Source organism: Nuphar pumila, chromosome 13 (genome assembly GCF_984573655.1).
Source record: "Nuphar pumila chromosome 13, dmNupPumi1.hap1.1, whole genome shotgun sequence".
NCBI classification, from domain to species: Eukaryota; Viridiplantae; Streptophyta; class Magnoliopsida; order Nymphaeales; family Nymphaeaceae; genus Nuphar; species Nuphar pumila.
Genome location: NC_143261.1, coordinates 15,837,925 through 15,910,013, shown reverse-complemented (window position 1 = coordinate 15,910,013; position 72,089 = coordinate 15,837,925). Strand labels below are relative to the sequence as shown.

At 37.9% G+C, this 72,089-nt stretch overlaps 1 protein-coding gene and 1 long non-coding RNA gene across 3 annotated transcripts; one reads left to right on the top strand and one right to left on the bottom strand.

The window, feature by feature from the left end:
- Positions 1 to 5,344: 5,344 nt before the first annotated feature.
- Positions 5,345 to 12,859, bottom strand: LOC149817906 (uncharacterized). Its single transcript, XR_016427037.1, has 2 exons — positions 12,819 to 12,859; positions 5,345 to 5,550 (listed from the first exon to the last, which is right to left on the bottom strand). It is a non-coding gene; the product is annotated as an uncharacterized LOC149817906 (long non-coding RNA).
- A 26,303-nt stretch (positions 12,860 to 39,162) lies between these two features.
- Positions 39,163 to 68,715, top strand: LOC149817905 (ras-related protein RHN1). Of its 2 annotated transcripts, none has more exons than XM_089984237.1 (8): positions 39,163 to 39,298; positions 39,432 to 39,509; positions 39,644 to 39,811; positions 53,444 to 53,492; positions 53,786 to 53,859; positions 66,349 to 66,442; positions 68,242 to 68,342; positions 68,434 to 68,715. In XM_089984237.1, exons 1-7 carry the CDS (start codon positions 39,260 to 39,262, stop codon positions 68,340 to 68,342), a joined length of 603 nt encoding a protein of 200 aa, XP_089840363.1. In that variant the 5' UTR covers positions 39,163 to 39,259; the 3' UTR covers positions 68,434 to 68,715. The 2 variants fall into 2 exon arrangements, with proteins under 2 accessions (XP_089840363.1, XP_089840364.1); XM_089984238.1 differs by having other exon boundaries at positions 39,171 to 39,298; positions 68,242 to 68,379; positions 68,469 to 68,664.
- The last annotated feature ends 3,374 nt before the right edge of the window (positions 68,716 to 72,089 follow it).

The following is a 72,089-nucleotide window of genomic DNA, read 5'->3' as shown; positions in this document are numbered from 1 at the left end:
CTACCAAATGAGCGGAGCCCTTGTGGGCTCATCCTGGTCACCTTTTGTATAGCAGATTTTAGATTCTTGCAAGTGTTATGTGCAATAAAAAATATGTTGATTGTGTTGATCTTGACTCTTTGATGTCCTGTATGCACTTTGTGCTTGTGTAGGTATATTTTTTATGTTGATTTTGTATTTTCGAGAGCAGTCGTTATTATAATGCCTCAGAATCTTGTTACTGTACTATCATGACATTTTGATGTTGGCGCAAACAAAAGAAATCTATTTACAGTATTTGACACAAAAGCTTTCAGTACTTTCCAACATAATTGATGCAGGATATGCACCGAGCCTTGAACCCCCACCAAGCTGTCTCAGAGTGTCCACCACTATCAGCACGCAACAGAGTATTTCCACTGTCCCAGGCTTCACTGGTTTTCATCAATGCATCAGACAACTAGATGACCTGAAATATCAAGAAGTAATACGTTTTCCCAGTAAATTCACAATCATAATTTACCAATGTCAAGAAAGGTATTCCAAATTCGAGGGACTACTTAGGAACAGCAAGTTGCAGTTCTGGGCTGCTCGGCTGGCCTGTCAACAAGAACCATTCCTGCTGGATTCTGAGCTGGTTGGGCCCGGGTAAGCTTTTCTTTTTCCCTCTTAAAAGTAAATTTTAGTCGTAATAAAATTATGTGAAATTCTTTTACAGGCCAGGCTTAGGCTATCTCCACGTAATATGTAACTAATAAAACATAACATGAAAATCTTTCTGCAACAGAGGCTTAGGTTATCTCCACCCACATAATTAACAAAATGTACATGAAAGTGTTTATACAAACCAGTGTCAGGCAATCCTAGGTAACAAGCAGATATGAACCAAGCTCATAACTTGAATACCAATCATGAACCTACTAAACTCTCTCCAGAGTTGAAAATGTCCATCCAATAAAATGCACGGCTTTTGAATAATATTTACAAAATACCAGTCATTTCTTTTCAACAATGCATATAAGAATTCATCATGCATTGCCCACTAATGGAAGATATGAACAGGGCATCAAAAGAGAGTCCAAGTCCGGATCTCCATTTCCATTACAGGCACATCCACTCTAGCAAGGTATATTCCAGATCAAATGTTCTCTCTGGCATATATTTCAGACTGCTCAGAAACATCCCATCTGAAACAGTTCGGCCTGAGAACCTTCTGATAATAGAGAAGGAATTACATGTGCCTGATTATCGTCTCACCAATGAAAACTTTCACAAAAGCACATGTTTCTGCATGTGGGGATCTTACAATGCCAAGAATGCAGATTTTGTACATCAAACCACATCTATAAAATGCACCAAATAGATAATGGCTTTTCACAAGCACCAGGATGTGCCTTTACATTGTTCATTTTCATATCATGATCTGAAAAAATATTCAAATAACATCCAACCTTTCACTTTAAAATTTACTGCAGAACCACAGTCAAGTCCAATCCAATTCTTTTATGAAGAAATAACACCATATGAAAAATAACAAAAAAGTATACCTGAAAAAGGGAAAGAAAATGGATATGTAATATTATCGTCCATAAAAGAAATACACCTACTAGGACTTATGAAACCTAATCTCTGCAGAATACCCTGTATAAATCTAGTAAAAGATTGGCTGGGCTAGTTGGCATAACAACAATGCAAGTTTGTGAGGAATAGCCTTCAAGGTGATACAGGTGTGGTGCTGATTTAGTTTACAAAATAATTAAATAAAACCAGAGAGATGTCACTGGGTTTTTAATTCAATGTAATCAATCTAGCACTTTATTATAATATGCATCATAACACAAAAGAATTAATCAATTATTTTGACACACTTGTTTAATTAATAAAAGTAATATCAACAAATATCTCCAGCTAATTCTCATTCAAAGAACCATAGTCTGCAACATAATTTTGGGTAACATTACATAACATAGCATGGAACAACCAGGGTTTGACGCCTTGAAAAAAGACTATTTTTGTTGGAGGCTATCAAGACCTTAAGAACCAGGATCCAAACATGATTTACTGTCATGTGCCTAAGGAAACAAACATCAAATAGAAACGACACAATAAGGACTAACCTTCATTTATCTCGGGCAGCAAAACCATGTTTCTGACCAACAGAAATTTTCCAAGTTTAAGAATTTAAAAGCCAGTATTACCTATTTCATAAAAAATTTCATTCACATTAATAACAGTCTTTGCAGATGTTTCAATGAAGAAAAGCCCATTCTCCTCAGCATATGCCCGACCTTCCTGTATAACCAAAGTTAGAAAAAACATCAAATGGAGAAAGACGTACAAACAACAACATATTCTAGGACCATACACCTCAAACGTAGAAGGCGATATGACAAAAAAACAGAAAGATATAGGAAGGGGCAATCTTTTTTTCCATCATATATCATGGAATATACACATTAAATTACTGAGATAGCAATTGGTAGCACAAAGATCTATGTTCAAATTCTCAAGGCATCATAGAATAAATTTGAAAAGTCGTAATATGCAAGCTGGTATTTGCTATGGTGGTAAATATAATATAATATTGTCACCTATATCTTCAATGAAAATAAATGTTTGCTGAGAATGATTCAGTGAAGTCAAAAAATTTATCATTAAAGTTTTCAGCTGCATCTTATGTTAAGGGTAATCAAAAGAAGAAAAGATGACCAAAATGAGAGAGATAGAGTTAGCTTTATTCACACTTTTCTTGAGGACAGATGGACCATTGGGATATTAACTGGTTGGCTCCCTTGGAATGGGTCCTTTCTTGTTGCGTCTTTTTCATAGCAAAATTACTCATGGTAGTGTTTTGCTTTTGACAGCAACAGCAAGAGCATTTTCATATTACATCACACAGCCAATATTCTGGGAAATGTTTATCAAATAACTTTCACCCAAACTAGAAAAAAATTTAATTTGATGCCAAAATAAAAACTCAGCTAAGTTTTTGCAAAGTCCTGCCACATTCAATCTTATTCTGTTAAGTCAAAACTAGCTACCACTAGTCAAAGCTTAACCCATGTTGAAATAGCCAAGTAGAGTGATAAAAAAAATGAAAAACCAAATACTACTAAATTGGTTACTGAAAGCTTCTACATATCTTGAGAAGCTCACTTCAAAAGCCAGAAGCTACATGTGTTTGAAACTCGGTTTCCTTGACTTGGAAAGCATGTCTCCAAGCACATCATATTTTCAACATGAGAAATGAACTTTCATAAAATAACACATTTATAGAACTAATGAATTTTGATTCCTACAATAACAGTACTATACTTGACCAGTTTTAATTAGATTAAAATAAATGTAAAATGGCAATGCATTTTGTATAAAATTTTAAAGTGCAAGCATATTCATTTTCATTAAACTCAAAGGTACTTTAGGTTATTGATTAAAGGAAAAAAAAAGTCAAGGAACAAATTTCAAGACTTTCAAATTATAAGAAGTTAAGGATATATGCACACTATCATGTACCCTCTTGTATATAATTCATAAGTGTCTCATGCTGATCTTCTTCTATTATTTGTTGCTTACTAGTTATTATGACATTAATAAACAATGATTTTCCCAAGGTTGTCTATATCGTGCTATATCGTATAACACAACACGATACATATCGTTACTTTTGGGGTTTATGATACGATACACACCCATATCATGATACGAGTGTGTATCGTACATGTATCGGGTATATTGTATGATACACCCATGTATCGACTCGTATCGTATGATATCTAGAGCACTTAAAAAGACCCAAAAGTCATTTTTTTCATTTTGGGTTTAAAAGGCCTCTTGAGGGCCGAATTCTCCATATGTCTAGAGGGTATTAGAAGGAAACCCACGCACCTTAGGTTCCATGAGATCGATTTGGGGGCCAATTCGCGCGCAAGGGAGAGGGCTATTGCGGTTTTCTCAAGAGTGCATTTTCACCCATTTTTTCACTCAAGGGTGTTAAGGTAAAAAAGATCTTTATTTTTTGCTTGTTATTGTGTGTTTTCGGGGAAAGCTGGCATCAGAAAATTCGACATGGCAATGGTGCACTCATGTAACGAGTGAAAACCGATTAAAAATCAAATGCAATCACGAGACAAGAAGGTTGAAAAAAAGGTTGTGACAACAGGCACAAAAAGAAGAGGATTAGGAGGGAGTTCTTTGAGAGGAGGACCAAGAGGTAGAGCTAGAGGCTCTATTAGGAGTTTTTTTCCTCCTAGGACTGTCTTTAGGGCACAGCTCAACATTCGTATTGCTATGACTTCTCAGCATTTAGTCGAGCAGGCGGATGTCACAGTTGAGAGATGGTTTTATGATGTCTGCATTCCTTTCAATGAGTTAAATTCATTTCATTTTCAGGCCATGAAAGATGCCATAACCAACATCGGGCCTGAATAAAAAATGTCTCTATATTATGCTTTGATAAGAAAAGTTTTAGATGCTAATGTGAAAGAAATGAATGCATATTGTGATGAGATGAGGCAGTCATGGAGAGAAACTGAGTGTAGCATCATGGCAGATGGGTGGACAAACAAAAAGTCAAGTACCTTCATAAAAAAATTTATATATTGCCTCAAAGGAACCATGTTTTTGAAATCAATTGATTTGTCTGATACACCCAAGACAACAGATGTACTATTGAGGGTTTTTAACCAGGTTGTGGAAGAGGTTCTGTCTCAAAACATTGTATAGTTCATTACTAATAATGCAGTAAATTATAGGGCAGTCGGTAAAGAATTGGCAAAAAAAATTGGGTCATTCTTTTGGACCCCGTGTGTTGCCCATTACATAGTCCTCATGCATGAGGACATCGACAACATGGATAAGGTACATCAGACAATTAAATGCTGCCACTACAACAAAGCAGTAGATTAGCGACGACCACATTCCGTCGCGAATCTGTCGCTAATCCGTCGCTAACCATGTTAGCGACGGATTAGCGACAACGCGGCGACAGTATGCTTACGTCGCGAATATTTCGACGCTAACTGGCGACGGAATAATTCCGTCGCCAGGTCCGTCGCTAATTGCGACGGAATAACGAGTGCTATATTCTGTCGCCAATCCGCCGGTACTAAACGGCGACCACGGCTTGGCGACGGATTTAATTCCATCGCTATGCCGTCACTAGATTAATATGAATAGCGACGGATGGTTCTGTCGCTAAGTCGTCGCTAGATTAATATGAATAGCGACGGAATCATCCGTCGCAAACACGAAAAAAAATCAAAAAAAAATTATTTAAAAATTAATTACCGAGAACTGTACAATTTCTATTTCCTGTACAATTTATATTTCCTGTAAATAAAAAACAAACCACACAAAAAAATTCATATAACAAGTATCTATAATAATTAATCGTTCCACCTTAAAATTAAGAAGTTTAATTATTTACAATTCAACAATTACAATTAGGAAAAATAAAAAAAAATAGAACTTCTTCAACACAGTCCTCTAATCATCGCCAAGATTTTGTGCGTCTTCTTGTTCATTGTCTTTATCTGTCCCTTCAGCTCCACTACCCTGATTATCGCTAGCAGCCTACACAAGAAAAGAACAGTCAGTATTGATAAACAAAATATAATGAAATAAATTACACACTATATGTGATTCTATCGTGTGCTCATGTGTGATCTAAGGCAATAAAAAAACTCTATATGTGATTCTATCATGCTCATATGTGTGCTAAGGCAGTCAAAAAAATGAATATGTGATTATAGCATGTTCATATGTGTTCTAAGGCATCTAAAAAAACTCTATATGTGATTCTACCATGCTCAGATGTGCTTTAAGGCAGGCAAAAAACTATATATGTGATTCGATCATGCTCGTATGTGTGCTAAGGCAGTAAAAAAATTGAATATGTGAACATAGCATGCTCATATGTGCTCTAAGGCAGGCAAAGCCAAAAATTTTATATGTGATTCTATCATAAATGATATATAACATGTTCATATGTGTTCTAAGGCAGTTAAAAAACTCTATATGTTATTATAGCATGCTCATATGTGTGCTAAGGCAGTCAAAAAACAGAATATGTGATTATAATATGCTCATATGTGTTCTTAGGCAGTCAAAAAACTGAATATGTGATTATAGCATGCTCATATGTGTTCTAATGCAATCAAAAAAACTTTATATGTGATTCTATCATGCTCATATGTGCTCTAAGGCAGAAAAAAAGTTAAATATATATATATGTGATTCTATCATGCTCATATATGTGCTAAGGCAGTCAAAAAATTGAATATGTGATTATAGCATGTTCATATGTGTTCTAAGGCATATAAAAAAACTCTATATGTGATTCTACCATGCTCAGATGTGCTTTAAGGCAGGCAAAAAACTATATATGTGATTCGATCATGCTCGTATGTGTGCTAAGGCAGTAAAAAAATTGAATATGTGAATATAGCATGCTCATATGTGCTCTAAGGCAGGCAAAGCAACTTTATATGTGATTCTATCATGCTCATATGTGTGCTAAGGCAGTAAAAAAATTGAATATGTGATTATAGCATGTTCATATGTGTTCTAAGGCATCTAGAAAAACTCTATATGTGATTCTACCATGCTCAGATGTGCTTTAAGACAGTCAAAAAAACTATATATGTGATTATACCTGAGAGGGACCTGGAATCGAAGATCCCCTATCCTGAACAGCGGCCTTGATCTCATTTCGGAGAAAGGGGGCGACGGTGTATTGGAAGTAGTTATTCAGTGATTCATTAATGATCTCGCATACATCATCACCGGAAAGAATAGTCGGCTGCTTGGAGCTTATGTCGGCGCAAGAAGTCGGTGAGCCGTAACTGGAAGAACCAATAACTGGTGAAGTGTTCATATTACTCCCAAACCCGAACACGCGACCTTTTTTGGGTTCACCTGCTGCAGTCACCTATGCTATAGGATCAAATGATGGATGTTGAGTAGCGTCTTCGCCATATCGCTCTACCATCTGTTGCTCATATGCCTCCTACAAAATAATGTTTAAAGTATTCATTAATAATTAATGATAACATTATGATAACTTGCATATATATTGTAATGATTATTAATAGAATTAATACATACCGTTGTCGTTCTCGCCTTCTCTGATACGAAGACTCCCGTGGTCTTCCGTTTATGTGTTTCTACAAACACATCCTTATATGGTACACTGCCTCCTTTTTCTGCTTCCTGCGAAGTTAAATGACAAAAGATTTAGTACACAAGTTTGCAACAATACTTATAAAATTAATATTATATATTGATGAGTTACCATTTTCTTTAGGTGGATCCCAAATGTCTTAGATCCACCTGTGTGTAGATGGGCTTCGGGCATCTTCGATCGATTTTGTGAAGCCTTCGCAGAGCGATTTTTAAATGCATCTCTCGCCCACTTATCGCACATTTCATCCCAGTAATCTCTCCTGATAGTAATAGGACCATGGCCCTTCCACAGTAATGGATCATCTACTATGTCAGATGTTTTTTTTGCTGCAGTCTTCATAGTGTGCAGCATGTCTGCAAATCGATTGGCAGCCACCTTCTGCCACACCTTCCTTGCATCATTTTCTTCCACCGTAGTTGCAAAGCGAATCGAAGCCTACAAATATTTTCAGAAAGTTAGTAGACATTGATTAAATAAATTAAATATGAAACACATTAACTATGATGAACAACTGTATACCATGAATGAGGACCACAATCTGTCTAACACCTCCTTTGGGTACTCTTTTCATTGAGCAACTGGTCCTGGTAGATGTTGAAGAAGTGAATTCCTAATCTCCCGTACTACTTCTTGTGGCTCAAACCCCGTGCTGCACATGAATTGTTACATAGTAAATATCAATATAAAATATTTAAAAGATATGCAATAATTGAAAACAAAATACTTACGGTCGATTATCGATATACACTATTCGAATGAGTCTTCTTATGCCAGTCTGAGAAGACCATGTTTCCTGTGTTGGCTGTTGACTTGTGCGATCAACTGGTGTAGGTGGGTCGTGTACAGGCGCAACATCATCTGTAAAAAAATACATTAGAAATTCTTAGAATGTGCATTTGAACTAATCAAGCATCTAATTAGTTATATGATATACCTATCACAGGAGCCCGTGAAGATGAAGGTTGAGCCTGGCTACTACTGGATGAGCGACCACTATAACCTCCACGAACCATATTCTAACAAATAACATATGTCATACAATACATTCAAATAATTCACATCAAGTATTACAATGCATTCAAGTCATTCACATCAAGCATTGCAATGCATTCAAATAATTCAAATCATTGACATCAAGTATTGCACTAATTCAAATCATTCGTTAATTGCATAAATTATAATACATTCAGATAATTGAAATCATTCACATCAAGTATTACAATGCATTCGAATCATTCGTATCAAGTATTACAATACATTCAAATAAAATTTTTAATCATTCACACCAAGTATTGCAATACAACTCACATCAAGTATTACAATGCATTTAAATAGAGGTTTGTAGTATAAGATTTTGCTCACTAGCTTGAGAATTCTTCCTCGTCACTAGTTTGACTTTCTTCTTCTTCTTCTTCTTCTTCTTCTTCTTCTTCTTCTTCTTCTTCTTCTTCTTCTTCTTCTTCATTGTTTGCCCATCCACTTGGTACATCATTTGGATCACATTCCTCTATGAATGTTTCATCAGCCAATGGAGATATGACATGTATATCATGCGCAACATCGTGACCATAAGCGAAGTCACAGACATCATCTGATTGATAGTAATCACTGTCTTCAGCTAACTCATCTTCCTGTAACTGATCATACTCGGGGTATAGTTTGGATTTCACCTTGCAAACTGCCCACCATTCATTTCTATCTGACTTTTTTATACTCGGATATGAAGTATAATAAACTTGTTGAGCTTGCGAGGCTAATATGAATGGTTCATATGTTCCAAACCTGGATTTATGATTCACCTCCACAATGCCTGAAGCTTTGTCGAGTCTTGTTGCAGTTGGATCAAACCAATGACACTTGAATACCGTAACCTTGTTATTCATGCCTGAGTAAGTCAACTCCATTATTTCCTCTATAACACCGTAGTAATCATATTCATTTTCACCGTAGCTGCTACCCTTGACACACACGCCACTATTTATCGTTGATTTGTTTATACCGTAGTCTTTTGTATGGAATCGATAACCATTTACGATATACCCGTTGTAGCATTGCACAACTTTGGTCGGACCATTTTCTAAATCACATATTCCTTGATCTTTAACATCACCATTGCGAACCTACGTACAAACATAAACAATGATTGTGATCACGATCAATTAAGTAACTTAGTGTTGTTTATAAGTACAAAAATTATGTTAGCTTCTTTACCAACTGTTTCAACCACTCCACAAACTTAGTTTCACGTTCTTTTTGTACTTCTGCATCAGTGAGATGTGAAACTTCGTTTCGCAACTCCAGATCAAATCGTCTGCAAACCACAAATACTTATATTACCGAGTCATGTATCCACATATAGAACATAAAAGGATTTATAATTGAGTTGCATATACATATACTTACTCGATGTATGGGTCGATCGCTGAACAATTAAAAAGAATATAGATGTGTGTTGCATCTTGCTCTCGATCTGTCAATAGCCTTGATCGGCAACTACCAAATGCATGCCCAAGTGGTTGAAATATCGACAGCTTGTCAGCTACAGTTACTTGTTCTCCATCATCGTTACGGGGCGGGCATGTGTAACGTGTTGGAATATGAGGTTCAAAGTACATAGATGAGAAATTTGAAATCTCTTCTAAAGTATACGCCTCACAAATAGAGCCTTCTACTCTTGCTTTATTACGAACCTTTTTTTTTAGGTCGAACATGCATCTGACAAGAATATACATTTCAAATTTTAAATATCTGTCATTAAAGAGACAAATATAAAAAAACATATACCTTTCAAATGGGTACATCCATCGATATTGCACAGGGCCACCAACCCTTAGTTCATATGGCAGATGTATGATCAAATGTTCCATAACATCGAAAAATGCTGGCGGAAATATCTTTTCTAACAGACAAACAGTGGTGATGACAGAGTCCTCGAGATTCTTTACATCTGATACAATGACCTCCGATGTGCACAATGTTCTGAAAAATCCGCTCAAATCAGACAATACCCCCCATATAGGTTTGTCTAACATATCATGGAATGCTAGGAGTATCAATCGTTGCATAAAGATATGACAATCATGGCTCTTCAACCCATATAACTGTCCATCGTCAATCTTCACAGCCCGAGCAATGTTAGAGACATATCCATCTGGAAATCTCAGTTGTCTCAACCATTGACATATATGTTTTATTTGATCAGGTCCGAGCACGTACTTCGCCTTTGATTTCAGTACTTTGCCATTATACTCTTTGAGTTCCAATTCTAGTCTTTTACATATTAATTTTAAATCCATACGGGCCTTCGGATTATCCTTCATTTTTCCTTTAATATTCATTACTGTATTAAACACATTATCAAACACATTTTTCTCTACATGCATCACATCCAAATTATGTCGTATCAATAGGGTCGGCCAATACGGTAGTTCCCAAAAAATAGATTTTTTCGTCCAATTGTGTTCCTTCCCAAATCCACGGAAGGGTGTAGGACTGCGGGCATCTGTTAATACATCTGGAAAGTATCGCAATCTTCTTAAAATCTCTATGCCAGACAATCTTGAGGATGGACCTTTCGTTTCAGTTGTGCCTGCTGTAAATGCATTCTTTTGACGTCGGAACGGATGATCGCTGGGTAGAAATCGACGATGGCAATCAAACCAGCAAGGCTTTCTTCCATGCCTCAATCTAAAAGCTTTGGAATCCTTCATGCAGTACGGACAAGCCAACCTCCCATGTGTGCTCCAACCAGATAACATACCATATGCAGGGAAGTCACTGATTGTCCATAGAACAACGACCTTCATGTTGAAATTTTGTTTTTTGTGGGCATCATACGTGGTAACACTGTCATCCCACAGTACTTTTAATTCATCAATCAATGGCCTTAGATATACATCAAGATTTTGGCCAGGTGAGGTCGGACCAGGGATCAATAGAGACAAGAAAAGATTTGGACGTTTCATACACAAGCTTGGTGGAAGGTTGTATGGAGTTACAAATACTGGCCAGCATGAGTATGGAGTTGATCTACCCCCAAATGGATTAAATCCATCTGTACATAGACCGAGTCTAACATTTCGCACTTCCATTGCGAAGTTCTAATGAGTACGATCAAAGTGCTTCCAAGCTTCAGCGTCAACAGGATGCGTGATCTTGTTTTCATCGTGTCGAACTTTATTTGCATGCCATCTCATGTGTTTAGCTGTCTTTAAAGACATATACAATCGCTGCAATCTAGGAGTGATAGGAAAGTAGCGGAGCGACTTGTATGAAACTTCCTTTGATCTCGTGCTATCATTGCCTCTTGTCTTTGGCTTGAACCGAGGATGCCCACATGACGGGCATGATATGTCGTTTTCCTGCTCCTTGAAATACAACATGCAGTGATTTGGACAAGCATCAATCTTTTTGTAACCCATACCTAGAGCGTTGACCATAACTTTCGCACGATAGAAATTTTGTGGCAATTTCTCATCTTTAGGCAACATACTCTTCACAATCATGCACAAATGGTCAAAACATGATTGACTCAAATTATACTCGGACTTCAAATTCATTAGTTGAAGAACTGCAGACAAGATAGTGTGACTCTCACAACCGTTCCAAAGTGGCTCATCAGCATCTTTAAGTAAATCATAAAATCTACTAGCTGCATCGTTTGGTGATTCTTCATCTATGGCAGTTCTTACATCACTAAAACTCATAGCAGAACCCAGTTCTGTTCCTGCAGCATCAAATATCAAATTCGTATATGGATTATCGTGCACCACATTCACCCGTGCATCAAAATCGTTTCTAAATTCTTCTCCATGAAACGTCCAATTCTGATAATCACTCACAAAACCCTTCCTGTATAGGTGATGTCTAACGCCATGAGGTTCTACAAATCGATTATTCTTATAAATCTTGCAGGGACACCTAATCCGACCTGTGGGATCTACCGTACTGACACTCGCCGTTGCAAATTCAATAAAACTATCGACGCCATCCATATATTCATGCGATAACTCATTGTCCACTATCCTACGATACATCCATTCACGGTTTGCAGTCATTCTGTCGTATGATGTTACGAATAGTATCCTAACGAATTAAGAAAAAAACAATCAGAATGCTACGATGAAGAAAATATCAAATTTATCATGCAATATACTATGTCAAACAATAACAAGAATTTTGATGCATGCATTGATAACTTAATATTTTCATGTTCAAACTATTAATGACACGATACAATCATTTGAAGCATGCTTTTATTATAAAATTTCACATGAAAGTCAAAATCAAATTGAAAGTAACTACATGCAAGCATGGATATAATTACATCAAACATTGCAATACATCATAATCATTCATATCAAATAAATGGCAAACATGTACCTGCAGCAAACACACTTCAATATCTCACTAACTACTACCATGCTTAGCATGGACTCCGTACTCCAAAAATAAGAACACTTCCATATTTCTACATTAAAATCATGCTCAGCATGATCTCCGAACTCCAACAAAGCAGTCCTAGATATCAACAACTAAGTGAGTGTGTGAACAATAAAGTGTTGCATTCAATAAATTAAATAACATGTGATACGTTTGCATCACTTACTCACCACGGGTATTTACCCGATTTGCATTGTTTTTGTCATTTACTTACCACAGGTGGCCGAGCACGAGTTGGTTCCGTTGAAAAATCTGCACAAAAACAAAACAAATTAAGTAACAAACTAACTAATCATGAAACAAGATGAAACACTAACTAAAAAAATAAAAACAAATTAAAACAACTCTAACTAATTGAAAGAAGAGAAAAGAAAAATAGTATATATGTTAAGCCAAATCTAACTAGAAGATGATAATTTAACAAACCAGCTATAACATGTTGAACCAGTCGACTAACATAAAGTCATAGACAATTTCTAATCTGAACTACTTAGCAAAGGAATAGTAAATCAATCAATTAGTTTACTAGAAAAGATGTGAACTCCGTTTAACCACCACTATCATAAAGAATTCAAATAGCCCAAATCTAACTAACTGATTGTGAGAACATTAAATACCAATCTATCTAAGAAAAATATAATTATAAAAGACTAATAGATTGAAATACTCTAACTAACCAGATTTCAAGAAAACAAATTAAAGTAAAACTAACTACCAGTAGACATTAACAAACTAACAAATTGATAAAAATTTATGAACTACTCTAACTAGAACAAACTAACAAATTGATAAAAATTTATGAAATACTCTAACTAACCACAGTTGATTAAATCTCAACCTAGCCAGTTGATTTCGATTTGAATTTTTTTTTTATAATTTAGTCATTATAGTTGTTGATTAAACTCAAAACAATAAATCTTTTGCTACGATTTTATTAATTTTACAACTGTTGGGTTCAATCACAATAGTCTATTATATTTTAGCAGTGTGGTTCTTCATAACTACAGTCGTTTCAAATTTCAGCAGCTTGAATTGTAGTACCGTTGTTATTCTTTTTATTTCAACAGCAGTAATTGTTTCTAATAATTACGATCTGATTTTAGCACAACATAAAAGTATTAATTTTTTTTATTCAAATCATCAGCAACTTATATTTTTATTTTGAGCCGATGTTTGTAATCCAAATAGTCAATTTTTTATATATATATCAGCAGTTAGACATTCTTTTTAGCAGTTGATTTTATGACAGCATATTTATTATAACTTCCAGTAGTTTGATTCAATCTTTTCACAACAGTTTGACAAATTGCAAATCAGTAGCTTGATTTATCATAGTTCAATAGTGGATTTTGATTTCCACAAACATTTAAGAATAGTTCTACTTTTATCGACATGATTTTCAAATACAACAATTTGTTTTCAATTTGTTAGTTTGTTTTCAATTTGTTAGTTTGAAAGCACGGCAGGGGGTTAAACCCCCTGCCTTTCCGGCAGGGAAGGGGGTTAAACCCCCTGCCGGAAAGGCAGTTCCGGCACGGGGGGTTGACCCCGTGCCTTTACGGCAGGGGGTCGACCCCCCCTGCCGGAAAGCACGGGGAGCGGCGGCTGGCGAGGTCGCCGGTGGCCGGCGCAGTCGACAGCAGAGAGGGGGAGACCTGGAGCGAAGCTCGGGGGCCACTGGGTCGCCGGAACTCAGAGCGGAGGCGAAGAGGTGGCTGCAGGGAGGATCGTCGGTCGTCGGCGGCTGAGGACGCCGGTTGCGAGTCGCCGGCGACCGAAGGGGAGACAACACCTTCCGGCAGCAGCCACAGGGAGGAACAGCAGGGAGGAGGAAAAGGCGGCGGCGGGTCGCCGGTGCTCGGGGTCCCTGGCGCAGCCGCTAGCCAAGCAGGGAGGTCGGCAGCGAGGATCGTCGGCGAGGCGGCGACGGCCGGACGGTGGCGAGAGCCGACGGGCGGCGAGAGGGAGAGGGCGGCGGGCGGGAGCAATACAGCGAAACAGGAAAAAGAGAAAGAGGGATGAGATTAGGGATTTACGCGACATTTAGCGACGGCTTAGCGACGGAAACATTCCGTCGCTAAGCCGTCGCTAAATCAAAATACAAAAAACACGACGGAATATATTCTGTCGCTACGCCGTCGCTAATTAGCGACGGATTAGCGACGACAGAGTTCCCTCTCTAAATCCATCGCTAAAATGGTGTTCTTGTAATAAAAAGTAGCGACAAAAAATTTATTCGCTAATCCATCGCTAAGTAGCGACAGATTAGCGATAAAATTTGTTTCCTCGCTAATCCGTCGCGAATTAGCGACAAATTCTATCTCTAGCTAATCTGTCGCTAATTAGCGACGGATTTTTTCCGTCGCTAATTAACAATTTTCTTGTAGTGTGCCAAGAAATTACTAAATTTATTTACAGACATGCATGAGTTTTGAACCTAATGAGAAAATACAATGGTGGTGCTGAGTTGATTCGTAGTGCAGTTACAAGATTTGTTATGAATTTTTTAACAGTACAAAGTCTAGTAAAGAATAGAGTTGCACTCAGTGTTGTGAAAAGTGTTGAGGCGTAGCGAGGTGCTTCACCAAAATCTAAAGCGAGGCATAAGCCTCGAGGCGTAAAGCATAAGCCTCAAAAAAAATATTTTTTTAACTTAAAAAAACTGTAAAAAATATCAAAAATTATAAATAAACAAAAAATGCTTTATTGATGAAGCAACAACCAACAAGAAATAAAAAATCTCAAATAAATATTGAAAAAATATGAGATTAACATGTAAAAGTAACATTAATGCAACAACTTGATCTATGTAAGTATCTAAGAAATAAAATATGAGCATTCATTCAATAAAAAATTAGCATTAACAACAAAATGCATATTAGCATTAACAACATCATGTCATAATTAAAAAATGAATGTTAGCATTAACAACCAAATGTTAATATATTTGTCCAAAACTCTTTAAAATGAGAGTGTTAACATTCACAATTACAAATAAAAGACCCAAAAAAGCTTATAAATGGCAATATTCCTATGATATGAATTAGGGCTTAGGCTCTTCTTGTGTCTCGTCATCATCAATATTTAAATCTTCAATGTCATCATCTGAGGAATCCATATAAATAGATTCTCCATCTTCATTCTTTGACTCTTCATCGTCTGCACTTGCTTCCTCCATATCCTCTATCACTTCTTTTGCTTTTCTTTTTCCTTCAGTAAAGAATCATGTATTAAATACTTATTTTATGTAATTAAAAAAATACATTTATATTCATAGCAAGGTAAAAAGAATATAGTTTTACCTCGATCTCTTGAAGACCTGTCTTGCCTAGAACCACTTTGTGAATCATGAGGTGAAGTGACTTTTTCAATAGGCACATGCTCAATGGCATTTATATCAAAGTTCGGATCCAACCATGAATCCTCCAACCAAATGGGATCACTAGGCAACACTAGATCTTCCTTCTCCATAATTCACTCATCGTCTGAGTCTATATAATCTAGACATATAGGGTCTTTGGTAGACCTTCTCCTCATATTTCTCTCTCTTGATTTCATATTGTACATTACAAAAACCAATGCATTCATCTTTTCTTTTTCAAGTCTATTCATCTATTTTGTATGCACCTATAATTTCAAATCATTGATAATCAATTATAAGATAATTATGCTTATAAAAATATAATTCAAAAATAAAATATAAAATCATAAACCAATGAGAAAGTACTCTAATTCCTCTCACAGCCTGATGCACTGCACGTCAAACTTAGAATTCGAATTGCAAAATTCATCAACTCATAATTTTCGTGCCCAAATGAACTCCACCAGTCAGCTGCATTCAAATAAAACAATAAAAATTTGATAAAAACATTAAGAATATCATAATTAACAAAAACATAAAAAAAATATTAACAAATAACAATATAATTGCAAACTTACCAGGACTTTTTAATTTTCTTATTGTAACAATTGCCTCTCTACCAAACAACCCCTTTGCCTTTTTAAATGCATCGATTTGTGTTGTAATTTTCAACCGAATATTTACATCAGAAACCAATTTTTCAATACAATCATAAAAGCCACTCATAACTTCTTTATCCAGGTGAAGTTGTCAGCAAAATGAAAATGAGGATTTAAATAATAGACAGTTGCATGCAAAGTCTTATAAATTGCAAATCCCATCGTCTATCAATGATATCCCAAATAGGTTTATATTTTTTTTTAACCTTGTCAAGGTTTGAAGCAATTTTCTCATTTGCTCTATCTATTGCCTCGTACAAAAATCCCATAGCAGGCTTATCTGCATCCACTAATTGCAACACTTTCATGAGCGATAGTGTAGCTTTAATTGCATATGATATGGTAGCCCAAAACTTATGATCATTAAGAACAATATAAGAAATGTTCTTAGCATCATATTTGTTATAGTAATTAGATGATCTAAAATTTGAGGACAAGAACATCGACTTCAACTCTTTCTTATAACATCCAATACTATGAAGTGTGAGATGTATTATAGCAAAATGAGTGATAGTTGAACGTAGAAGTTCTTTCTTCTTTATGAACTTTCTCATCAAATTTAATACTCATGCATGACTATAGATATATCTTGTATTTTTTTTTTTGCCATTTCCACTGTATCTTTAAAAATTGATATATTTCCAATATCTTCTAACATAAGGTCCAAGCAATGCATCGCATATGGTGTCCAAAAACATATTTTTCCTGTTGTTAACATATTTTCAACTACCATATAATTTGGTGCATTGTCTGTAATGAATTGCACCACATTACTTTCACCAACTTCTTTAATACCCACTCAGCCTTGACCTTGAGAAATAGGAGGGTCATCCCCCATGTGAGTCTCACTTGGTTCTTCAATGTTGGCTTGCTCTGGCATGTGTCCCATAAGCTACAGTAAATGGAGCTTGGAGCTTAAAAATGAATCCACATCAAGTTCTTGGACCTTTGAACTCGGATCTGGGTCTTTCTAAGGATCCACATCAACTCATCTATAGACTTACTACCCTTTTTGAGTTCATGGAACTGGGTCTTGAGCTGCATGACTCTGGATCTTGAGCGTGCAGCATAAGATTGTTGCAATGTTGTCCGAACAGCATGGGAGGAACTCAGACCAACAATTTGGCTATGCAAGGTCTCAGGCAACGAGTAAAGAATCCAACTGAGCAACAATTGATCCTATCGCAACCACTCCATGTATGCAGGATTCAATTAGTGGTGTTGTCCTTAAACTTGGGAGGAGATGGACGACTTCCATCAAAAAATCTCGTAAGATCATAATTGTGCATAATAGGAGTAAACTAAGACTCCTAGAACAAATTTGCACCGGTTTTTCCATGTCGCTGATGTCAATGGACTTCAAAAATACTGTCTCAGATGAGCTGTTTACAAGAAAATTAATTAAGTTTCTTCATTTTCCATATGTCCAACCATCTGCCATAATGTTGTAACCAACATTTGGCCATTCTTTTTTGAATTCTTTTAAAATTTCATGAGTACAATCTACCTCATCCTTCAAAATCCATGTTCTGATCTTATGATAAAAAGGTGGTTTGAACCCTCACTTATAATTTGTAATAGCTTCTACCGTTGCACCAAAATATGGATTGTTATAAAGATTAAATGATAGGGCATTTGAATAAAAAAATCTATCAATGGCACGATATACATTTTTTCTTTCATCCCTTTTAAAAGCAGTGTTTATTGTGGTTTGTCATGCTTCTTTGTTCACAAAGAGGTCCATGTGACCACCTGTGCTTTTATTTGCATCACTATATGATTTGTTGGTTTCTTTGTTCACATTATCGCTTGTTGATGATCCAAAATAAACACTCCTCCCGATTTTCAACTTGTTTTGTTCTTCCTCTTGCTTCTTTTGCTTCTGATCCTATAGATGATTCTGAAAAAATCTTTTCACATCAAGTGGAACCGCTTCGCATATGCTAACACCATGTTTTGTGCCAGCTAAGTGATACTTTAACCTATATATGTCTTATGTAGTTTGTTTATGATAGTAATTGCAAATTACATGTTCTACGAGTTTAGGATCTTTAGTGAGATTTGAAACTTTAACTCCATGGTCCCATCCTACATCTTTTTCCATTGTTCAACTACAAAAATGCATATAAGAAAACATATATCAACATAAAAATTTAGATTCATATTCAAACAAAAATGGATAAATTGAGTGATGAGTTGTGGAGCATGATTCAGTGTTTTTTCTCTTACGGAAAGGGGGTCCGAGCTTATGTTTGAGACCCAGTTTATTATGGATCAGCGCCCCCCAAAACATATTCCCTTTTGCATGAAGTTTCATATAAAAATCCAAGTGAATCTATAAGTTGTCTTAATTTTAGATCATCAGTTTTGTGTGCTTAACACTTTTATGCAAAATAAAGCTCACAAACATAGAGTCAACTAAGCAAATGGTATTCAATAAACTAGACAATTTTCTTTAGATGCTAGATATGGAGCAACATGCCAAAGTTCATTTTAGAGTGTAAATTAGAAAAGAAGACCTACACACTGGAAAATATCAGAACTCAAAAGCTATAAAAGAAAAACTTATCCAATATATAAGTACTTTCATGATACACACATGCATGCATGCACGCAAACACATGTTACACCATCTGCCAAATGGGTGATAAAGGTTCATAGGGGCAACAAAGTGCAATGCTTGCACTCCAGCTCATGGAATCAACCAAGATTACTCATGAAGACATATGGTGTTGAAAACATTAAAGCCATTTGCTATACCATAGCAAAAATTCTGGAACTAAATCCAGCAAAAATGCTAGAGGTAGTGTGGGAGAAAAAGCCATAGATCATGCACAAGTTACATCCTTTTCGACCAATGTTCATGCACAGAAAAATGTGAAAAGATATCATCTTAACCTTCATTCTATTTTCATCATTTGTGGTGACTTTCTCATTACTTGAAACATAGCTCGATAGCCTATAAAGTTTTTGTTGTGGCCGTGAACAATTTTCTGGAAGCAGAAGAGAAACCATAGTTCATGTAGTCAAGCATGCTTCATGTTACCAAATACACCAAGCACACCTACCAGTTATGAAGAGAAGGAGAAGAGATAAGAAGAAGAGAAGAACGAGAGAGAGAGAGAGAGAGAGAGAGAGAAAGAGAAACCTATTTTGGCTCCAGCACGAGAGAGACAGAAAGAATGCTGCAATTGTGAAAGCCGAGAGGGAGACATACCTGATTTGGCTCCACCATAACAAACTTAGTGTAAATTTGATGGCCGAATTTCCCTTAAGATATGTGTGGTCTTGTCTTGAATCAAAGACTCGAAGACACATCTTGATCTTATCGTGCATGATCGTTTATCTTAGAGATGGACGGCAGTCAAATCCGGTTCGTATGCGTTTATGAAACCTTAGTAGCATGGTCCTCTTATTGATATGCATGACAGACTCTCTCCGTACTCAAAACTGCTGGCAGTGCATACGAGAAACGCATACGAGTATGGTCCTCTTATTGATATGCATATCAATAAGAGGGCTCTAAGTTTATAAGATGTGCTCCATATTGGCATAATTATCAATCATGTTAGAAACTACAAAATAAAATGGCTCTAGGAATGGAACGGTTGGTTGGTCCTAACAAGATTTTTTTTTTTATAGTTCAAGCGAAAAAACAACCAATCACATATTGGCTGGCTCTCGTTAGTAAAACCCTTGAGGTCCGCCCTGCTACATCCTGTTTTGACCCTGTGACAAGGGATGCTACCCATGGGTTTCGAATTTGTAACATCCCATCAACTTGGTGACATTCACTTGTCGGCCGTACCAAATGAGCATTTGGTCGGTCCTTACAACATTGCTAGACTAATTACGGTTGTACCTGCTTTTGGATTCAGATTGTATCTTTTTAATTGTTACTAGCTAGAATAAGAAGTGTGTGAGAATTAAGACGACGTATGAATCAGGAAGTTAAAAAAAAAAAAAAGAGAAAAGCAAGTGTGACCAGGTTATCCACCAGCTCTTACCGGGGGGGGGGAGGCGCGGGCGGGCGGGTTCCGCACTGTTAGTAGGAGCTATCAGTGCACGCCTCCGTGTGGTGGGGCGTTGCAGGTTCAAAACCCGAGTGGTACCTTGAATAATAACTGGTGGGGGTCTGCCTAACTCCAGCATGCCTTTAAAAAAAAAAGTTATCCAGCTCTTGTTGGAAGCCAAGAGTAACAAAGTTTTTTTTAATTTTAATATAAACTTTAAAAAAATTCTATGCTGAAAAAGTTTTTCACAAAGTTTTGTAAGTGTGAAAGAAGGGCAAGCTTTCCAAACAAATAAGATGTTTTTGACAATATGCATTACAATCAAGGCTATTAACTTTATTATGAATGAGCTTGGGGAAGAAAGAGGATGAGATCTGGGAAGTACAAGTATAGCAGTTTATAAGACAAATTAGGACTTTGGTCATTTTACATTCTGGCCTAGATCGACATCCTTTTACACAAATTCCGATCTCAATCAAGTCAGCTCAACACTTGAGAAACAAAATCTATACACTCAAGAACACGACATATTAGGGGGTGTTTGATTCGCGGACAGGTGAAGGACAAGGACAAAATGTCCTCTCTTATCCTGTCCGCAGACAGCCCTGGAAAAATATGTATTTTTTAAAGATGTTCACACTGTCCTGTTGTCCGCCGTTCCATGGAAGAGGGCAGAACAGCGTGGGACAACAAAACAGTGTCGATGGGATGCAATGTTCCACCCATCCGCATGTCCGCATTTGCATGGGTGCGCGGCAGAATAAAATGCTCTATTAAAGATTACCCATCTATGGTTGAGATTCCCCTGACAAGGATTGGATCCACCAGACCTTCAAGCACCCATATACTGGCATACATTTGGGACTAGGTACACCACAAGGCCCAATAATTGAGCAAATCCTCATCACAATTTACGTCCGGTCACGCTTGGGGATCCTACTGGACCAGATCTTATGAGCTTATGTCACGTGGAAACTAGATCCATACCCCAAATCGAGTCTTAATCAAGTCAAAATTTCCAGTTTACTTCCCATGAGATAAATGGATCAGAAGAATTTGGATCCATATCCTCCCTATACCACACTTCTTCTGTCTTCAAGCCACCGACGTAGGTCAAGACTCAAGACAGGCAAACCAAATGGACCCGAACTGACCCAGATCGGACCACCACCCTGCTCCCTACTTTGGGTCTGGTTTCACGTGACCAGAAAAATACTTAGTATGTGATCAAGGAGGGCAGTTTGGTCCTGGTGAAGGTCCAGCCAATACAAGAAAAGCATCTTTTACTGGCACATCCTCGTGGTCCACCAGTAAAAGAGAAATTTCATTGGCGCTATTTTATGTAGCGCTAGTGAAAATGTTGGTTATAAACTTTTTCGGGCCCACACAATAAGTGCGTCAGTAAAAATAAAAACATTTAAAAAAAAATATGGCCCGACCAGGCCTCTCTCTCTCTCTCTCTCTCTCTCTCTCTCTCTCTCTCTCTCTCTCTCTCTCAGCCACCACCACTATCGGCGTCCCCTCTCTCTTTATATATCTTTGTGTTCTCTTTTTCTCTCTCTTTTCAGCCACCACATCTGACCGCTTGCCTCCACCATCAGCTTCCTCTATTACGTTTTTCTTTCTCGATGACATCCGCTTTGGCGCTCTCACCCAATGTATGCTAAATCTAATTTCTTTTATGTGTGCTTTAGATTTTAGAGGTTTTAGATTATAATATTTTTTTAATTTATTGAGTTAATATATGCTAAATCTGATTTTTTTCAAATATGAATTAGATTTTAGGGGTTTTATATTTTAATTGCTAATTTTATAATTTATTGAATGAATGCAGGCTAAATTCATTTTTTTATCATGTATGTTTTAAATTTTAAGGGTTTTGTATTTTAATTGCTAATTTTATAATTTATTGAGTGAATGCATGCTAAACATAATTTTTTTCAAGTATGATTTAGATTTTAGGAGTTTTATATTTTAATTGATAACTTTGCAATTTATTGAGTGAATGCATGCTAAATCCAATTTTTTTCTCATGTATGTTTAGATTTTAGGGATTTTGTATTCTAATTGTTAATTTAAATTTTTATTTAGTAAATAAATATTTTTCAAGTATGAGTTAGATTTTAAGGGTTTTGTATTTTAGTTGCAAAGTTTATAATTTATTGAGTGAATGCATGCTAAATCCAATTTTTTTTCATGTATGTTTTATATTTTAAGGGTTTTATAATTTATTTAGTGAATGCATGCTTAACCTAATTTTATTTTCAAATATGATTTAGATTGTAAAGGTTTTATATTTTAATTGCTATTTTTTTTATTTATTTAGTGAATTCATGTTAAATCTATTCTTTTCTCATGTATGCTTTAGATTTTAGAAGTTTTTTATACTTTAATTGCTAATTTTGTAATTTATTTAATGAATGAATGCTTAACTCGATTTTATTTTCAAGTATATTTTAGATTATGAGGGTTTTATATTTTAATTATTATTTTTTAATTTATTTAGTGAATATATGCTAAATTCATTTTTTTCTCATGTATGCTTTAGAGTTTAGGGGTTTTGTACTTTAATTATTAATTTTTTTATTTATTTAGTGAATGCATGTTTAACCCAATTTTATTTTCAAGTATGATTTAGATTGTAGGGGTTTCGTATTTTAATTATTAATTTTATAATTTCTTTAGTGAATACATGCTTAATTCAATTTTTTTTAGCATGATTTAAATTTTAAGGGTTTTGTATCTTATATATGACTTACAATTTAGGGGGCTTTATATTTTAATTTATATATTTGTAATTAATTTAATATATATATATATATATTAAATTAATTAAAAAATCCTGAGAATCTAGTTATATATATGTATAGTATTTTAATATTTTTATGTGATATCCAGCTAGACAATACTCTTCTAAATTGCACATATATGAAGAAATGTGTAGGCATTATAGACGTTGTAAAGTTATTTTTTTTAAAAAGTGTTTAAGTTTTCAATTCCTTTCAAAATCAAAAGACTTATAATGCTTAAAAAAATAAGAAATTTTAAAAAATATCATTCTTTCAAAAATATTTGAATCCATCTAATATTAAACAAAACTACTTAATGTTTGATAAGCTATTTAATGATAGTCATGCTCAAGATCTTGGAGACTTCTCCATTCCTTTTCATGAGATAATTCGTGACTTCATGCGCAAGATTCAAAAGAAAGAAATTGCAGAGGCTTTGAAGAAAATGAAATCAAGAAGGGCAGTTGGCCCAGATGGTATACCTATCGAAGCTTGGAAATATTTGGGAGAGAAAGGTTTAGAATGGTTGACAAATCTTTTTAACATGATTTGGCAAACAAATAAGATGCCTAATGAGTGGAAGAAGAGTACTTTGGTGCCTTTATATAAAAATAACGGTGATATACAAGATTGCACAAACTATCGTGGTATAAAACTCATGAGTCATACTATGAAACTTTGGGAGAGGGTGATTGAGTCTAGGTTGAGGAAGGTTGTTATGATATCGGAGAAATAATTTGGTTTTATGCCTGGAAGATCAACTATGGAAGCTATACATCTTCTTAGACAACTTATTGAAAGATATAGAGAGAAGGACAAAGATTTGCATATGATTTTTATTGATTTAGAGAAGGCATACGATAGAGTACCTAGGGACGTTCTCTGGTGGGCAATGATGAAGAAAGGTGTTTCTCTTAAGTACATTAGTATAATTAAAGATATGTATGAAGGAGTAGTAACCAATGTTCGCACTTGTGGAGGGGTGACAACCAATTTTCCGATAACGGTTGGGTTATATCAAGGATCTGCTTTAAGCCCTTTCCTATTTGCGATAGTGATGGATGAGCTTACGAGATCAATTCAAGAAAATATACCGTGGTGTATGTTGTTTGCTGATGATATTGTTTTGATTGATGAGTCTAGAGCTGGGGTTAATGCTAAGTTAGAATTATGGAGACAGACATTGGAAGCTAGAGGTTTTAAGTTGAGTAAGAGTAAGACTGAATATATGGAATGTCGGTTTAGTAAGCAACAAAGTAGTGATGGGAGTGTAGTGAAGCTTGGTGAACAAGAAATACCAGTGAATGATTATTTCAAATATTTGAGATCCATCATTCAAAAGTATGGAGAAATTGATGGAGATGTAAATCATAGGATAAAGGTTGGGTGGATGAAATGAAAAAGTGCAACTGGAGTGCTGTGCGATCGTAGAATGCCATTGCGGTTGAAGGGAAAGTTTTATAGGACGACTATTAGACCCGCTTTACTATATGGTACGGAATGTTGGGCTGCCAATAGACATCATATTCAAAAAATGAGTGTAGCTGAGATGCGGATGCTTAGATGGATGTGTGAAAATACAATAAAAGATAAAATTCGGAATGAGGAGATACGTAAGAAGGTAGGCGTTGCACCCATTGAAAATAAGATGAGAGAGAATCATTTACGGTGGTTTGGACATATTCGGCGAAGGCCTAATGATGCTCCAATTAGAAGGTTGGAGAAATGGGAAAATATATTAGTTAAAAGAGGTCGGGGTAGGCCTAGGAAGACTTGGATGTAGATGATAGGAAAGGATATGAATGCTTTGAACCTCACCGGGGACATGGCATTGGATAGAAATGATTGGAGGAAAAGGATTCATGTGGAAGACCCAAAATGAATTTCTTTTTTGGTTCATATCGCTGACCCCAATTGTTTTGGGATGAAGGCGTAGTTGTTGTTGTTGTTGTATATATATATATATATATATATATATATATATATATATATATATATATATATATATATATATATATATATATATATATATATATATATATATATATATAGTGAGCAGTAGTTGCTTGATTCATAAGTGCTTAATGAAAACACACATATGTTAAGCATTGGTCAGCATTTTTTTTTTGGGCAAACACACGTTTTGAGGCAAAAAGCACTTTTATTGGTGCATCAAAACCCCACAACCCCACTGAAACCTTTTATTTTAAAAACTGTGTGCCCTACTGGGGTGTTTTAGCGACGTTTTGGAGCATCACTAAAGGTCCCAGCAAAACTGGGACCTTTTGCTCTGTACACGTGTGTTTCCTTGAATGCTCTGCACATTGAACGTCCATCACCGGCGGCTTGAATGCCCTGAACACGTGCGTTTTTTTTAAGCGCTTATTAAAATTAATATATATATATATATATATATATATATATATATATATAGAGAGAGAGAGAGAGAGAGAGAGAGAGAGATCCATGCTTTGGACTCAAAATTACTCGAGAGGCCATACTTTAAGAACAACCGGTTTGGCCTTTTTTGGCTGGTGGGTCAAATGGACTATTGTGTCCCAAGGCAAAAAGATGCCGTTCATCATGAAAAATGAACGGTATCATAACCAAATGAATGCCCCTTGTTTTGGACAATTTTCAGCAGTACAGTTTTGCATCATTGATGCCATTCAAGAACAAAGCCTGTGCCACGTTACGTATCTGCATATGACTGCACTCCATGTCTAATAATAATGACCGAGTTACGGAGGTAAACTTATCCTGCAGCATATCTCCATTTGATCAGAGCCAGTGATTATAACAACCTTCAGGCGAGCTGCATAATAGTATGCTAATAGCTCATTTGGATGACAGGTGGCAAAATAAAAAATTTAACAAACTTGGTTTTACCTCAAAACCAAGTTTTTGGCTAATTTTTTGCCTTAAAAACGACTTTTTAAGTGTTTAGTTAACCATGGCAAAAAAAAAAAAAAAGTCGACCATTTTTGCTCACTCACTGGTCATAAAATAGAATGGATGGTACCAACCAGCCATTTTTGGCAAATGACTAACTGGAAAATAGCTACGTCTCAAAAAAAAAAAAAAAAAATAGAAAATAACGTCCGGTTATTTCTAGCCAGCCACCAGGATAGTTTTTTCTTTTTTTTTGAATGGCAAGCTGGGGTTCGGCAGACTCCCACCAGCTATTATTCAACGTACCACTGGGGTTTGAACTTGCAACTTACCACCACAAGATGGGCTTTCACTACCACCCACTAGCCGAGAAATGGCTAAGATGGTGATGCCCACATCGGGTGACACCATCCCAACCATTTCCCTACCAAGAAATGGCCGGCCATGCCTTGAAATGTTTTAAAAAAAAGAAGATATTTTTCCGACCATTTCTGGCCGACCACTGGCCAAGAAATGGATGATGTCGCCTGGCCTGTGTGGGCCACACCATCACAGCCGTTGGCTGACTGGAAATGGCCAGACAATAGTGAGGTGGAGAGGGAGACTTTTGTGGCGATCAACCAAGTTTTCAACTTTGGGGGGGGGGGGGGGGGGATATCTTCCTTAACTTAGTTTTCCAAAAACCTGGTTTTCAAACTAGGTTTTGGCGTCACCCAAACACACCAAAACCTAGTTTTTTTACTCAGTGATGACTGACGCCTTTGTTCTTTTTTTCTCTTAGCCCCTGTTCGGCAAAGGTGCTGTTTTCGATGAGATCTTTGGGACTGCCTGCCCGTTATTCATTTTGAAATCTAAAAAAAAAAAGAGAGAGAGAGAGAACTAGCTTTGTTTGGACGTCAACGTTTTACTTCAAGTTGGGCTTCACTCCTTGAATTAATTATCATATTAAATTATTGTAAACCACACGCTACTCTAAGATAGGGCTGGTAAACGAATCGAGCCACGAGCAGCACGTTTAGCTTAAACAGCCTGAACACTTATATAGATATATATTTTTTATGTACAATATATTTTTTAAGTGTAATATACATACATAAAACATATATAAAGAAGGATGAATGGAAACTGTATACATAAAATATGAACTATATAAATAACATGAAATGTTTTTAAATGAGCCAGCTCAAGTTCGGCTGGTCATATTTTCCTAGAAGGATAAACCTCCTAGAATGGTTTGAAGGGAATACCATAATCTCTTACCTATCTATCCACAAAAGGAAAAGCAAGACTTTAGCTTAGGGAAAAGCAAGACACATTTCCAAGGGTTTCACAACAAAACCTGGCCTTCAATAGCATCCAATCAGGAACTAAAGAGATAATTAGAGGCCGGGGTCACAGACTCACAGTAACGACATAGACCCTACATTATGAAGATTAGCTCTGTTCATGGTCATGTAAATTACATGGCTCACATGTTGGCTCATCTTGCACACTAACCAAGTTCGGGCCTAACACACTAACCAAGTTCGGGCCCATTCGTGTTGTGTGTGGACCTCAGCCTTGATAGAGCAAATTATTGGGTCTGATTCGGAACAGCTAAATGCATGGGGGTGTTGAATCTAGTCGGATTCAGAGCAGCCAAAATTTGCAAAAACTTTGCCTTGGATTCGACTCATTTGCATCCTTAGTCATACCCATTCTCAAATAGAAAATTGTGGCATGCAAATGTGTATAATATGGGTTTCAATCTGTGTGTATCTGCACGCACAGTTTTTTCTCTTGGTTTGCTCTCTTAAGCATAGTTAAAATTATGATCAGAATAAAAAGTTGGCTAAAATTTGCTAATCAAACATCAAAGTAAGACGATAAGCCCGAATGATATGGATGCTTGGATGTGTAGAATATAAACAATATTCATGCACGAACCAGATAATTCAATTGGCATGTAAAAGACTCTGGGAAGCAATCCAAAGTTTAGCCAAACCAAAGGGGACACTGAACATAAGTGCAACATCTCACTAATAATTAGGGCATACAACTAGAAGAATTAGTGAGTACAGAGACACATGCTTGGGCTGGATGCCCATCTAAGGGCACATTGAGAGAGAGAGAGTCGACCACACAATAGGGAGAGAGAGAGAGAGAAATGATGGTGGGTGGATGGAAGATGAAGATGGAGGAAGTTTTTCTTGTGGCAGCCCATGGGATGAGATGTGTTGTGGGTGAATGGTTGCCCTAATCAAAAATAAATTTTTTTAGAAAAAATTCTTCCACTCTCCCAAGTAGGGATTTTTTTTTTTAATAAAAAAACTTTTCTTTCAAAATTTTTATCTCGTTTGAAATGATTGGAAAAGTTGTCATTTTTTCGTACTTGCATTTTTCTTACCATTTTCTCACTTCCAAACGTACCCTAAAGAAAAGAGACAACTGAAGAGCTCCTAAGATAGGAAAATCACTACTCAGAGTTAGGGTTTGCATCATCAGATATGATACATTTCAAAAGCTCATGCCACAAATGGAACAAGTTACAGCTGTTGTACAAGCCCAAGGGGCCATGCATCCCATGCATTATGATGATAATAAACTTGGACAGTTGGGCCATGCATTTATTGTTCTATGGCTAAAACAACCCTTACTATCTGGGCGTTTACCCCATCATCCACCATGCACTAGAAGTACAGCAGCCCAATGGCATGTGCATGTGCGTGTGATCACATCCACACATGAGAGCCCCTTCTATCCATCATCGATTCATTGTGAATAACTGAACGTATCAATTTTGCTCTTGGGAAGAGACCTAGTGATCGGACGATCTACTTTGCAAGGCAGCCCAAGTTTTTTTTTTTGTGGGGGATCGGCCGATGGAACACCCGCCCCCACCCTATATATATAGGGACTGCACATTGGCTGGCCTCTGATTGGTAAAACCCTTGAGGTCCTCCTGCCCACCAGAGAGTATATCTAGCTTGGACCTTACAACAAGGTTACTAGCATCGAAGATGCAACTGTATATTATCAAGAAGACATATGGTTATATAAATAACCAAGAGATGTTTTCACTATTTTATTATAAAACATACATTTGGGAGATACTTGTGCCTAAGATTTTAAAGATGCATTTAAGCAAAAACACATGTTTTATCTGGTTTTTTTTTCTTGATGTACTTTCCACTCATTTTCATTATAGCTTCTTAATCGTTTCCTATTATGCTTCCCGAATTCTTCAGGATTCATGAATGAGGACATTTTTCAAACACTATTCTCGACATTTGTATTTTCTATGGCCATTCTGGCCAGGGAGATAAGATTGATGCTTCATGATTTTCTCGCTACTTATTGGGCTTGCTTCTTACACTACAAGAAAATCTCTAATTAGCGACGAAAATTTACGACGGAAAACTATATGTCACTAACATGCAATTTTTTTGCGAAAGTAGAGACAAAAAACATGTCATCGCTAATTGGAGACGGATTCACTGCGGAAATATTTTGTCTCAAACTCTGTCGCAACTTAGCGACGGATCAGCGGCAGAAATTTTCCGTCGCTACTTGGCGACGGATTCACGACGAAATTTTTCTGTCGCTACTCCGTCACTAAGTTTTCTCGTAAATCGCTAATGCCATTCCCTTTCTTTCCCTTTCTTTCTGTTTCATCACTCGCCCGTCGTTCCTTCCAACCTCACCCCGTCGTCCCTTTCGTCAGCGAGCCCCGCCGCCCGTCATCATTTTTTACCTCACCCCGCCTCTCGTCGTCCCTTCCGCTAGTGAGCCTCGTTGTCCGTCATCCCTTCCGACCACACCCCACCGCCCGTCGTCCCTTCCGACCTCGCCCCGCCGCCCATCGTCTCTTTCACCAGCGAGCCCCGTTCGGCAACCTCCTTCCGATCTCACCCTGTCTCCCTCTCCTGACTCTGGTCTCTCTCATCTGTCGACACCAACGCCGGGAGATTTCAGGTAACCCCCGACTCCCCTCTCTCTTTCCTTTTTCGTCGGTCGGTGAGCCTCTTTCCCTCTGTTTCCTTTTTCCCCAGGGAGGGGTCGAGCCCCCTCCCTGTCTCTCAGTCTTACGGAATGCGAGGGAGGGGCTCGTCCCCCTCCCTATTTTTTTTCGCCAGAGAGGGGCCGAGCCCCCTCCCTATCTCCCTGTCTTACGATATGCGAGGGAGGGGTCGCGCCCCCTCCCTGTCTCTCAGTCTTACAGGATGCGAGGGAGGGGTTGAGCCCCCTCCCCGTTCTTTTTTCGCCAGGAAGGGGCCAAGCCCCCTTTCTGTACTTTTTTCGCCAGGGAGGGGCCGAGCCCCCTCCCTATCTCCCTGTCTTACGACTTGCAAGGAAGTGGCTCAACCCCTTCTCTGTTCTTTTTTTCGCCAGAGAGGGGCCGAGCCCCCCCCCCCCCCTGTCTCTCTGTCTTACGAGATGCGAGGGAGGGGCTCGGCCCCCTCCCTGTTCTTTTTTTGTTATGGAGGGGTTGAGCCCCCTATCTGTCTCCCTGTCTTATAGGATGCGAGAAAGGGGCTCGGCCCCGTCCCTGTTCTTTTTTCGCCAAGGAGGGGCCGAGCCCCCTCCCTGTCTTCCTGTTTTACGGTCTCCCTCTCGCTAGTAGATTATTTTGTATTATATTATTTTGTATATTTGTGCTTTGCAAGTACGTAGCTGAGCTAATTACATGATGCTTACTGCTAAGCATCGTATATAGTTAAAAAATACAATGCAAAAAAAAATAAAAAAATACAAAAGTAAAAGCAATGCAAATCATGTAAATACCCATTGTGAGTAAGTGATGCATGTGCATCACAGGTTATTTAATTTCATGGATGCAACACTTTTCTGTTCACATGCTCACTTAGTTGTGGATATCTAGGACTACTTTGATGGAGTTCGGAGATCATGCTGAGCATGATTTTAATGTATGAAAATAAAAGTGTTCTTATTTTTGAAGTTCGGATTTCATGATAGTCATTGTGTAAACAATAATAAGTTACTTAATTGGTCGTGATCACAACCATTGTTTATACTTGTAGGTCCGCCATGGTGATATTAAAGATCAAGAAATATGTGATTTACAAAATGGTCTGACCAAAGTTATGCAATGTTACAATGGGTACATCGTAAATGGTTATCGATTTCATATAAAAGACTACGGTGTAAATAAATCAACGATGAATAGTGGTGTGTGCGTTAAGGGTAGCAGCTATGGTGAAAATAAATATGACTATTATGATATTATAGAAGAAATAATAGAGTTGACTTACTTAGGCATAAATAATAGAGTAACTTTATTAAAGTGTCATTGATTTGATCCCACAACAACAAGAGTCGACAAAGCCCCAGGCATTGTGAAGGTGAATCATAAATCATAGTTTGAAACATATGAACCATTCATATTAGCCTCGCAAGCTCAACAAGTTTACTATACTTCATATCTGAGTACAAGGAAGTCAGATAGAAATGAATAGTGGGCAGTTTGCAAGGTGAAGTCTAAACTATACCCCGAGTATGATCAGTTACATGAAGACAAGTTAACTGAAGAGAGTGATTACTATTAATCAGATGATATGTAAAACTTCTCTTATGGTCACGATGTCGCACATAGTATGCATGTCATATCTTCATTGATCGATGACACATGCATAAAAGAATGTGATTCAAATGATATACCAAGTAGATGGGCACTCAATGAAGAAGAAGAAGAAGATGACGAAGAAAAAGAGGAGGAAGAAAAAGAATATGAAAGTCAAACAAGTGATGAGGAAGAATTCTTGAGCTAGTAAAATACATCTTGTAATACATACCTCTATTTGATGTGAATGATTTGAATGTATTGAAATGTATTGCAATGACTTGAATGATTTGAATGTATTGCAATGTTTGAATGTATTACATGAAGTTAATTTCGATTTGATTATGTATCTTCGATAGGTATAGAGTTATTATTTGAATGCATTGAAATGTATTGCAATGATTTGAATGTATTACAATGTTTGAATGTATTGCATGAAGTTAATTTTGATTTGATTATGTATCTTCGATAGGTATAAAGTTATGATTTGAATGTAATGAAATGTATTGCAATGACTTAAATGATTTGAATGTATTGCAATGTTTGAATGTATTGCATGAAGTTAATTTTGATTTGATTATGTATCTTCAATAGATATAGAGTTATGATTTGAATATATTGAAATGTATTGCAATGACTTGAATGATTTGAATATATTGCAATGTTTGAATATCTTGCATGAAGTTATTTTTTATTTGATTATGTATCCATGATGATATAGAGTTGTGTAACTGATCAAATTATATTGCAAGTTAAGGATAAGTTGTTCATGATTAGCAAGTGATGTGATATCTTATGTTTTAATGTATTGCAATATTTGATGTGAATGATTTGAATGTATTGAAATGTATTGCAATGATTTGAAGGTATTACAATGTTTGAATGTATTTCATGACGTTTTTTATTTGTTAGAATATAGTTTGTGGAAGTTACAGTGGTCGAGCACCCAATTGTAGCCAATCTCAGCCTTCATCTTCACGGGTTGCTTCGATAGGTATATCATTTAACTAATTATATACTTGATTAGTTTAAATGTGCATTGTGTGAATTTTTAACTCATTTTTCTATAGATGATGTTTTGCCTACATATGACCCACCTACACCAATTGTTCATACAAGTCACGAGACAACGCTAACACACGATAACTCATTCAAATTGTGTATATCGATAATCGACCGTAAGTATTTTATTTTTAATTATCCTATATTTATCTTATAAATATTATATATTAATAGTTAATGTGTACCAATTCATGTGCAATGCGAGGTTCGAGCCACAAGAGGTAATACGAGAGATTAGGCATTCACTAGTTCAACATCTACCAGGACCGGTCGCTCAATGGAAAGAGTACCCAAAGAAGGTGTTGGACAGATTGTGGTCTTCATTCATGGTATACAATCGTTTCTCATAGTTAATGTGTTTCATATTTCATTTTTTGTTATAGTCATGTCTACTAACTTTCTGAAATTATTTGTAGGCTTCGAATCGCTTCACGACTACGATAGAGGAGCAGGACGCGAGGAATGTGTGACAGAAGGTGACTGTCAGTCGATTTGCAGACATGCTGCACAATATGAAGACTGCAGCAAGAAAAACATCTGACAGAATAGATGATCCACTGCAGTGGAAGGGCCATGACCCTCCTACTATCAGAACACAGATGTTTGGGATGCAATGTGCGACAAGTGAGCGGGGCATGAATTTCGAAACCGCTCAGCAAAGGCTGCACAAAACTGAGTGAAGATGCCTGATGCCCATCTACACACAGGTGAATCTAAGACTTTTGTGAGCCACCTGAAGAAAATGGTAACTCATCAATATATATATTGTCAATTTTATAAGTACCGTTGCATACTTGTTAAATAATTTTTTTATCATTTAACTTCGCCGGAAGCAGAAAAAGAAGACATTATGCCATGTAAGGATGTGTTTGTTGAAACACATAAACGTAAGACCACGAGAGAGTTCGTATTAGAAAAGGCGAGAACGACAATGGTATGTATTTATTGTATTAATAAACATTGTAATATACAAGTTATTATAAACATTATAATTCTTAATTCATATTATAATCATTACTTTATGGGAGTCATACAAGCAACAGATGGTAGAGCGATATGACGATGACTCTACTCAGCATCCGTATTTTGATTCTACAACATGGGTGACTGCAACAGGTGAACCCAAAAAGAGTAATATGAACACTACAGCAGTCGTTGTCTCCTCCAATCACGGCTCTCTGACTTTTCCCGTCAGCATCAGCTCCAAGCATCCAACTGACCCGCCTAATTCTTGAGATGGTGTCCGCCAACTTGTTAAGGACACAATGTGTGACTATTTATATGAAACAATTTCTGACATTGTCCATAATGAGTTATGCAGCTTTTCGAGATAGGAGAACTTCGTCTGAGGTGCCTCTCAGGTATGAAAGTTTCATGTGATTTGTTTTATGTTGTTAGATTTCAAGCTAGTATATGCATGATTAGAACACATATTTGCATGATTGAATCATTATGAATTTTTTATGTCAGCCTTAGAACACATCTGAATTCTGTTAATATCCTTCACTTTATTGTTAGCTAGATTATGTGTAATTCACTTATGTTACTTTGATTGCCTTAACTTAGGTGTATTGCATATAATTTATTTCATTATATTTTGTTTATCAATACTAACCTTTCTTTTCTCTTGTAGGATGCTAGAGATAATCAACGTAGAGGAGCTAAAGGAGTAGATCAATACAATGAAGAAGATGACGCACAGAATCTTGGCGATGATTAGATTCATGTATCGAATTTGTTGTACCTTTTTATTGTTTCAAAAGAAAATCTTTGTAAATGTTCACTTGTAAATAATTAGAACTTGGCGAGGATTATAGTGGATCAATAAATTGTTTTAGTTGCTTTTTATATGTATTTTTTATGCGTACTTTATTTTTTATACACAGGAAATATAAATTGTATCACGATAATTTTTTCTCGATATTTATGTTTTAAACATTTTTTTTTTATTGTTTGCGACGGATTATCGATGAATATTATCTGTCGCTATTTAGTATCAGCGTCTAATTTAGCGACGAATTAGGGACAAATATTTATCCATTGCAAAAGTGAATCGGCCAATATTTTGCGATAAATTTTAATCCATCGCTAGTTTCGTCGCTATTGTATCGCCGAAATTAGCAATGGATTAAAATTCATCGCCAAACCAAATCTCCGCATATTAACGATGGCTTTATGACGAATCATGGCATTCACTAATTCATCATAAATTAGCAACAAAACTTACGATAGATAGTTTCTGTCAGTAATTAGTGACTAGAATTTTGTGATGAAAGTTATCCGTGCTAAATTGTTTAGCGACGGATTAACGATGGATTGAGGTCATCACTAATCCACAGATTTCTTGTAGTGTTACTCTAATAAAAACATGTGTTAGATGGAGTTGCAAGGAGTTGGGGGAAGTACAACTATTGGATTTGCAGGAAAATGGTTTTCAAAAGAGTTGTGGACTCATTTTATTTGGAAACGTAAACAACTCCAGGATTCGGGCTTTCAAATACTCCTGATTCCTCACCATGTTTGGGAACTCGTAACATGGTATTTGAGTAGCAAAGAATGTAAAAAATTACTAAAATCATATTTAATTGCATCATTGATGTTTAATTTTTTCAGAAACAAGTAATATTTAAATTAAACATAAATATTAAATAAACCCACTACCATTTCAAGTATTTTTAAATAAGTCTAAAAGTATGAACATAAAAATAAAAGTCCATCGAGGTATAATCACTTTATTTAAAAAGTCTACCATTAAAAAAAAAATCTAAGGCTATGTTTGGGAGGAGTCGGGAAGTATGAATTCTCTTGATTGTTTCATTTCAAATGTAGTTTACAATCCTTATCCAAAATGAAGTGTTACATTGATACCAAATGTTTGACTAAACCTAATCCACTTGTAATCCTATAATAAAGACGTACGCGAAATGAGTTGAGGTAAATTATGGCTTAGTTTTGAGAGCATCATGCATTTTTTGAACCAGATCCAGGCCAATAAACATAATGAATCCAATTTTGACATAGTCCATAGTGAAATTGGGGCTCTCACAGGTTGGTTTAGATAATATGTTAGGACAAAAATATTTGATTTAGTCTGACCCAAAAAGTTCAAATAAGCATTTAGGTTAAATTGGATTACATGGACAGGTTTCAGATCCAATTTGGATCCAAAATTAGGTTATAAATGTTTATGGTTGAAAACTGTTTTTAAACTATGAACCTTAGTTTAGAACCAGTTCAATTATATGAAAGTTAAGATACGATTGCAAAGGACAAAGATGGGGTGACAGGGAAGAACCGGTTTGATAACCCACCCTCATCCTCACGAGGGTGGAGGAAGGTTGGGTTAGGCTTTTGAAACCCTCTTTTTTATAAAACCACCATGTGGGCCCTTAGGGAGTGTCGCCGGCCTGGGCCAGGGTTGTCGCTAGTCAAGGATGGCCAGTGGCAGCCTGTCATGGCTTGTGGGATCATCCTGTCAATTGACTGTGAAATCCACTGCACAATAATTCTCCTCATCTCAATAATCTGTCTTTCATGGCGTGGTCTCTAATATCTTGTGGCATCTCATCTATGCAGCTTAAGATACAGGTATGCGCTGTCTTCTTTTTTTTTTTTAGTTTAAATTATGGGTTTCATTTTCATATTTCCTGCATTCATATAGATCCTTGCAAAGTAGCATATGTACATCATCTCATGACATCCATGCACACACAACTGCATTTTCCCACCTCATCATACTATGGTAAGATTCGGTTGCATTTCTATGCTCCATACACCATCACCATTCTTTTATTATCATAATCCAGGAATATTGTGAAGATTTCAATTTATTAAGGCTTTATGATGTTTCCCTTGTCAGAATTTGCAACAATTTGTTGGATCAACCACAATATTCACTGAGATTAGTTCAATGATTCTTTAAATTGATGTAAATGTATGCATTCCCTTGATTAGCAACAAGCATGTTTTACAGGGTCCATTGTAGTTTACATTCAGGATTTGAGAGAGTCAAAAGGGGATATTGTCGGTATTGTGTGCATGTGATAAGTTTCTTTTATCATCATTTTTTTTTAAATACTTACATACGTTCATTGTATATTTACGATTTGTCAGCAGCCACCAACTTCTTGGCAACATTACCTCTTGCAACATTTAATCTCACTACCAGCACAACAACTCCACCTGCACATCTTATGCATTGTCTGTATCTCCTTACACAGCCACCCTCTCTGCACCCTCACCATACTATATTTCTGCACTATTACTTGTGCAAAACACCAATCCTCCTTTCATTTTCTGCATATCCATGACTCCTGTACATTCTTATTTGTTGCATTTGTCATGTTTCATATTTCATAGGAATCTGCATCTGTCTCACTTGCACATTAACCACTTCCATTTTTACCTGCTACAACATCACAGCACAGCCCCCAGTTGCATCGATGGCTTCACCAGCCATAGCAACACGTTAATTCAACTATGCATCACTGTGCACATAATTCCTTCACTGCTGTACCACCCTCACATTTCCCTTTTCTCCTATGGTAGTCCAGTAATAATTACCATAGCTGCTGTGTTTTCATAGTGGTTCACAATGAACCTCTATGTCTTCTTTTCCTCTATGGCAGTTCAATAATGAACTACCATAGCTACTGTGCTTTCACAGTGGTTCACAATGAACCACTCTGTTTTCTTTTCCTTTATGAAAGTTCAACAATGAACTACCATAAGCGGTTGTGTTTTTGCATTGGTTCACAATGAACCACCGCGTTCTCTTTTTCTTCTATGGTAGTTCAACAATGAACCACTATAACTGCTGGACCATTGTGTCCCCTTTCCCCTATGGTCATAGGATTTAGGCAGGCCATTGACTCATGACCTATCTAAACAGGGTTGGATGTGTATGTGAGAAAGAGAGAGAGAGAGTTTAGAAATTCCTCCTGGATCCAACCGAAGGGCATCAAAGTCCCTTCAAAATGAGGGTACTTAAATACCTCCTAGTTTTGAAGAGTCTGGATCAGGTGCAATCACATGGCACAAAATTTGTATTGCCCATCAGGCCTCGGACCCCACAACTAACAGGCTGTGTCCCCAAGATGGAGGGTGTCCAAGTGCTTAATGCATAAATATTTGTGCAATCATATTGCACATGATCTTTTCACCATTTTGATACGGATGGGGTGGGCGCAACATGATTGCACAAAAAATTGTACATTAAGTACCCATCACCCTCCATCAGGTCTTGGGTCCCACACCTGACAGGCCCTGTTCTCAAGATGGAGGGTGATCAGGTGATTAGATTAACACACAAATATTTGTTTCATCGTATTGAGGAGTTGAAAGAAGGGAAAGATGCAGACTTAGAGCCTCATGAATCCCAGCTTACATTCACAGCTCCCAGCACTACCTTCTCCCAAACTATCTTCAAATGCGTTCAGATTTCTTGGATGGCCATATCTGCCCCTCCCCCCAGACGCCCTTCCACTTTTGCCCACAACATCCTCCCAAACATGAAAGCAGATCAGGTCATGCTGAACATAAGCGTTTTTGCTCATGCCGACATCGTGGCCGTCTGTTGGCATTTTGGACGAATGCCACATGGATTTGTTGACTTTTGAGCTTTTTAAAATGCAAACCCGATGGCCACGATGTCGGCATGAGCAAAAACGCTCATGTTCAGCATGACCTGATCTGCTTTCCCCAAACACAGCTTAAGAGAACTCCACTAACACATAGGTGTGTTCGTATCAAAGGTGGGCCACATTGGCATAAAGCAGAATGGTCATGGCCCCATCCGAGGTTTGCCTTGCCGGGGGCGGGTTCATTAAGTGGCCCTGTTACTGGCGAGCGTTCCTCTTCAAAAAAAATGAGAGAGCCCCAAAAGGGTTGGTTACACATGATGCCTGAATCCATGTTTGGGAGCATAGCATCAGCTGGGATTGAACCAAGTTTCCAATTAATGCCATTTGTTTCTAAGAGGGACGGATTGGATTTGACCCTGATCTGAACGAAGATTCAATAAAAAATACTGATTCGAATCCGACTCCAAATCCAATTAGTACAAACATGTAAATCCAAACGTGCATTCAAAATCTTTTTTGAGGTCCATATACAAGAAAAATGTGTCGGTTCGGATCAGATATTCGACGATATACGATCCATTTCGCGTCGCCCGTTCTGCGTAAACTACTAAACTTGGCAACACTTAAACGCACAAAAGAGAGGGAGGGAGAATCTCTTCCTTTCGTCTTCTCTACGCACCAAAGGCAAAATAGTCATTTCCTCAAGGACTCTCTCTCTCTCTCTGAGATCGATCATCATGGCGACGATCGGTAACAACAATGTTAACGCTAAGCTTGTAATTCCCCAATTTCCCATCTTTCAATTTTTATTGTTACCCTTTCTTCTTCTTTGTTCCTCGATTCTTGTCTGTCTTTTCTTTGTTTGATCATTTGAATTGATTTCTTATGGGATGAATTTCGAAATGCTAGGTTCTTCTTGGGGATATGGGAGCGGGGAAATCGAGTCTCGTTCTCAGATTCGTGAAGGGCCAATTCCTCGAGTTCCAGGTGAGGAATTCCGACTCACATTCTTCTTCTTTCTTTATTTTTTGTTTTTTTGATTGGTTGGTTGGTTTGGTTGAGTTTGTGAATTTGATGGGGATGGTGTTTTATTTGGTGGGTATCCGGAATTTTTGGTTCAGGAATCGACGATAGGGGCGGCCTTCTTCGCGCAGACGTTGGCGGTGAACGAGAGAACGGTTAAATTCGAGATTTGGGACACGGCGGGTCAAGAGAGGTACCACAGTCTGGCTCCCATGTATTATAGGGGAGCTGCGGCCGCCATTATTGTCTATGACATTACGAATCCGGTATATGTCTCAATCTTTTTTCTTCTTTTTGTTCTTTTCCCTTTTTTTCTTGATATATTTTTGGAATTAGGCTGAATTTTGAAGACCCATTTGTTGATATTTGCTTTAGATGTTGTTTGGTATATGGGTCTTTGGTTATCTAAGTGGAAGCATTACCCATCATCTTCACATCCAATCAACTCTTTTGATCCATTTATTTTACTTAGTTTTGGTTATTGAAAAATGTAGATACATTTGCATTTTGGAATAAGTAGTGCCAGTCTTTCCTATACATAGATAATTGTTGAATGATCTATTTGTCTTTTATTTTTTTTTTAAATATTTATGTATATTTTTAATGTGTATAACAGTTGCCTGAGTGGCGCACATCTCTCTCTCTCTCTCTCTTCCTGGTTCAAAGTTATTAATTTCTAACTCAGTTCTTATTTTACGGTGAGAAACAGACTGGTAAATGAGGCGAATGTGCGTAGCTTGCCTTGTTCAAGCTCGTCCTTTTTGGCTCAATACAAGCTCTAGCTCTAGCTGAAAAATAAATAAATAAAGTGGGACGAGGAGAAGAGTTCAACTCACTTTTAAACTATGTCACATCTGTGCGGGTGCGGGGATTCGGCACTTCCAAAAAACCTGGGTGCGGGGTGCGGCAGCGGCAAAAATGTAATATATATAAATATATATATATATATATATATATATATATATATATATATATATATATATATATATATATATATATATATATATATATATATATATATATATATAAGGGGGTCCGGGGGTTCCCTCGGCGCGGGTCCCGCTGCGCGGTCAGCCGGCGGGGGTCCAGGAGGGGGCGCCCCCGGCGGGGGGTTATAGGGGGGAGCGCCCCCCCCCCCCCACCACCAAGATTTTTTTTTTAAATTCTGCAGCCTATTTCATAGGGCAAATTTATTATTTTATTAAAAATCCAATAAAAATGGACCGAAATGACCCTGGATGCGGTCAACACACCCAGGGTCGGGTTGACCGCACCCGCACTCGCATCGAGTCACGTCGACGCGGGTGCGGCACCCTGCTAGCCGAATCCCTGTGACATAGCTTTGAAATCAATTTTTTCAAAGCCTGATGAAGTGAAGAAACCAACCCCAACCTCTTGTACCTAAGTCATACGTAGTAACCAATCTGTTGAGACATTGTTATATGATGCATATTGTCAAAAAACATATATTTTATCTTCAGGAACCTTCCTAAGCTGAGCCAATCCAGAAGCTCTTTGTTCAAGCTCGTCTCGTAGAACATGATGAGTACATATTGATCTGGGTATGAGCTTATTCAAGAAAGCTCGTTACCAAGATGAACCAAGCAGAGTTATGCGCAACTTGGTTCATTTTCTATTGAGAATTGAGAAATGATAGTTAATCTTCTGGTTAGTCGCAAAGGTCACGCCCCTCATAAGAGAATTGTTTCTTTTAGGGGTTTTTTCGGGAGCTTCCACGTTGGGTCGCTGATCGGGGCTGACAGCAGGTTTCGTCTCCATGGCAACGCTCTTTCTGCGCCTTTCGCCCAAGATCTCAGTTGCGTCACGCTAGACCGGGAGATTAGTGGTGTGCATCATGTTTCTCTCTGAATTTTTAGAAACGCTTTGATTGCCATAGGTGTGGTTCCTCTTTCTTTGCTCGTCGTCATCATTTTTGGAAGCGAAGGCGAACACATGTTCCTCACCACTATTCAACCGGGAAGCCTCTTGACTCCCGCGATTCTTCTGTGTTGGGGAGCCACTTTGTCCGTCAGAGTTATAAGCGGCCTCCGCGGCGTACTTCTTTTTCGCCTTGGGTGCAGATTGGAGATCTTCAGGAGCCGAAGATTTCTTTTCAGGCTATCAAGATTGGGACTATCTGGGTCCCGGTTCCGCTATCACATGCTTTGCCCAGGCAGTTCACCGGAAAATCCTTTTCGACTACGGTTACGGTTATATCGTTACCCTATCTGGCGTACGTTGCCAAACTCAGAACGTTTGTTTGACATCTTGTATCTCGCTTTAAACAGTCGTCGAACGTGCTGCTTGGGGGGGGGGGGGGGCGAGAAATCTGCCGCATCCTACTGGTGATAAGTCCATCATTATTCTCCATGCTAATGCCCATCATGGTTTCTCTGTCAGTGACTCTGTGCTTTACATGACTAGTGCCCCTTATCGAGGTGCATTGGCGGCTCGGTTGGACAGTCATGCAAAACGTGGGAAAAAGTCAATTTTGCCCTCGTCCTTCATTATTTTTTTAATCAAGTGTTTTGATTATATGGCGGTTCACATTATGGCGTTTAATGCTCGTTCCACTGAGGCTCACAAATGCATGATTATGGGCCTATCGGTTCCTTTTCCTTTCTCGTCGGCCGTCACTGAGGCCACTACTACTGCCCCTGTCATCACTGATTCCGTGTGTAGTTCTTGGGGGTGTGTGACTCTCCCTTCCGCTCCACCCCTTCTTCGACAGTGCCCCACTCTGTCGCCTTTGGGTGTTGAGGTTGAAGAGGCAGCCCGGATGCTTAATATCTCTCTCTCCTCATCGTAGCTGCTTCATATAACTATCAATATGGTATCTACCATTTCGGTAGTCTCTACTATCCTAGGTGGCTCCCTAGGTCCTTCAACTGGTGTTGTCTCCGGTCTGAGGGGTGATTCTTCTGGTTCTTCGAGGGATATTGAGCGTGCGGGAGTTGTTCGGCACCAGCACGTTAGCAGTGGTAGTAGAAGCAGGAGGAGCAACCCACTCAATGTTACGGTTTTCGATGGCAGGTCTCCACGAAGGTCGGCGAGGCCACACACTCCCCGGATTTTTCCTGATTGTGTGTCATGAAGTCTCTTTGTTGGAATATCAGGAGCTTGAATTGCCCCGCTAAGCGTATGTTTCTGGCTAATTGGGTTAGACAGAAAAAGACTGACCGGATTGCTATTTGTGAAACTAAGATGGACGACGTTTCTCGTTCTGTTGCCTCTGGTATTTGGAGGGGTGCTGACTATTTTTTTAAGTCTGCGATCAGCCATGCCGGTGGTTTCCTTATTTTGGGGAAGCAGTCTTTAAATATTTTTCAGCTGAACATGAGTCTTTTTTCATTGTCTCTTGCCTTCACTTTGCAAGACAGTGGCAGGAGAGTCGTGGTCACTGTTGTGTATGACCTTAATCACGCCGTCATGAGGCCTGCTTTCTGGAATGACTTAAATAGGGTCGTCGTCTCAAACAGAGAGTACCATTTTCTTATGGGGGACTTTAATTGCCTTTTGTCTATTCAAGATTCTAATAACCTCGTTCTTCCCAATCCATCTATGCAAGGTTTTCAAGATTTTGTTCATCAACATCACCTTTACCCAATTCCTTTTATCGGAGAGCGTTTCTCTTGGTCGAATAGGCGGATTCACCCATGCTGCAAAGTTCTTGACAGGGTTTTTGTCATTCCAAATCTGTTGGATCTCATTCCCGATGTCAAGTGTGTATTGCTAGCTCCTTCTATCTCGGACTATGGTCAGTTAATCACTCTTTGGGGGGATGGTTTTAAATCCGCCAGGAGTTTTGTGTTTGAACAATGGTGGCTCTAGGAGCCAGACTTTCACATGATTATTTTGGACTCTTGGAACAAGCCCTCCAATGAGCGGTGGACGACTATCTGGTGTCATGAGAAGCTGTCTCGTCTCATTAAGGATATCAAAGCGTGGCTCCATAATCGAGATGTGGTTAAATTTTAGCAAATGGCTGCTTGGGAGCAAGAGATTTCAGCGTTGTATCAAACTATGTCTTCCTCGGAGTCTCTATCTGATTTGCACCTGCAGAGTTTGCAAGCCAGATCTATTGAGTTATCAACGCTTTTGAAGAGCTGGAGGGTTAAGGAGGAAATTAGATGGAAGCAGTGGGCAAGGGTGAAATGACTTGCGGCTGGAGACAGTAATACTAAATTTTTTCACTCATATGCTTTTCATCGTCATAGGAGGAATGTTGTTTCATCAATCACCATTGGGAGTGTTTCATACTTTAATCAACATGTTATTTTAGTTGTCACTCAGTATTTTAAAGATTTATACTCTGTTTCACTTACTGCAAAGGGTGTCATTGATCCTGTTTCTGTTGGTTCGATTCAGCAAGATCAAGTCAGAATTATGCAAATGAAGTTCTCTGAAGATGAGATTTTTAGGGCCATCAAAGGTTTGTCGGGGTGGAAAGCTCCAGGTTCTGATGGGTTTCATGTGGATTTCTTTAGAATTTTTTGGTCTTGTGTGAAGCCTGATGTTATTAACATGTTTGATGAGTTCTATCGCAACTCTAGATTGCCTATTCAAACCCACTTGACAATTATTTCTTTAATTCTGAAAGATGCTGCTGCCACTGATATCTCTAGGTTTCGCCCGATTTCTGTTATGAGTGTCCTTTATCGGATGATCACCAAGGTGTTGGCTAATAGGTTGAAGGTCGTGGCTCACAAAATATTTTTGAACTCTCAGTTCGCTTTTATCTATAATAAGAGGATTCACCATTCATTCATCTTGGCCTCTAAAGTCATTCACTCCTTACATCTTAGTGGTCAGCCTTATTTTTCTCTTAAATTAGATTTTCATAAAGCCTTTGATTCTATACATTGACCCTTCTTATTTCAAATGTTATCCAATTTTGGCATTGGTCGTCATTTTTCTGGGTGGGTGAGAGAATTGGTCTCTAATGCCCAGACCATGATTAAGATTAACGACAATAGAGGTGGCCGGATCAAGTTGGGGCGTGGATTAAGGCAAGGCTGCCCTCTCTCGCCTTTGTTGTTCAATGCCATTGCATAGGGTCTCGTGGTGTTGCTCAAACGTGCTGCAGAGAAGCGCCTGATAGATCCTTTAGATGTTCCAGATTTCTTGGACCATATTCTTATTTATGCTGATGATATGATTATTTTTGGGCGAGCAAACGTGCAGCAGATGCTTAGATTCAAGCTTATTCTTCAGTTCTTTCTTTCTCTTTCTGGGCTTTCCCTAAATGATAGCAAATGCTCTCTTACTATGTTCAATGTTGAGTCTTCTATGCTTGCAGCAGGTCAACGGATTTTTAATTATGCAATCTTTGAGTTGCCAATGACGTATTTGGGCTTGCCGTTACAAGTAAAGCGCCTCTCTTCCGCTGCTTGGGCTCCAACTATTTAAAAAGTGAAAAACAAGCTTTTTTCGTGGCAGACGTCTTATCTCTCCATCGATGGTCATCTGACTTTAATCAGACATGTTCTTTCTTTTATTCCTGAATTCTTCATGTCAATGTTCGTGATGTCTGTGGGTGTGGAGAAGCATATTTGTCGTTTATTGGCGGATTTTCTTTGGTCTGGGTGTCAACTTCAGAGTAAGCATCATTTGGTCGGTTGGCGAACGATGGTGTTACCTAGGCGTATGGCTGACTTAGGTGTTTTTGCTTCAAGACAGAGGAGTATTGCTCTTGTGGCCAAGCAATGTTGGATGGCCCATCAACCAGGTTCTCCATGTGCTTGTTTGCTTCATACTAAATATGGTGCTCCTGATTTATCTCATTTTCGTCAGGGAACCCGGGGGTTGGCGATCTCGCACTTGCGAAGCATGTGGCTGAGAGCCTTATCGTTCTTTAGAGATCAAATTGAGGATGTGAGAAATTATGACCAGTGGTTGCAATGGGCGATTGCGCCAAATGGTGCGTTCCACACCCACAAAGTATATAGATTGTTGCTCCCCCCGGGGGCAGATTGGTTCCAGGAGTGTGTGTTATGGGCTAAGAGCCCTTCCCCATGATCTCGGGTCTTGGCTTGGTTAATTTTGCATGATAGGGTTCAGACTTACAGTTATTTAAAGAAGTTCGGCTTTCAGTTTCCTAGCTGGTGTGTGCTTTGTCAAGCTGCTGAAGAAACTACTTTTCATTTATTCTGGTCCTACCCAATCTTTGTGGCCCAATTTGATAGGACGTGGAGATCTCCGGACGTAATTGTCAAAGAGGAATCTTTTGCTCTTGATCTGCTCCTGGGCCCTATTGGAATTAGACGATGCAAGCGGTGGAGACTGATCTGAAAGACGTGGTTGCTTACTACTTGGTGGTTTGTTTGGATGGCACGCAATAATGCTACTTTCTGTCAAATTCCGGTCGTCCTTAATAATCTTGTCCATAAAATCCTGGTTGATGTATATGCGATTCTACGTATGCATCTTAGAGACCTCTCCTTCCCTCTGAACAATGTTCATTCATCGGTGGTTTCTTCTAATCCAGTAGATCCTGGTTGAGCTTGGCTTTGTTGTCTGTTGCTATCTGTCTGTAGTTTTTTTCTTTAGCTCTTTATTTTTCTATATTTTAATTTTGTTTTCTATATTGTTCGGTACATGGGTTCAACATTTTGTTGATCTTCATGTGTGGTAATGTTGATCTTCTCTCTCTCTCTCTCTCTCTCTCTTCCTGGTTCAAAGTTATTAATTTCTAACTCAGTTCTTATTTTACTGTGAGAAACAGACTGGTAAATGAGCCGAATGTGCATAGCTTGCCTTGTTCAAGCTCATCCTGTTTTGGCTCAATACAAGCTCTAGCTCTAGCTCTAGCTGAAAAATAAATAAATAAAGTGGGACGAGGAGAAGAGTTCAACTCACTTTTAAATCAATTTTTTCAAAGCCTGATGAAGTGAAGAAACCAACCCCAACCTCTTGTACCTAAGTCATACGTAGTAACCAATCTGTTTAGACATTGTTATATGATGCATATTGTCAAAAAACATATATATTATCTTCAGGAACCAGCCTAAGCTGAGCCAATCCAAAAGCTCTTTGTTCAAGCTCGTCTCGTAGAACATGATGAGTTCATATTGATCTGGGTATGAGCTTATTCAAGAAAGCTCGTTACCAAGATGAACCAAGCAGAGTTATGTGCAGCTTGGTTCATTTGCTATTGAGAATTGAGAAATGATAGTTAATCTTCTGGTTAGCCGCAAAGGTCACGTCCCTCATAAGAGAATTGTTTCTTTTAGGGGATGTTTGGAAGCAAGAAAAACTATCATAGGAAAAGAAAATTTTGCCTATGAAAAGTTTTGATATGATAACTTTTCCAGAAGAAAAATTTTCACTTGCTTGTGTAGCATGAGAAAAATGGGCTGGAAAAGTATGAGAATATTTGTTTCTTGTTTGTTTGTGCATGAATTTTTTTTCCTCCTATATCAAGTGCTAACAAATGATAGTTCTTCTTCTAAAATATTGCTAACAAAACAAAATACGAACTAATAAAATTTTGATGGCTGCATGCAATACTGAAACTTTGACTTTTGGTACGTGTTGTGCGTTCAGTGACCGCAGAGTAGAGTAGGTTTGGTCCTACGTCTAAATCCACATGCCGGATTGCAGTCAGAGCCTAAACTATAAACCCAATGGAGCATCGTCTGACCCTACCTGTTTATTGGTTGTGCTTAAAGGGCCCAGCTCAACTGACTTAGAACCTAGCCCAATAATAGTTGGGTCGAGCTCTCTGTGGGCCTGGGTCCAAGTTCACTTCTTTTGCACACATACCATTTATAGTCTTCTCCACCCTTTGTCGTAGGACATGCATATATTTGCCACCCAAAAGAGAAGCATCACAAACAATTCCATCACCCATCATCCAAAAATGCACCCCACCAAACAAGTGGAAGAAAAATGGCAAAAAAAAATTCCAATTCATCCCATAACACATACGTAGACAAAGCATTAAAATCATGGAGTCATACAAACTTGTACAACTATAAAAATTTAACATCCATAGTCTTAGAATTACAATCATAGTTTCTCATAAGTGTTTTTTTTATAAATCAAGTAAATGTAAGACGGCAGTATTCTCTCCAAAGCATGTTTGCAATTTGTAAATGAAGAACTTTATTGCTTCCTCGCTCGACACTTCAAGAGATGATTTTAGTTTCTTTATCGGGACGACGACTTAAGTTTCCGTTACTTGTGACATCATCTGATTCAAACTGGTCAGCATTTGAGTTTTGTTCAATAATAAAATTATGAAGCACGCATGCTGCAAGCACAATATTTACTTGTGTCTCATACTTGTATCGTTGAGGCGTTTTAAGCATAGAATTAAGCTTTCAATAAACCAAATGTGCGCTCAACAACATTCCTCAATGATGCATGACAATAATTGAATATTTCTTCCTTCTTTTTGGGTGGATGAGTTCCAAGACTTGTGTATTCTTGCAAATGGTATATGGTGCTAGAAACAACAAATAGAAAATGTGTGCTTAAAATATTAAAAGAATGAGTTTTCGCCAAAAATATCATGATATTATCACAATATTATCTTAGATAATATCACAATATTTTAAGTATTGGTGATATTTTGAAAATATCATGATAAATTACAGATAATATCAGTTGTCTTGATATCGCTGATTTTATCGCGATATTTTCAAAATATCGGCTATATACATGACACTGGTATCAATCTATGCAGATTGATTGTTACTAGTCCTTTTTTTTAATTAGGCTTAAGTTTGGAAGGGAAAAACTGGGCATTTGGTTGGTTAGGTTTTTCATCAATCTTGGCCATTAATTAAACTATTTCTTGATCTTTGTGTTAGTTTTTTAGTCTTTTTGTTTTGAACTTTTTTTTTCTGGGTGGTGACATTTTGCTGAATTGTCAATTTTTTTCCAACTTTCATAGTGCGTTTGTCAAAATTGACATACCCAGTGTTGTTAAAAACGCGCCTCAAGGCGCAAAAAGCGCGCCTCGCCTCGAGGCGAGGGCCTTTTCGCCTTGAGGCGCACTTAAAAAGCGCAAAAGCGTACGCCTCATGCGCCTTGAGGCGAGGCGCGCCTCAAAGTGAGGCGCGCATTAAGAAATCGGATGGCCCGGACCCGAGTTCGACCCGGATCCGTGCCCGTATTCTCGAAAGATCGAGAACCTGTGTCTTTAAAAAAGACACAGGCGCTTCAGGACGAGGGAAAACCCTCGCCCTTTCTCTCTCCACTCCGTCCCCTCTCGTCCCCCGCCACTGCTATCGCTGGCCACCACTCATCGCCGGCCACCCGCTGACTAAGGCGAAGAGTTGTTACCTTGATTTCCAGGATGGTATAAGCCTGGTAACATAGAGAAGCCAGCTGAGCCAAAGTCTCTGTTTCCTCCAACGTGGCTCGAACGAGGAACATCGAGAACGACTCCGCGTCGTGCTCGTCATCGGCTGGTCCGCCCTCCAACTCCGCATCCGAACCCACGCAACAACATCCATCATGACAGGAATCTCCTCCATCGTGCGCCTCCGCATTTTCTTCAACAGCAGACCTCAGCGATCTCAGCGAGGTGGAACCCTAGCGATCTGAGCGGGGTGGACGAGCTTTTCAAGTGGGTCTCGCTCGGCGAAGGCGATGATGCCTAGTTGTTGGTAGCCAGCGAGGAGTGTATCTGGGGATCGGAGATGGATCTTCGCATCTTGCAATGGTCTGTCATGCCTTTGCCCCCAATGACGGGGTTAGGGATGGTGACCGCCATTGCTGGGGTATGGGGGGAGGGCAATCGGAGATCCCCAAGAAGACACCACAAGGATCAATGGTCGATATGGCCTCCCCTCCTTTACCGTTCACTTTAATTTGTTTTTCCCCTTCATCCTGCAGAGGAAAGAAAAGGAAGGGAGCAGAGGACCAAGTTTGGTTAAACAATAAACACAATGAGAGCTACTGTTTTTTCTTTTAATGTGTGTGTGTATTGTGGATCCGATTGTAGTTTGACCAATGGGCCTGGCTTTGCTGGAAACTGCTGAGGTCGTTCAGGGTATACAACAACAACAACAACAACTACGCCTTCATCCCAAAACAATTGGGGTCAGCGATATGAACCAAAAAAGAAATTCATTTCGGGTCTTCCACATGAATCCTTTTCCTCCAATCATTTCTATCCAATGCCATGTCCTCGGTGAGGTTCAAAGCATTCATATCCTTTCCTATCATCTCCATCCAAGTCTTCCTAGGCCTACCCCGACCTCTTTTAACTAATATATTTTCCCATTTCTCCAACCTTCTAACTGGAGCATCATTAGGCCTTCGCCGAATATGTCCAAACCACCGTAAACGATTCTCTCGCATCTTATTTTCAATGGGTGCAACACCTACCTTCTTACGTATCTCCTCGTTCTGAATCTTATCTTTTATTGTATTTCCACACATCCATCTAAGCATCCGCATCTCAGCTACACTCATTTTTTGAATATGATATCTTTTGGCAGCCCAACATTCCGTACCATATAGTAAAGCAGGTCTAATAGTCGTCCTATAAAACTTTCCCTTCAACCGCAATGGCATTCTACGATCGCACAGCACTCCAGTTGCACTTTTCCATTTCATCCACCCAACCTTTATCCTATGATTTACATCTCCATCAATTTCTCCATACTTTTGAATGATGGATCCCAAATATTTGAAATAATCATTCACCGGTATTTCTTGCTCACCAAGCTTCACTACACTCCCATCACTACTTCGTTGCTTACTAAACCGACATTCCATATATTCAGTTTTACTCTTACTCAACTTAAAACCTCTAGCTTCCAATGTCTGTCTCCATAATTCTAACTTAGCATTAACCCCAGCTCTAGACTCATCAATCAAAACAATATCATCAGCAAACAACATACACCACGGTACATTTTCTTGAATTGATCTCGTAAGCTCATCCATCACTATCGCAAATAGGAAAGGGCTTAAAGCAGATCCTTGATGTAACCCAACCGTTATCGGAAAATTGGTTGTCACCCCTCCACAAGTGCGGACATTGGTTACTACTCCTTCATACATATCTTTAATTATACTAATGTACTTGAGAGAAACACCTTTCTTCATCATTGTCCACCAGAGAACGTCCCTAGGTACTCTATCGTATGCCTTCTCTAAATCAATAAAAACCATATGCAAATCTTTGTTCCTCTCCCTATATCTTTCAATAAGTTGTCTAAGAAGATGTATAGCTTCCATAGTTGATCTTCTAGGCATAAAACCGAATTGATTCTCCGATATCATGGCAACCTTCCTCAACCTAGACTCAATCACCCTCTCCCAAAGTTTCATAGTATGACTCATGAGTTTTATACCACGATAGTTTGTGCAATCTTGTATATCACCCTTATTCTTATATAAAGGCACCAAAGTACTCTTCCTCCACTCATTAGGCATCTTATTTGTTCGCCAAATCAAGTTAAAAAGATTTGTCAACCATTCTAAACCTTTCTCTCCCAAGCATTTCCAAGCCTCGATAGGTATACCATCTGGGCCAACTGCCCTGCTTGATTTCATTTTCTTCAAAGCCTCTGCAATTTCTTTCTTTTGAATCTTGCGCATAAAGTCACGATTTATCTCATGAAAAGGAATGTAGAAGTCTCCAAGATCTTGAGCATGACTATCATTAAATAGCTTATCAAAATAATCTTTCCATCTCTCCTTAATCTCCTCATCTTTGACTAAAACCCTTTGCGTTTCATCTTTGATACATCTAACCATACCCAAATCCTTCGATTTTCTATCTCTCATCTTTGCAAGCCTATAAATATCCTTCTCGCCTTCTTTGGTATCCAACTTGTCATAAACCTCCTTGTATACCTTAGCCCTCGCGTTTCGAACAACTTTTTTAGCTTCCTTCTTTGCTATCATATACTTCTCCAAATTCTCATTATCACGACTCTTACTTAGATTTCTATAACACTCTCTTTTAACCTTAATAGCTAATTTGACATCCTCGTTCCACCATGATGTATCCTTACCTAGTGGTGCACCGCCTTTAGACTCACCCAATACCTCCTTAGCCACTTTTCTCATGCCACCTGCTATCTTATTCCACATTGATTCTGAATCTTCCTCGAGACACCAATCAGCTTCCTTAACTACCTGCTCTACAAACATTCCTTGTTTAGCTCCTTTCAGTGCCCACCACTTAATTCTAGGATCTATCCTATGTCTATCCCTTTTGCGGCATTGTCTAATTCTAAGATCTAAAATTAAGACTCTATGTTGTGTAGCTACACTTTCTCCTGGTATAACCTTACAATCGATGCAACAACCCCTATCTCTCTTTCTAATTAGGAAAAAATCTATCTGACTCGTATTAACCTGACTTTTAAATGTTACTAGGTGAGACTCCCTCTTTCTAAACCAAGTGTTTGCTAAGATCATATCATAGGACAAACCAAAATCTAAAATCCTTTCTCCACTTTCGTTTCTTTCTCCTATACCATAGCCTCCATGGATACTCTCAAATCCATCCCTACTAATGCTTACATGTCCATTAAGGTCACCGCCGATGAAAAGCTTTTCTCCATAAGATATCCCTTGTACTACTCCATCTAAATCTTCCCAAAATTGATGCTTAATGGAATCATCTAAACCTACTTGAGGTGCATAAACACTAATAATATTAATAATATCCGTACCTAATACTAATTTAATAAGTAAAATTCTATCACCCTTCCTACGGACCTCAACTACATTATCTATAAACTGACGACTCATAACAATCCCTACTCCATTCCTATTCTTATTTATTCCTGTATACCAAATCTTATATCCCCAAGGTTCTATCACTTTAGCTTTCTCACCTACCCATTTGGTCTCTTGAAGACATAAAATATCAATCTTTCTCCTACACATAACATCTACTAACTCTACCAACTTACCAGTTAAAGACCCTATGTTCCAAGTGGCTAACCTAATTTTATGGTCTTGGACTAACTTCTTTACCCCCACCCGTCCAACAAAGTGAGGGAACCCTTGCCTATTTGACACCACACCCGGGCGCCGGTGTGACGCGTCGCTTCTGGGCGACGACCTAGCAACCCTTGCCCATTTATCACTGCCTCCGGGCCTAGAGAGGACAGCGCGTCGCTCAGTAGGGAACGCCCCAACGAAATTCTCATATTGGTTCATTTTCATAGGGTATGACAAAGTTTTTATGCTGGCTGTCACAGGCCTACCGCAACCCTCCTCCTTTATCCGGGCTTGGGACCGGCAATGTATAACTAAACAGTTATACATTGAGGTCGTTCAGGGTATAAGAGACAAAATCCATAGAGGTTCGCTCGGACTTCGCCTCTTTGAAGAACATCGTTTTTTTTGCTGGATTGGTTGGGAAGGTTGTTGCAGGAAATGTGGTTTATGAAAAAACAAAACAGCTTTGAAAATAACGCACGTCTGTTGCATGGGTATATGAAGTAAGGAGCGCTTTTAGGTGAGGCTAATTTTGTCATATTGGTCAGAGTTTCTGGATCCTGGAAAAACAAACAGCTTTTATAGTTTTTTTTAAGTTAATTTTTTTTTTGAGGCTTACGCTTTGCGCCTCGAGGCTTACGCCTCGCCTCAGATTTTGGTGGAGCGCCTCGCTACGCCTCAACGCTTTTAACAACACTGGACATACCTATATGCTCTACACATTTCGTAGCATGATTAATCTTTACGATAAGTTACATATGATGAGTATTTTGTTTTTTCTCATTGCTTGATTGATTGTGATTATTCATGCTTGTGTTAGTTATGTACTTGACACAAATATGGCTTGTTTTGGTTTTCACATGTAAATTTTTTTTCCTCATTTCATGCTTGATTATCGATTTTTTCCCCATTTTGTGGTTGTTCTGTGCCCCTTTTTTCCTTTTCCTATATACAGTCCTAAGATATTGTTTTAACAGGATTCATTTTCACGGGCAAAAAAGTGGGTACAGGAGCTGCAAAAACAAGGTTTGTACTGCCGATTTGCAGTTTCATTTTTTTTTTGTGCTGTATAGTTCTGGTCTTGCTTGACTGTTTTCAAAAGTAATGGTTGGTGTATTTCTGTCAGCTTTTCATGAAACTTGTTTTGGTAGGACTTTAAAGTTATCTTACAAGTTACATCTAGTAGATATAGTTATCTTTCCCTTGACTATCATTATTTTACTTTGAACTTACTGAATCTAATGATGCATTTTATATATTTGTTTGTTAAATACATTAATTCCAAGCTTGGACATAAATTTTACTTGGCTTTTCTCTAGGTAATCCTAACATGGTGATGGCTCTTGCTGGAAATAAAGCTGATTTGGATGAGAAAAGAAAAGTGATGCCGGAGGCAAGTATAACTTGTATTCTGCTATGAAATACTAGTTTTCTTTGATCCCTTAGTTTCTTTTTGTGTAGCTTCCTTTTGAAATTGTCAAGATCTTTTTAGGAAAATAAATTATTTTTAAGTTTTGAGAAATTATGAATGCCGATCACATACATGTGCATGTGCATACATGCATATGCACGTTCCCTTTAATGGATGTGACAGGCTCACCAAATTCTTTTGTCCCTTACAAATTTGTAATAGGCTATGTCACAGGGATTCGGCTAGCAGGGTGCCGCACCCGCGACGACGCGACTCGACGCAGGTGCGGGTGCGGCACTGGGTGCGGTCAACCCGACCAGGGCCATTTCGGCACACGAAAAGGCCCGCAGTTGCATCCACACGAAAACCCCTCTAAAACTTCAAAATCTTTTCGATTTGGGTGTATTACAACCCATTGCAACTTGAAACAGAATACACCCTCAACAATCATAATAAACCCTACCCTAAATCCTAAATTTTTGGTTTGGGGATTCACGGCAAACCCAAACCCCCAATTTTTCGAGTTGAGAGTTACCGCAAATCCAAAGTATGCTTGAAAACTCAGTAGTTGTGCGAAATCACAGTAAAACCTACCTTAACCGGCGAGGAGGCTGTTGTCGTGAGAGTGGAGGTCTATCGGTGCCGCTACTGTCGAGCTTGGGCCGAGAGGGAGAATGAAAAAATAGAGGAAGATGAGAGGCAGGGGGAAAAAGAGATAGAGGGAAATGTAGAGGGCATCGATTGCTCCTGCTGGCGTGCGCAAGAACGAGAGTGTGGGAGGCAGAGAGTGAAAGAGAAGGGGTTTGGGACCTCTATTTGAGGACGGTGGTCCCCGAAAAGGTAGGAGCGCCCCGACCTCCTGGTGGCTATGCTTCGGCCCCCTCCCCCTTTGCGATTTCACCTTGCGGGAACCACCCTCGTTTTATCGAGCAACCCGTATCGGGTTGCCTTAAATTATACTTTTTTTTCCTCGTAGGGTACGGGCCGAGTCCAAGACCCGGGATCCAGCAGCGAGGTGGATCCGCGGTTCTCTTGCGGTGTGGATCCGCATGTTGGATCCAACTGTGGATCCATACATTAAAATTATTTCTAGATTTTTAATATATGTTTATTATTACATTACTATTATTATTATTATTCCCTTTTCTAATATATATATATATTTATTTATTTATTTATTTTTACATTTTTGCCCCTACCGCACCCCCGCACCCCCGCACCCAGGTTTTTTGGAAGTGCCGAATCCCCGCACCCGCACCCATGTGACATAGGTAATAGGATGCTGGTCATTTATGTTAATTAAACCGCAAAGAAAAATTTAGAAAAAAGTTACAAAGAATACATATTGAAGATGCCTCATATTTAGAAACTACAACTAATAGAGGAGTGCATTATTCTTTTGCAAAATTTCTTAATTACTCTTGATGGTCATGATTAATGAATGAAACCAGTATGGTATTTCAAAGTTTGTTAGGAGAAACAACATTTAGGTGAACTTAATAATGTCCCCTGACAGCTGTGTAGGTTAACCTCATATGCTCATCAATACATGCATGCATACACGTGCACATTCGCACACACAAATACTTTCCTCAAATGATACTTCTGTTTTGGATAACACCGACAAGGGCATTTTTATAAGTTTTGCATAAGAGTTAAGTTCATGGAGCTTTTTTACAGGTAGTTAATACTAGGGAAACTTTAAGATCCACCTAACTTTTCATGCGAACTAAAATATAATCCTAAAATTTTATAATGCAAACTCCAACCTATGTGTTACTTTGATTAATCAAATGCTCACCCTGGTTTATTAAAAAAAAAATGCTCACCCTGGACAGCCTCCCTGAAGTTTTGACGCTAGTAGTCTGTTGAAAAGGGCTCTTTGCAATTGTCTACTTTTGCTCTACTCTTTCCCAATTCTAGTTTATTCTTTTATGGAGGTTCTAAAGGGAACCTCAAACCATCTGCCTTTACATGTGGACTGTACCTTATGCTGTTCATAACTTCGTACCTTAGTAAAGATAAACATATTACTCCTTTTTGTTGTTAGTGACTGTTAAGAAAAAAAGAAAGAAAATATATAAAGGAATAGTAAAGGTAAAATGTAGCTCTTGTTCAAGAGTAAAATTGTTAGTATAGAAATACTCAACTATATGCTGCTGAAAATTTGCCAAATGGGGAAGCAAAATTGGGATGTGATGTGAGAAATGAAAGTAATAAATGAAAGGTTATAAGTACATGTCAAAATACAATCATACAATCATAAAATCACATATGAAGCATTTATGTCTCTATGAGCCGCATAAGACATCATCAACCATCAACTAATATTAAATATCTTGCAATTAAGAATATACCACAAGACTCATACTTTCATATTACATAAACAAAAATATCTCACAAGAACAAGTTTTTTAATAAAATATAATACATCAATAATCATAATGATCTTCATCATCAATATCTTCTTCTTCTCCTTCTCCTTCTTCGACATTCACATCGTCTTCAACCAAGATACGTGGGGTCTTCATCATCTACCTCTTGTGCTCCTTCTGTGTTAATCTACTGAATGTTCTCTTCATTCAAAAGAGTCTCTGCTTCTTCTTCAACCTATGCATCCAATTCATCAAAATGTTTTAAACTGATGAGATCAAATTGCTCTTTGTGCTTCCTTACTGATAACCTTTCGATTTGCCTAAAAAGCTAACATGAAAAAATTAAAATTAGTTGGGTTTTGAATGAAAATGACAAATAAACTTTATAATTTTATATACATCTGTCTCAATCGTAAGTTGTAGCGAATGTAGATGAGGACATTGAGCCTTTTGTGTTCCAATCTATTTCTTCTTTTGGTTTGGATTTGCTCAAAACACTTTATTTTTTCTCACATTCATTTCAGTAAATGTTTGGTTAAGAATGTGAATGACAAAAGCTCTCAAATTTGGAACATCACTTCCAAACCTAGCCCATCACATGTCAAAAAAAAACAAGAAAATAAAAAATGAATAAGACGATAACAAATACAATCATTCAAAACATCATAACTAAATAACAATTTGAAATTAAAAGTGAAATAGACAAAATAAATTATCTGGATTTATCGTGGCATGATTTTGCAATGTTGTGGGTCTCCCCATATCATATAATGCATTATCATATGCTTCAATTTCTTATGAATTTGATATTGAATATTATAATCAGGGTTTAACTTTTTGATGCGATCTAAAAGTCTTTGTTGACTTCTTTATCCATTTTAAACATCGGGGAGTATCTAAATGTAGGATTTAAATAATATGCTATAACATTAAGAGATTGATGAAGTTGCTCACTTCACCTATGATCAATGATGTTTCATATAGGTATGTAATTTTTTTCTTTCCTTCAAATTATCTCTAATGGCTTCTTTTGCCTTATCCATGGCCTCATAGAGATAATCCATAGCTGATCTGTCTTTACTTTCAACCAATTGAAACACCTATACCAAAGGTGTAGTTATTCTCAACAACTTGACGCATGAATCCCAGAATTTGCTTCTGAATACAATATCTATAATTTTTATAAGCTTTTTGTTTTGTGCATGGGGATATGCATTTTACTCATCTGATGAAAACATTTTTTTAATGTAACTCTATTCTTTACTAGAGTTTGTATTGTCAAAAAATTCGTAACAAATCTTGTAACTACACTACGAATCAACTCAACACCACCGGTGTATTTTTTTATTAGGTTCAAAACTCATGCATGATTGTAAATAAATTTAGTATTTTTTTGGCAGCATTCAACTGTCTGATGCACCTTATCCATGTTGTCGATGTCCTCAAGCATGAGGACTATGTAATGGGCAACACACAGGGTCCAAAAGAATGACCTAAATTTTTTTGCCAATTCTTTACTGACTGCCCTATAATTTACTGCATTATTAGTAATGAACTGTACAATGTTTTGAGACTGAACCTCTTCCACAACCTAGTTAAAAACCCTCAACAGTACATCTGCTGTCTTGGGTGTATCAGACAAATCAACTGATTTCAAAAACATGGTTCCTTTGAGGCAATAGATAAAAAAATTTATCAAGGTACTTGACTTTTTGTCTGTTCACCCATCTGCCATGATGCTACACTCAGTTTCTCTCCATGACTGCCTCATCTCATCACAATATGCGTTCATTTCTTTCACATTAGCGTTTAAAACTTTTCTTCTCAAAGCATGATATAGAGACATTTTTTATCCAGGCCTGATATTGGTTATGGCATCTTCCATGGCCTGAAAATGAAATGAATTTGTCTCATTGAAGGGAATGCAGACATCATAAAACCATCTCTCAACTGTGACATCCGCTTGCTCGACTAAATGCTGAGAAGTCATAGCAATACGAATGTCAGGTTGTGCCCTAAAGACAGTCCTAGGAGGGAAAAAACTCCTAATAGAGCCTCTAGCTCTACCTCCTGGTCTTCCTCTCAAAGAATTCCCTCCCCGTCCTCTTCTTTTTGTGCCTGCTGTCACGGCCTTTTTTTCGACATTCTTGTCCCGCGATTGCATTTGATTTTTAATTGGTTTTCACTCGTTACTTGAGTGCACCATTGCCATGTCGGATTTTCCGATGCCATCTTTTCCCCAAAACACTCAATAACAAGTAAAAAATAAAGATTTTTTTTACCTTAACACCCTTGAGTGGAAAAATGATGCAGTGGAGGAATCAGCCGTGAAACACCAGTCGACTGAAACGTGAAGACTGATCCTTCCAGATCGTGTGATGCACAGATTTAGAGAAGAGACCCCCACCGATAATCGGTAACGCTGACGCAAGGCACCGGATCAATCGATCCGGTCAATAATTTATTATTTGTTGAGAAAGACTACAATGAGTCAAGACAACGTAACCAGCAAGAAAAAATGGAAAAGTGTTGTATCAACTGGCAAGCAAACAAATAACATAAATGCAGTAGCCAAAAGGCTGCTGCCAAAGCTGACGTGAAACTGAAACAAGCAATGAAGAAAAACCAATAGGAAAGAAAAGAAGGCAATGACAAAAACCAAGGACTGACAGAGGAATAATAAAATATTCAGACTGAGAAAATGAATCAACACAAAATGACAAGAAACCATAAAGGACGTGCAGCTGAAGGAAAGGAATAACAAAGAAAACTAAAAAGAAGAAAACCAAAAGGTTGCGCTGAAACTTTTTTTCAATCCCCTATTTCACGAAACCCTAGGCAGCTTATTTAAAAGGATTTAGTTGGACCCGGGTCTCGGGTCCGAACCTGGACCCGAAACAACATCTGCGTGCTGTTGGGTCTGTGATGCCTGGGCCTGCTCTGCATCAAAAAATGGGTGAAAATGCACTCTTGAGAAAATCACAACTGTCCTCTCCCTTGCGCACGAATTGGCCCCCAAATCGATCTCATGGAACCTAAGGTGTGTGGGTTCCCTTCTAATACCCTCTAGACATATGGAGAATTCGGCCCTCAAGAGGCCTTTTAAACCCAAAATGAAAAAAATTGACTTTCGGGTCTTTTTAAGTGCGCCAGATATCATACGATACGAGTCGATACACGGGTGTATCATACAATATACCCGATACATGTACGATACACACTCGTATCGTGATATGGGTGTGTATCGTATCGTAAACCCCAAAAGTAACAATATGTATCGTGTTGTGTCGTACGATATAGCACGATATAGACAACCTTGGGAAAATCATTGTTTATTAATGTCATAATTGTTGAGAATAGGTGGTTTTTAGTTTAAGTTCTTTTATATTAGAGGTCTTTTGAAATTTTGTTCTCATAAGGACTTAGATGTAATTTTTCCTTTTAGCCTCTCTCTATTTAATATAGAGAGAAACCCTAATCTAAATGTAACGTGATTAGTTTTCTGTGCAGCCGACTCTCTCTCTCTTCCTCTCTCTCTCTCTACACAGGTGGTTGCTCCCTTCTACATGGTATCAGAGCTTTCGATCTCGGGAGCGTGATCACGAGAGGACTGATCTTCACCAACGAGAGAAAAAAAAACCCAGACTGCGTGAAATCAGGTTTGATGTTGCACTATTGTGGAAGATCTGATAACAAATCTGGGATGTTACCCAGATCTAAGGATGGAGCTCCTGTCGTGATTTCCTGGAGCCGTAACCATTTTTTTTTAATCTGGAGTTTTTTTTTCTTTTCGTGGGAGTTTTTTTTTCTCTTCATGGGAGTTTTTTTTTCGTGATCTCCTGTCGTGATTTCTTGGACATTGACGAGTTCTTGTTGTTGCGTGCTTGCCGTGATTGACGTGTTGTTGGCTGTTCCTGCTGTTTGGGTCACGCAGCAAGTTTCTGTGCTGCTGCGTGCCAGCCGTGATTGTCATGTTTTCTGTGCTGACTGCGTGCCAACCGTGATTTTTCATTTTTCTGTGCTGATTGCGTGCCTGCCGTGATTCTGAAATTTATTTCCTGTGTTTGCTGCGTGTGATCGAGATATGATTAATCTATTTAATTGTCTTCTGAAGACTTATTGGCCGTTATGCCTTATATGTTCGGGGAACAACAGTTGTCGTGATCATCTGTGTTGCAACTGAATTTTATCGTTGGTCGTGGTGTGTTTGGGTGCAGCAATGGTCGTGACTCCCTGCTGTGTCGAGTTTTGTTTCGTGCTGTGTTAGTTTAAGCTATCCCTCTGTCGTGAAAGCAGCAAGAGTGATTCCCTGCTGGTTGTGGGTTGTTTTTTTTTTTGAAACAGCAGGGCTGATTCCTTACAGTGTTGGAAAATTCTACTTGAATACTTGTTGTTCAAGTGAGCAGTATGGCTGAACATTCGAAATGTGATTTTAAAATGGAACAGATTGGGGAGTATAAGGCTTTTGCCAACCCCTTCTCGTACGGCTCTTCCGTCAGGTTGAATGAAACCAACTATGCCAGGTGGTCCAGAACTTTTATGATGTCGGTATCTGGACATCGTCGAAAACATATTCTGTTGGAAGACGAACCCCCTGAAAAATTGGGAAAATATGTTACTTGGGATGAAGATAATGACATAGTTATGTCATGGATCATGAATAGTGTCGAACCCCATATTGCAGATGGATTGATCTACTATAATACAACCAAATTGATGTGGGACAATCTTCGTGATACATACTCACAAGAAACTAATGTGAGTCGTATCCTGCAAGTAGAACAGGAGATTTATAATTTGCAGCAGGGAGATCAGACCTTGGCCTAATATTATGCCTCTGTCAAAGCTGCGTTTGAAAGACTTAATGCTCACAGGCCTCTTTGTTGCTCGAAGCAAAAGGATCATCAAGAACAAACCATGGTTGCTCGTTTTCTTACAGGTCTTTCTTCAGAATTTTCTGTTGCAAAAGTTCAAATGTTGACTGGATCAGATGTTCCCACTCTTGCTGATGCATACAATCGTCTGAGTAGACTTGCGATCTCTCTGCCACAATCTTAGCCTGTGACTCAGTCATCTGCTCTTGTTGTTTCATCTGGTTATGGGCGTGGAAATACTCAGAATATCAGAGGACAAGGACGTGGACGTGGTATGGGAGGCAGAGGAAAGCTTCAATGTACATTCTGTGGAAAATCTGGACATTTAGAAGATCGTTGCTGGGATAAGCATGGTCGGCCAACCTCTTCTTCATCAAAGTCATATACTCCTAAAGCAAATGTTACTACTATCGAGACAACAAACGTACAAGAGAATATCTCTGCAAGTGACCGTAGTATCACCCTCAGTCGTGCTGAATATGATGAGTTGATAGCTCTTCGTCCTTTCAGTTCCATTTCCACTCCTCCTGTAGCTGGTGTTGCCTATTCAACCGAAAATCATCTTCATCCGACTGACATTAAGTGGATTATTGACTCTGGTGCTTCCAGATATTTATGTGGAAATTCACTTGTTTTCTCAGATATAAAGGATATTAATGCTCATCGAGGAGTCTCATTAGCCGATGGGAGTTCCTCCCCGGTCGTTGGTCAGGGAAATATTTCTATATCCTCCTCATTACAGTTGCAAAATGTTCTTCATGCTCTAAACTTTCCTCAAAGTTTACTTTTTGTTAGTTGCCTTATAAGAGAGCAAAACTGCAGAGTAATATTTGATCCGATGGGTTGTCATTTTCAGGATTTGCTGACGGGGAAGAAGATTGGTGGAGGCTATGAAGAAAATGGAGTCTACTATCTACATCATCCAATGGGTAATGTTCATGCTGCAGTGGAACACTCATTCAGTCCTGTTCACTGGCATCGTCGTCTTGGTCATTCTTCTTTGTCAAAGCTTCGTTCGGTCTTTCCTCAAATTCCTTCCACCACATCATTTCAGTGTGAAGCATGTCAGTTGGGAAAGCATCATCGAAGTTCGTTCCCTTCGAGTCAGAGTCAGTCTAGTAATAAAGCTTTTGAACTTCTTCATGCAGATGTATGGGGTCCTAGTAAGATTCCTACTAGGACTCAGTGTCGTTATTATCTTGTTATTGTTGATGATTTCTCTAAGTTGTCATGGGTATTTTTAATAAAAGAACGATCTGAAGTTCCAAGTATTATCAAATCTCTAATTCTTGAAATAAAAACTCAGTTTGAATCTATTGTCAAGATTGTTCGCACTGATAATGCTCTCGAGTTTAAATCAAAAGGTCTGTTACAATTTTACCAAGATCATGGCATCCAACCACAAACTTCCTGTGCCTATTCATCTCAACAAAATGGGGTGACTGAGCGCAAACATCGGCACCTGCTTGATGTTGCCAGGACCATTATGATTCAATCCAATGTTCCTGCGTTATACTGGGGTGATGCGATTACCACTGCTTACTATCTGATCAACCGCATGCCTTCGTCTTCTGTGGGTGATCAAATTCCATTACATATCCTAAAACCTAATGCCCCACTTTTCTCTTTCTCACCAAAAATATTTGGATGTGTTTGTTTTGTACACAAACTTGGCCCTGACCGTGATAAATTAGCCGCTCAAGCTACAAAATGCATATTTTTAGGTTATCCAAAAAATCAAAAGGGCTATCGATGTTATGATCCTATTTCTCGCCGAGAGTATGTCAGTGCTGATGTATCTTTCTTGGAATCTTCTCCATATTACTCTATTTCCGGTTCCTCGCTGCAGGTTGATCCAGCTGAGTCTTTTCCATTACCTATACCTCCTTTTCCTTTGGAATCTGTGCCCTCATTACCGAACCAAACTTTATCCTCTTCCAGATTTAATAATCCTCCATTGGTATATGTGCGTAGAGCTCCACCTCCGCAAGAGCCTTCATCTTCTTCTTCTCCTGAGGTAAGTTCTACTGACAATAGTGATCTTCAGGATGATGATAACATGCCTATTGCTCTACGAAAGGGGACACGACAATGTACCTTATATCCCATATCTCATTTTGTCTCCCATGCCAGAATTGGACATCAGATGAAGTCTTTTATTTCAGCCTTATCTGCTGAAACTATTCCTCTGAACTATCAACAGGCAGAACTTGATAATCGCTGGAAGCTGGCTATGCAAGAAGAAATGAATGCTTTAGTATCTCAGCATACCTGGGATCTAGTTGATTCCCCAGCAGATGCTGACATTGTTGGATGTAAATGGGTATATACAAAAAAGTACAAATCTGATGGTTCTATTGAAAGTTACAAGGCCAGATTAGTAGCGAAAGGGTATACTCAGACATATGGTATTGACTTCTTTGAAACTTTTTCTCCTGTTGCACGGATGGGTACCATCCGTCTTGTTCTCTCAGTAGCTGTTCAACATGGTTGGAACTTGTGCCAATTAGATGTGAAAAATGCATTTCTATATGGGGATCTATCTGAGACCGTTTACATGCAACAACCTCTAGGATTCGAGGTTGAGGGGGTGTCAGAAGGTGTGTAGATTGAGAAAGGCGATTTATGGCTTGAAACAAAGTCCTCGTGCATGGTTTCAAAAGTTGTTTGAAGTGATGTCAAACTTTGGCTTTAATAGATCAACAGCAGATCATACACTATTTATAAAGAAAACTAGCTCTGACATAGTTGTTATGGTGATATATGTGGATGCCATCATTCTTACAGGAGATGATGTGAAAGCTATTGAAGCCACAAAGGCTCATCTTCAAAAACACTTTGTTACAAAAGACCTTGGTTCACTCAGGTATTTTCTGGGTATAGAAGTTGCTAGGAGCCGTGAAGGGATGGTTTTGTCTCAACGGAAGTATGTTCTTGACTTATTAAAGGAAACAGGCATGTTGGGAGCTAAACCAGCAAATATTCCCATGGACCATAAAGTTCAGTTGTTTGAAGAAGGGTCAAAACCAGTTGATAGCAAAAGCTATCGCTCCCTAGTAGGGAAGCTATTATATGTAACTGTGACCAGACCGGATATTGCTTTAGCAGTAAGCAAAGTTAGCCAGTTTATGGACAAACCAACTGAGGTACACTGGAATGCAACCATAATGATTCTCAGATATCTAAAATCCTCTCCTGGAAAGAGGTTATTGTTCAGGAAAAGTGAAACTCTGGAGATAGTAGCCTATTCTGATGTTGACTATGCTGGATCTGTAGTAGATAGAAAATCTACCACAGGATTCTGTGTGTTTTTGGGAGACAACTTGATTTCATGGAGAAGTAAGAAACAAAATGTGGTTTCCAGGTCGAGTGCAGAATCAGAATATCGGGCTATGGCCCAAACAACTGCTGAATTGATGTGGGTTCGCACTGTTCTTCATGATCTCCAGGTGAAGGTTTCCTCTCCAATGACCATGATGTGCGATAACAAAGCGGCAACATATATAGCAAACAATCCTGTCTTTCATGAGAAAATAAAGCACATTGAGGTTGATTGTCACTATGTAAGAGATATGATTCAAGCTGGTCATATCACTACCAAATACCTAAAGTCGGAAGACCAAGTTGCAGATATGTTTACAAAGCCTCTTGCTAGGCCAAATTTCTCAAAATGTTGTGACAAGCTGAGCATGATTGATATCTATGCTCCAGCTTGAGGGAGAGTGTTGAGAATAGGTGGTTTTTAGTTTAAGTTCTTTTATATTAGAGGTCTTTTGAAATTTTGTTCTCATAAGGACTTAGATGTAATTTTTCCTTTTAGCCTCTCTCTATTTAATATAGAGAGAAGCCCTAATCTAAATGTAACGTGATTAGTTTTCTGTGCAGCCGACTCTCTCTCTCTCTCTCTACACAGGTGGCTGCTCCCTTCTACAATAATAACTAGTAAGCAACAAATAATAGAAGAAGATCAGCATGAGACACTTATGAATTATATACAAGAGGGTACATGATAGTGTGCATATATCCTTAACTTCTTATAATTTGAAAGTCTTGAAATTTGTTCCTTGACTTTTTTTTTCCTTTAATCAATAACCTAAAGTACCTTTGAGTTTAATGAAAATGAATATGCTTGCACTTTAAAATTTTATACAAAATGCATTGCCATTTTACATTTATTTAATCTAATTAAAACTGGTCAAGTATAGTACTGTTATTGTAGGAATCAAAATTCATTAGTTCTATAAATGTGTTATTTTATGAAAGTTCATTTCTCATGTTGAAAATATGATGTGCTTGGAGACATGCTTTCCAAGTCAAGGAAACCGAGTTACAAACACATGTAGCTTCTGGATTTTGAAGTGAGCTTCTCAAGATATGTAGAAGCTTTCAGTAACCAATTTAGTAGTATTTGGTTTTTCATTTTTTTATCACTCTACTTGGCTATTTCAACATGGGTTAAGCTTTGGCTAGTGGTAGCTAGTTTTGACTTAACAGAATAAGATTGAATGTGGCAGGACTTTGCAAAAACTTAGCTGAGTTTTTATTTTGGCATCAAATTAATTTTTTTTCTAGTTTGGGGGGAAGTTATTTGATAAACATTTCCCAGAATATTGGCTGTGTGATGTAATATGAAAATGCTCTTGCTGTTGCTATCAAAAGCAAAACACTACCATGAGTAATTTTGCTATGAAAAAGACGCAACAAGAAAGGACCCATTCTAAGGGAGCCAACCAGTTAATATCCCAATGGTCCATCTGTCTTCAAGAAAAGTGTGAATAAAGCTAACTCTATCTCTCTCATTTTGGTCATCTTTTCTTCTTTTGATTACCCTTAACATAAGATGCAGCTGAAAACTTAATGATAATTTTTTTGACTTCACTGAATCATTCTCAGCAAACATATTTATTTTCATTGAAGATATAGGTGACAATATTATATTATATTTACCACCATAGCAAATACCAGCTTGCATATTACGACTTTTCAAATTTATTCTATGATGCCTTGAGAATTTGAACATAGATCTTTGTGCTACCAATTGCTATCTCAGTAATTTAATGTGTATATTCCATGATATATGATGGAAAAAAAGATTGCCCCTTCCTATATCTTTCTATTTTTTTGTCATATCGCCTTCTACGTTTGAGGTGTATGGTCCTAGAATATGTTGTTGTTTGTACGTTTTTCTCCATTTGATGTTTTTTCTAACTTTGGTTATACAGGAAGGTCGGGCATATGCTGAGGAGAATGGGCTTTTCTTCATTGAAACATCTGCAAAGACTGCTATTAATGTGAATGAAATTTTTTATGAAATAGGTAATACTGGCTTTTAAATTCTCAAACTTGGAAAATTTCTGTTGGTCAGAAACATGGTTTTGCTGCCTGAGATAAATGAAGGTTAGTCCTTATTGTGTCGTTTCTATTTGATGTTTGTTTCCTTAGGCACATGACAGTAAATCATGTTTGGATCCTGGTTCTTAAGGTCTTGATAGCCTCCAACAAAAATAGTGTTTTTTCAAGGCGTCAAACCCTGGTTGTTCCATGCTATGTTATGTAATGTTACCCAAAATTATGTTGCAGACTATGGTTCTTTGAATGAGAATTAGCTGGAGATATTGGTTGATATTACTTTTATTAATTAAACAAGTGTGTCAAAATAATTGATTAATTCTTTTGTGTTATGATGCATATTATAATAAAGTGCTAGATTGATTACATTGAATTGAAAACCCAGTGACATCTCTCTGGTTTTATTTAATTATTTTGTAAACTAAATCAGCACCACACCTGTATCACCTTGAAGGCTATTCCTCACACACTTGCATTGTTGTTATGCCAACTAGCCCAGCCAATCTTTTATTAGATTTATACAGGGTATTCTGCAGAGATTGGGTTTCATAAGTCCTAGCAGGTGTATTTCTTTTATGGACGATAATATTACATATCCATTTTCTTTCCCTTTTTCAGGTATACTTTTTTGTTATTTTTCATATGGTGTTATTTCTTCATAAAAGAATTGGATTGGACTTGACTGTGGTTCTGCAGTAAATTTTAAAGTGAAAGGTTGGATGTTATTTGAATATTTTTTCAGATCATGATATGAAAATGAACAATGTAAAGGCACATCCTGGTGCTTGTGAAAAGCCATTATCTATTTGGTGCATTTTATAGATGTGGTTTGATGTACAAAATCAGCATTCTTGGCATTGTAAGATCCCCACATGCAGAAACATGTGCTTTTGTGAAAGTTTTCATTGGTGAGACGATAATCAGGCACATGGAATTCCTTCTCTATTATCAGAAGGTTCTCAGGCCGAACTGTTTCAGATGGGATGTTTCTGAGCAGTCTGAAATATATGCCAGAGAGAACATTTGATCTGGAATATACCTTTCTAGAGTGGATGTGCCTGTAATGGAAATGGAGATCCGGACTTGGACTTTCTTTTGATGCGCTGTTCATATCTTCCATTAGTGGGCAATGCATGATGAATTCTTATATGCATTGTTGAAAAGAAATGACTGGTATTTTGTAAATATTATTCAAAAGCCGTGCATTTTATTGGATGGACATTTTCAACTCTGGAGAGAGTTTAGTAGGTTCATGATTGGTATTCAAGTTATGAGCTTGGTTCATATCTGCTTGTTACCTAGGATTGCCTGACACTGGTTTGTATAAACACTTTCATGTACATTTTGTTAATTATGTGGGTGGAGATAACCTAAGCCTCTGTTGCAGAAAGATTTTCATGTTATGTTTTATTAGTTACATATTACGTGGAGATAGCCTAAGCCTGGCCTGTAAAAGAATTTCACATAATTTTATTACGACTAAAATTTACTTTAAGAGGGAAAAAGAAAAGCTTATTTCCGTAAAAACTTTAGCTTCAGCGTTTTATTATTTTAGGAAGATTGGCTGATGTAGGGTTCTACAGAAGAATGTAATGTATACACGTATGCACGTTAAAAACTGCTCATCAGACATTCTTTTCATGTTGTAAATACAATCCTGTCTGACTCATTTCTGCTAGATGCACTTGAATAACCTCCCATTAACCTCTTTTCGGTGTATTTCTTACCAAGTTGCTGATTAGCTGTCTAAATATTGTTTCATGCAGCAAAAAGGTTGCCCCGGGCCCAACCAGCTCAGAATCCAGCAGGAATGGTTCTTGTTGACAGGCCAGCCGAGCAGCCCAGAACTGCAACTTGCTGTTCCTAAGTAGTCCCTCGAATTTGGAATACCTTTCTTGACATTGGTAAATTATGATTGTGAATTTACTGGGAAAACGTATTACTTCTTGATATTTCAGGTCATCTAGTTGTCTGATGCATTGATGAAAACCAGTGAAGCCTGGGACAGTGGAAATACTCTGTTGCGTGCTGATAGTGGTGGACACTCTGAGACAGCTTGGTGGGGGTTCAAGGCTCGGTGCATATCCTGCATCAATTAAGTTGGAAAGTACTGAAAGCTTTTGTGTCAAATACTGTAAATAGATTTCTTTTGTTTGCGCCAACATCAAAATGTCATGATAGTACAGTACCAAGATTCTGAGGCATTATAATAACGACTGCTCTCGAAAATACAAAACAAAGTACACATGCACTATTAGAAGCCCAATATGGGATAATACACAATGCACTACACAAGCTCAAAGTGCACACAAAACTTCAAAGAGTCAAAAAGATTAACACAATCAACATAAAAAATATACTACACAAGCACAAAGTGCATACAGGACATCAAAGAGTCAAGAAGATCAACACAATCAACATATCTTTTATTGCACAACACTTGCAAGAATCTAAAATCTGCTATACAAAAGGTGACCAGGATGAGCCCACAAGGGCTCCGCTCATTTGGTAGGGGCAACTTGTAAATGTTATCAAGTTGACAGGGCGTCATAAGTTCGAAACCCATGGGTGGCGTTCCTTGCTGCAAGGTCGAAGATGAGTGTACTCTCCAGTGGGCAGGGAGGACCTAGGGTTTTACCAACTGGAGGTCAGCCAATGTGAGGTTGGTGATTTGGGCGGATGGGGGGGAGGGGGTGAAAAAAAAAAGGTGAACACGATGAATTATGTTTTGTCGATGTTTTTTTTTTCTCGATAAGCACTATATTTTGTTGATGTTATTCGAAGCCATCCTATGCCTTTTTGCGAACATGCTGGATGTTAAGGGCATAACACACCCTAAGGGTTTCGTGGATATCTTTAGGGGCCCGTTTGTTTACCCACTAAAGAATGGGAAAATGGCCCGTTTTCACAGCTTGTTTTGAACAAACCATGTGTGGAAGAAATGGTGTTTTTCCTACAAAAATTCATTTGTATTCCTACTGTGGAAAGCACGTTCCCACCCTTGAATCAGGTTCCTCTTTTTTCCCTTTTTTTTTAAAGGAATGGTGAGAAAGTGGCACACTTTCATATGGGAGAGACAAACCTTTAAAAGGTGGGGGATGGTTTTCCCCATGGAACTGTGCTTTTCTCATGAGATGTAAAACGCACCTCCACTCTGGTGAATCAGTTGCCCACATTGTCTGACCTGGTGAGAAAGTAACTTTCATACGAAACCTACTCAAGTTTCCTATTTGAGGAACAAGCCATCTGAGATACCTAAACATTGCTTGTAGAGGTATACAAAGATCCCCTCCTCATGATAGCACGATGACAACGACCAAGGATACAATCTTTAATGGGTTTATGAGGATGTTTGACTAGGGGCGCCGTAACTGGGTCAGTTTGGGTCAGGTTTCATGATACCCGTTTCTGAAACAGGTCTATAAGGTTTGCCTAAAGCCAACTCAACATTGGTCAAGTTTGGCTTTGGGTAAGACTGAAGTTATAAACCATATGCGTTATTGCGATTTACGGATACAAATGGATCAGATCTGGAACAGCTAAATACACGAGTCAGATCCATAACAGCTAAAAACTGCAAAATCTTCATCTTGGATCCGACCCATTTCCATAAGGTGGGTTTTATCCATGGTTTTTAGAGGTTATATTGGGGGCTTTAGAGGCTTACGCCTTTTACGCTTATCTGCCTCAAAGCCTAAGCCTTATTGGTATATAAAGAGGCCTATGCCTCTAATCTAAAGAGGCTTAAACTTTTACATAAGAAGGCTTCAACCTTTAAAAAATGAGTTGTTCATTAGAAAACCATTATACAATTTAGTTATTTCTAAGTTTTTTTTTAAATTCAAATAAAGTTATTTAAAAAATAAAAAAAATGAGTGACCACAAATTTGTGTTGATAAAAAATAAATTTTATATATTAAATTAAATGTAAATAAATGTCAATAAAAAACATAAACAATCTAGGCTTAAGCTCTATTTAAGTAGATAATTCTTATAATGATTGACATCCTCCATTACATAAAAAAAATGGTTGCACAACTACCAGGAATTAATTAGAGTAAAAAAAAAACAATTAAACAAAAGATAACCATATTTCATATTAAGTACTATTTAGTGGCAAAGGACATTATTTCTAAGCATTTCCACCAAGACTATATAAAAGCTTCATAACTATAAATGATTAAAAACTTAAAAAATAAAAGATTCATTTCCTTCATGCTCTTGCACTACTAATCACTGTTTTGCATCATTGTATCATAAAATTAATAAAAATCACACATAATGAGTTAAATTTTCATGTAAACATTTTTTTTTTCAAATTGAATAATAATGTAGACTAATATTTAACAATTATATTGATATAAGAAATTCAAGCAATTCAATTTTCACTAGTATTTGATTTTGCAAAACATTAAAAAATAAAGTTTACATTTGCTTATATTTATTGTTATTTCTTTGTCATATAATGAAATGAATATTCTTCAATATGTTAATTTTTGATGATTTAAGCTATAGATGTCAAAAAACATTGAGGCTTACGCCTTGTTTATACTTTTCAGAAATGCCTCATTACGCCTTACGCCTTTAAAAACCTTGGTTTTATCAGACCCACTTTTTAATCAGGTCTAAAAGTTAAACGCAGACCAAACATGTACAAAACTGGTTTGAATTTGGTTTCGAAGTATGAACTTGGTTGGGTCTTTATGGGCTCATGTACGAAATATGTTGAGTCTATAACTGATCGGGCATAAATTGGTTCATAAAAAAAAATGCATTCTTGGAATGGGTTTGATTCGATATGAAAAAGTTCTATAAACAACTAAAATCTAGAATATTGTAGTCGAAGATTTTCTTTGAATAAGTTTACATATTAATAAATTGTACCATAAAAACTTGTACTTAAAAGTTTGTGAGGATCACAACCAGAATTTCTATTGAAACGTGTTTGTGTTTTGGGTCAGTCAGTATATATAATTTAAACTAAATAAAAGACGACACTTTTAACGTGGTTCAACCTTAAGATGAGAGCCTACATCCACGATTCCCTCTCTCTCTCACGATAACAAGAGAGAGGGTTTCCATTGAATTTATAGCCTACAATGCAATTCTTATCCCTTGATTCAAGGGATTTGTTACGGGGAGATTTACACGATAATGAGAGTTATCTTCAGTAGTTTCATATTTTAAAAACTCTCCATTTGTGTCATCCTTTTCTTTTCTTCTTCTACCAATTGTAGAAGACGTCAATGTTGTAGCCGGGACTCTGGGTCCGGGTCTGGTTCATGATATCGTCTAACACCTCCTCTCAAGTTCAACGTTTCTTTTATCATGTTGAACTTGATGGCTACGAAACTGTGTTGATCCTTGGCAACGGGTTTCGTGAGAACATCTGAATTTGATCATGAGTTGAAATGTACTTCATACACAATTCTCGCTTTGAAAGTTTGTCTATGATGAAATGAAGATCAATTTCTATGTGTTTGCTCTTATTATGAAAGCCCAGATGTATGCTAGACAGGAAACTCCAATATTATCACACCATACCAGAGGCATTCTGAATTTAGTGATTCCAAGTTCCTTTAATAGAAACTTCATCCATGTGATTTCTGCAACA

Excerpts from the sequence above, each read along its gene's own strand:
- LOC149817905 (XM_089984237.1), top strand. The coding sequence starts at position 39,260 with ATGGCGACGATCGGTAACAACAATGTTAACGCTAAGCTT. Across the intron at positions 39,299-39,431 it reads ACAATGTTAACGCTAAGCTT|GTTCTTCTTGGGGATATGGG; the intron begins GTAATTCCCCAA and ends TCGAAATGCTAG. Across the intron at positions 39,510-39,643 it reads GCCAATTCCTCGAGTTCCAG|GAATCGACGATAGGGGCGGC; the intron begins GTGAGGAATTCC and ends TTTTTGGTTCAG.